This window comes from Solanum stenotomum, chromosome 5, assembly GCF_019186545.1.
Source record: "Solanum stenotomum isolate F172 chromosome 5, ASM1918654v1, whole genome shotgun sequence".
Classification (NCBI taxonomy): Eukaryota; Viridiplantae; Streptophyta; class Magnoliopsida; order Solanales; family Solanaceae; genus Solanum; species Solanum stenotomum.
The window spans coordinates 52,906,977-52,979,065 of NC_064286.1; the positions used below are offsets into that span (position 1 = coordinate 52,906,977).

The window sequence follows — 72,089 nt, forward strand, 5'->3', positions numbered from 1 at the left end:
TTAAGTTATCTTAAGGAGAAAAGGGAAATATTAAAGTATATATTACTTAAGTAAAATATTTTGCAAATTTATTATTATTATTATTTTTATTATTATTTTAATTGAGTAAAAATGAATGCTTACTTAATTTTTTTTTTAAAAAGAAAGATTAATTCGGATTGACTATCCTTAGGGAATTTGAATTGTGATAACCTTAAAATTAATTAAAAGACAAGCATGCAAATAATAATAAATACGCGAATATAAGATGTAAGTAATAAAAGGTGGGCCCAAGTCTAATTTTCCTGTTCGCCTGGGCCAGTACTTGGGCCTATTTTTTGTTTTGGGCCTTTGGCCCACTTGAGTCACCTGCACCTGTCCTAGTCTAATATAAAAGAAATATATTTTATCTTTGGGCCTTAGATCCAATCCTTTCACCTGTCCTAAATTTCTAACGGAAATGATAATAATGACTAAATAGACTTAGGCCCAATAAATAACAAATACATTTTTTTTGAAATAGTGAGTGGGCCTTTGGCCCAATTTTCGACTCTCCGATCTGTTGCATATTCTTTCAACTCCTGCACCTGTTCGTCAATTTTATAGCCGGATGACTCGAGTAAGGGAATTTGAGCCTTTATGGCTCTCTCGGGATGCAAATGAAAATATGATATGAGTTCGTAGCGAATTCGGGCGGATTTCACATGCAACAAAAAATCAGACAAAGTGTAAGTAGCCACTCATTCATTTAATACAGATACCTATCAAACAAAAACGAAATCAGTCCGCCACTATTCACGACCTTATTATTATTATTATCATTTTAAGCACTCGAAAGAAAAGCTTACGAACTTTATTTCGATGTAAAAGATTTAACGACTTTAGGCAAATATTGACTATAGTCAGACATTAGACAGAGACAGAATTCTAAGGATGAACAATTTATCATGCCACCTAAGTTTTCAAAACAGGAGCTAGGTTGCATTTTATTAACGAGTAAAATGTGTTTAAGGGAAATCGGAACTTTGAAAGTTAAGATATAATGAACCAAATGCCAATTTACAATAACTCAAAGCAACACAAGCAAATGAACTTTTCCCTCTAACAACATACAGTAAATGACAACTGATGAAGAATAAATGGAACTTATATATTTATATATTTTTTGAAGTTAAGGAAGGTGACAACAAAGTCCCATGACTTTAAGGGGTCGTTTGGTTTGAAAATGAGTTATGATGGGATAAGTTATGTTGGGATAAGTTATGTTGGGATTAGTTATGATGGGATAAGTTGTGTTGGGATTATTTTTTATTGAGTGTTTGGTTTGTTGTATTCAAAATAATAAATTTTAAGAACAATTTATTTGTTTACGAAAATGCCCTTCATTAATGTAAAAAGTGATATAACAAAAGGGTTGAAAGAGACATTTTTGTCATTTACCTATTTTATCCCGGGATAAGTTATCCCGGGATTACTATACCACCCAAAGAGAGGGATAACTTATCCCGGTACTAATTATTAATCCCGGGATAAGTTATCCCGAACTTGCCAACCAAACAACAAAATAAGCGGTACTATAATTTAATCCCGGGATTATTTGGTATTATCCCTCACACCAAACGACCCCTAAAGAAACTAAGCATATTAAACAAGGACCAAATCTGCACATAATACACATGGAGAATCACAGAAGAGAAGAAAAAAATATACATCATTTCTAGACATGAACAAGAGGGACTTTGGGCACTATAATTGACACGCACTCCTCTAATGAACCAGACATACCCAAACAACGCCTAATAACAATAGACACGCCCAATCATAGTAGCTATAGAGTGCTAATATGATTCCTATCTTTGCTATTTCTAAAATTTACTCTTAATTTTATTGGTTCAATTAATTCTTAGAGCCCATTTGAATTGATTTTAAAAAAAATAGTTTTTAAGTTGAAAAATAAAAAGTTTAACTTAAATGATTTTTAAAAACAAATAATAAAAGTAAGGAAAAACCTACTTTTGGTTTTTAACTTTTTCAAAGTCTTTTTAAACATTGTCAAACACTTCCAAAAACTAAAAATGACTTAAAAGTAGATTTGGCCAACTTTTAAGTCAATCCAAACAGGCTCTTAGAGGGTGTTTGGATTGGCTTAAAAGTTGGTCAAACCTACTTTTAAGTCAGTTTTTGACTTCTGGAAGTGTTTGACAAATATAAAAAATAATTTAAAATAAGTAAAAAATGACTTAAAATAAATTGAGAAGTGTTGGCAACGTCAAGTATAACTTAAAATAAATTTAAAATGACTTAAAATAAGTCCAAAACCAAAAGTAGGCCTCCCCCTACTTTTTATTTTTTGATTTAAAAGTTATTTCAGTTTAACTTTTTATTTTTGACTTAAAAACTACTTTTTTAAGCCAATCCAAATGGGCACTTAGTCTGATAGCACGATATATATATATATATATATATATATATATATATATATATATATATTATTGTTGAATTACTGTAAATGACGGTATGTATTTTAACCGTTACTCAAAATTACTTGTTTGTGTCAACATATTGTGTCTTAATTATCTCAAAATTACTTGTCTTTAACCCTTGTTTGTAACCAACAAGGGTTATGTTGGAATAGAGTCGAACCCCAAAACAATTATTAAACACCGAACAAAAAATCAAAAGAAAAAAACTTTGTATTTTCTGATTGGCTATGTCTTACTTGCATCCAACTTTTTTGCTTTATCTATACTCCAAACGCGTGGAATTTGGAAAGGATACTATCCTAAGCCGTGGTTTGAATTTATTCCAAAGTAGTTTTAACCTTTGGATATTAAAAATTGTCTAAGTGGAAATAATTTTTGTTAGCATTTAATGAGCATCATGCATTTTATAAATTTTTTTGAGGATAATGTAATCCTTACATAACGATCATTTTATCCAACTTCCGATCATTAAAAAACATCTCAAACATGAATAATTATAATAAGAGATTCTCCATATATCATATGATTCTCGTTCTTGAAAATCCAAGCTTCTCCGTTTAGTTTAACCCGGCCAATATATCCGTTAGCTTTAATGTTGAATGGATGATATAGATATACATGTGCCCATGATAATATATTAAGGATTAAATAAATTAGATAGATCTGTCCTTAAACTTAAAAGAACTTCAGTTAAAATAGGTCCAGTGGGGTGGTCCTATTTTTCTTTTTGCAAAGATCTAGAAAGTATAAATTGTCACTAAAAAATAAAAGAAAAAATTATTTAGAATACGCTAGAAAGCTTAGGTTGAAAATGCGTCTAGGTTCATTCCGATAGTTTTTTATGCATTTGGGATGGGACAATATAAAAATTATTTCTGATACAAAGTAAACAAAACAACAAACACTTCTAAAAAGTCATAATTTCTCATTTATTAAGAATTATAAGGGTCAAGGTACGGTATTAACTAAAGAATTTGATACATAATTTATTTAAAAATCGTTTGATAAGTCTTGAGCGTTAAACATTAAACGTGTGTATAGGGAATATAGTCAAATGCTTAAAGCATAAACGTTACACGATTATACCCACATGTGTTGCTCGAGATGTTTTGCTAGTACACTACCCCAAAATGAGTTCTAAAACTGCATTTTAAAACATTTTGCTTCAATTACAAATATTTATTTTACTGAACACAAAATTTACCTAGTTACTTCTTTGTTTTAGTTACGAACACCTATTTAACTGAGCACGGATAGATAGATAGATATAAAAGATTTTAGACACCTCAAACACCAGATATAAGGTGAAACAATCCATCAAACCTACGACGCACAAACTTTTAAAAATTTATATATTTATTTATTTTGTCTAATTATAAGTGGTATCCATGGCCCAACTCTCTCCAATCCCAATCTCCCACTTTATTTTTCCCACTTTCTCCTCATTGACTCAGTGCTCAAAACTATTACTCCCTCCGTCCCTTTTTAGTTGTCCACTTTAGAAATGGCACACAGATTAAGACAACAATGATTAACACAGTGAAGTTACAATTTTACCCTTATGACAATTTTTCACTTCAAAATTACAACCACTTATTTGAATTTAAATGAAATAAATTGGAGGGAAACAACATACACTTTTACAATTTTCAAGAAGTGTAAATAAGGGTATAATAGGAAAAAATTTGTTGTCCTTTCTTGATTTGTCAAAATGGACAACTAAATAGGGACAACCAAAAAAGGAAATATGGACAAGTAAATAGGGACGGAGGGAGTATAAAATTAGTGTATATAAAATACTATTTTTTTTCATATTCGTTGCTGACCAATGAACGTGAGAGTTCTACAAATATTTTAGAACATATGTTTTCTTGTGAGATAGAAAAAGTAATATCTGGATCATCTTTTACACACCTTAACTAATATCATGATGCACTGAGTCGTACTCTTTGATACAAATTTTAAATGATAGTAATATTTTAACTTATTATCTCGTCATCACCCTCCGACGTCCTTTGAACATACATCCTAAATTTAACATAAATATTTTTGAAATAATATTTTTTTATTTATTCATCAAATATCAAAAAATAAATAAGAAAACCTCTTATTCTTCATGAAAATTGCTTTCATGCCACACATACCTCTAATGACACTCCTTTAGAAGGACCTGGTTAGACATACTATATTAATTTAAAATAATTTTTTTATTCGAACATGCAATTATATTTTTCCTTCAAATGAGCAAATCATAATCCATAAACAAATCGCTTAGATGATCACACCTTGTTCTTCTTTGTGTTACCATATATGTCTTTTATCACTGTTTTCATATTAGTTGTCATGTTTTTGATTGAGATATGTTGAAATAGGAGCCAAGACTTAGTGTGCATCACAAGGGTTGTCAGCACCTTAAGACGTGCCGACTGCTGAATAGAAAACAACAATTTTTGTATTCAAGCACATGCAACCCACTTCTGTCACTACAGTAATGTGCTCACTAATCCACTCACCTTGCCAGGGCCTATTGCAGCAACAATTTTACACACCCAAAAAGGGTGTCCCATTTCCTATGAACTCCATTTAAAAGCTCATATTAAAAAAAAAAAAAAACAGAAGAAACTATTGATTCTTTGTTTACATGTGGCTTGCAAATAATAATTGGTCTGAATCCACAAACAGTTATTTGAAAGCTGACAACACTAAACTTTCAATTTCACAACAACGATCACTAACTGGCTAAAGCTTTTTCAACGCTTTGATTTTATTATTATATTATAAAAAAGAACTCTTTTTCCAGTGTTTCTTCACAGTGCATCTTTCTTTCTCCAATTCTTCATCTTCCCTTAGGTTTGAGGTATGCCCTTTTCATTTTCCCTTCATATCAACTGTGTTTTTTTGGGGGGTTTATGCTTGCCTGTAAATTCTGGGGTTCTCTTGATTTTTGTTCAAGTACTTTAAATATGAGCATAATTTTGAGTCAATGATGACACTTTAAACTTTTTTTGTGAAAAAGGATCTTATTGGGGCAAGAGTCTGAAGATTAGTTCAGATAATATGTGATAAAATTTCAATCTTGTTAATGTATATGATTTGAGGTTTGTTTTGTATTAATAGCTTTGTCATTTTTTTTTGGAGGATCATGTGACATTGAGATTTGATATGAGAATTTATGAATTACTAGGTTAAAATGGATCCAAGGTTCAATAGATTTCCAACTACTGTGAATGGATTTAATCTGGAGAACCAATCCTTACTAAGCTTTTCGGATAATTGGAAGAATAATGAACCTATAATTGGGGCTATTTATCCAGATCAGAAAATAGTCAATGTTCCAAGATTTGAAAATAGTTTTGTCCAACATAATGTTCCATCTCTTTCAAATGACCCTTCAACAACAAGCAATATAGCAGTGACTTCTGAGATTGGTACTGAGGATGAATACAATGAAGATTTTGATTTCTCGGATACGGTTTTGAGCTATATAAATCAGATGCTTATGGAAGAAGATATGGAGGACAAGACACATATGCTTCAAGAGTCGTTGGAACTTCAAGCGAAAGAGAGATCATTTTATGAGGCCCTTGGCAAGAAGTATCCGCCTTCACCTCAGCAGAACCTGTCTATTACTGACCAGAACGGTGAGATACCGGATGACTATTACTCAGGAAGTCTGTATAGTTCTACAAGTAATGTTATTGACAGTAGTGGTTACCTAATTGATCCAAGGTTGGTTAGCATTTCAAATGATCATAATTACTCTTATGAACAAGGCCTTTTCATTTGTAATGGTCCTTACTCTTCGATTAGCTCATCGAATAGCATAAATAATCTTGTAGATGGGTTCTTGGACTCTCCTGTAAGTCCTCTTCATATTCCTGATATATATAATGATAGCCACCCGATTTGGAACTTTAGGAAAGGAGTGGAAGAAGCGAGGAAATTCCTCCCTACTAATAATAAGTTGTTGGACAATGTGGTTATCAACGACTTGCTACCTCAGGAGAAAAGAGGAGAAAGTGGTTGTGAGGTGGAGAAAAGGGATGTGGGAGCGACTTCACCTACAGGGCCGAGAGGGACGAAAAATCCTCATAGAGATGATAGGGATTTATTAGAAGAAGAAGAAGAAAGAAGTAGCAAGCAAGCTGCAGTTTATACAGAATCTACAGTTCGTTCGGATGAGTTTGATGTAATTTTGTTGCATAGCATGGGGGATGGAAGGGAAGCATTGACAGCTTATCGTGAGAGCTTGAAGAACGCTAGAACAAAACCCACGGTGCAATCAAAAGGATTTGCTGTAGGGAGGGGAGGCCGCGGGAAGAAACAGTCTAGTAAAAAGGAAGTCATAGATTTAAGGTCTCTTTTAATAAATTGTGCACAGGCTGTTGCTGCTGATGATTGCAGGAGTGCAACTGAACTGCTGAAACAGGTAAGACTTCATTCATCTCCTTTTGGAGATGGCAACCAGAGATTAGCTCATTGTTTTGCAGATGGTCTGGAAGCACGTTTGGCAGGCACTGGTAGCCAGATTTATAAGGCCCTCGTCAATAAACGAACATCAGCAGCTGATTTTTTAAAGGCCTATCATTTGTATCTTGCATCATGCCCATTCAGAAAGATGTCAGGTTTTACCTCAAACAAGACAATCATTAGAAAATCAAAGAATGCTACAAGGGTCCATGTCATTGACTTTGGCATCCTCTATGGCTTTCAATGGCCTACGTTAATTCAACGTATTGCAGCAAGAGAAGGTGGACCACCAAATCTTCGTATTACTGGTATAGAATTTCCTCAACCTGGCTTCAGGCCAGCAGAAAGGATTGAGGAAACAGGACGCCGTTTGAGCGATTATGCCAAGTCCTTTAATGTTCCATTTGAGTACCAAGCAATAGCAAAGAAATGGGAAACCATCAGACTTGAGGATCTAAAGCTTGAAAAGGATGAGTATCTTGTTGTCAATTGCTTGTATAGATTTAAGAACTTGCACGATGAGACCTTGTTATCTGACAGTTCGAGAACTCTCGTTCTCAATCTAATAAGGGAGATCAATCCAGACATTTTCATCCATGGGATTGTCAATGGGGCCTATAGTGCCCCATTCTTTGTCACACGGTTCCGTGAGGTCCTGTTTCATTTTTCAGCACTTTTTGATATGCTGGAAGCTAATGTACCCCGGGAGTTTCCGGAAAGAATGTTAATTGAGAGAGAGATCTTTGGGAGGGAAGCCCTGAATGTCATAGCTTGCGAAGGATGGGAAAGAGTTGAAAGGCCAGAGACATATAAGCAGTGGCAAGTTCGTCATCTAAGGGCAAGGTTTACACAAATACCTTTCGAGCAACAGGAGATCATGAATATAGCAGTTGAAAAGGTGAGAACAAGCTATCACAAAGACTTTGTAATCGATCAAGATAACAAGTGGATGCTGCTGGGGTGGAAAGGGAGAACGATCTACGCCTTATCTTGTTGGACACCTATTTAAGAAACCTGCAAGGCATGCTTTGGAAAATGAAACTTGTCCTTCCACATATTTGGAAAATTCAACAATACAGATGTAAGTCTCATAGCCTATTTTCCATCACATATGTTTTCTTCTTATTGCGCTTCAACACTTAGCATTTAAAAGTGACAAATTTTCCTCCCGTGCAGGTATCTGGCAAGCTCATTCTAGATATTGCTCACACAAGCGATACAAAGGTCATGTTGTTGCTCAATACTCTTGCCAATGATGATGAAGTCAAATGGCTAGCAGATAGTCATTTCCAATAAGTGTGAAGCACATTTTTTTTTTCCTCCATATCAGTGGTATACAAGCTAGGGTTGCACACACTTCAACCAATTCCTTGAATATCTGCTACTACCCAATAACTCTACCCACCAAGACCTAGGTAGCTGTGAAAAAATCGCCTAGAGTTTTTTTTGTTGGTCTCTAGTGAGATTTCTTTCCTGATCTCGATGCTTTTTCTCGTTTCGGGACTACTTGGCACATCCTTGGGTGCTTACGTGCAACATGTTTGTTATTAAACATTGCTTTCTTGTTTGTTTCACTTCTTTGTCCATTATTTGGGTTTCCACTACAAGTTTTTGGATATCCAATTTCTTCTCAAATATTTTTGGTTCGCAATAGGCAATCTGGAATTTAATGATGTTGCAAGTGGGCTGCCTTTTCTACTTTTCTTCCCAAAGACCTCAAAAGCATAAAACTTCTAAAGATCAAGAAAATTAATTTAGGACATGCAGAACAGAGAGTGTGGGTTCCAAATGCGTCTTGTTTCATTCAAATTGAGCAAAAAAAGAATATTATGCGTCTAGGAAATGTGAGGGAGTTCTTTTTGTAAAATACTAGTACGTCTACTTAATTATCAGAAAATGACTGCTTAATGTATGAATGATTTAATATTTGACCAACTTAACATCGATGTGTGTTTTAATACAAAGGGAATGATAGCTTAGGTAGGTAAAGGGAACAATGAATAGTTGCAGTCTGAAACTCGAGAAAAAGTGGTAGTTTAAGAGTGTTTTTGAGCATTAACTCATCTTTTAACTAGAAACTAGACACTGCTAAAATGAAACCTTTATCCTTTCTTTTTTCAGGCAGTGTGTTCTATTCAAGCAGCAATTTGGAAATTAGAACATGGAGAAAACTAGACAGGTTAAAGGAAAAAAAAAAGAAACAAGACGGAGATGATGAATACAGGACTAAGCATTGTATTAAAACTGAATGTCAAGATTCGAGTCTAGTAATAAGCTGCTGTCTCACAATATTCTTGTGTATTTCACTTTAGCATTCTAATGCAATGAACTATTTGAAGATTTTTCTGTCCTTACTTGCTTTTCACCAAAGAGTACTCACAGCAAATCTTAGGACAAAACAAGTCATTCATAGTCTCAACATCAGCTATCATACTTCACTTCTTTATTTACGCCACAGAAAATTCGTTTACTTCTAAACCTTGAAATGTGAACAAAGTTTTAACTTGCAAACCTCAGTTGTTGGCCCTTCTCCTCATTTCCAGTGTTGCTATTTATGTCACACTGCAGTAAAACCAAAATCCATAACAATGTTTAAAATGACAGAGAGAAATTCAAACATTATGAAGCTGAACACAGACAGAAGACCTAATAGAATAATTTAGTAGAATCCGAGAGAAAGTTCAATGAATACAAATATGAACAAACATCTTACCAAATAGATCAGAATAGAGTTAAGATTAAATGCTAGATAAAAGTAAAACCATTTTGAAGTTGAACCTCTTGGAACATAAACTCAAGGCCTAATAGAATAATTTAGCAGAACCTGGTAGAAACCTAATGAATAACAAGATGAGCAAACATCTAAAACGAATAGATAAGAACAGAGTTTTAAAAAAGAGATAAAAGTACAAAAATTATGAAGCTGAACTCTAATGAACACAGGCAGAAGGCCTATTAGAATAATTTAGCAGAATCTGAGAGAAACTACAATGAATATCAAGATGAGAGAACATCTTAAGCAAATAGATCAGAGCATTAATCAAATCTTCTAATTAAAAAATACGTCACCAAATTTCCAAATGATCATAAAAAGGATTATTACATGAACGCTCTTCAGATGTACAACCATACATACACAAAACAGACAGAAAACTGAAGCTGTACCTTTAACTTGCAGATCAACATGCTCCATCATCAGATTTTCATTCTTCTCATCAGTATTTATCTCAATTTTCAGGTCAGTCAAGGTCTGATTATCTTCTTTTAGCGACTCTGAGATTGGAAACAGCAGTATTTCAAGGATTAATCATTCAGTCAAAGGAGTTGCAGCATTGAAGGAAAGATAAAGTCTATAAGGCAGAAATTTCAAAATGGAGATAAATGTTATGAGCACAAATGATGATGTCGAGGAGAACTTGGCAGCTACAGTGGACAAGAACATTATTCAGACCTAAAAGGAGCAAGCCGTGACAATTCCCTCTAAAAGGTTGGCAGATCTCATTGTGAAGCCTGGATGACAAAAACGTGAACAGCAAGTGGTGCAGGGAAACAGTATAATGAGTGAGAGTTTGCTATAAGGAGCAGTGAGTAGGCATAGTAAGAGTAGGTTATTTTTATGTGAAGTTTTTGATCTTCTCATCCTTTTTCTTCTTCTGCATCGCTCTTCTTCTTCCATATCAGTTCAGTTGTTATTTCTTTGTAATTTCAATTAGTGATTGCAATATTACAACACTTCCCTTGGTTATTATTGAGCTTGTTTCAATAGATCGCTACAAATAATAAGTTGGAAGACGATAAACTTTTGTCATTTGAAAAAGCATTTAACTAGGCCTGATGAACAAAAAATAGAGATGCATTTGCCGATGTCGAATCACAAAGAAGCTTCTATAGCAACTTCAATTCTTAACAATCGACAGAATTACAGATAACTAAATTCCTTTTTCACCAAATTACTAAGATCAATCGGAAGAATTTAATAATAACTTCGAGATACGTCTATAGACATGCACAACTAGAATATGATATACCTTGAACTGGCTGCAGTCCATGCTTCACCTCTTCCAACCTCTTCTGCATTCTTTCGCGTCTATCAAGGAGCAATTTCTTTTGACCATCAATGATCGTTAGAGAAGTAGGACAAGTTACTTTAGTACGTCGCACTTCGAGTTCCTCCATATCCTTCTCAATGGATTCAACAGATTTGCCAATACACTCAATCAAGTACATTTTTCTGTTGGCGAAAAGAGTTTTAATGAAGGGACGTTCATCGTAGCTTTCTCCAGTAACGCTACAATCCTCAGACACATCAGATTCATCGTCGGTCGTCTCATCATCACTGTTTTCCTGATCGAAACTCTCTTCTCCGGGAACGATTTTGTCCTCAACCATTACTCCGATTCTACTGAAAACAAAAACAAAACCGTGAAAAAAAAAACAGATAATGTATGCAATGGAAGGTGAATTTGGAATGAAACTACCTTGATCTTGATGTCATTCTCTGAAACCGAAAGTTATCGATTGAGAGAGAATAGTGCCCTCATTGAAGACATGCTTGCGATTTAGCCCTATGTGTATATATATAGTGTGTGATTTTTCAGTTTTGCTTTTTTATTTTTCCTTTATTTAATTCATTTTTTCAAATCAAAGAAAAATTTCAGTTGTAACCGACTGACACGATTATCGAGAAATCTCTCTGGACTCTGCACTTCTTTCGACTTATAATTTGTGATCGTTTTGTTGCATTCGTCATGGTTTAAACTTTAAGTGCTTGTAATGTAATGTGTTAGTACTAATAAAATGAATTAAATTAATTTAATATTTAAATTTTTTAGATGTGTGAAAACTATACGATACATAAGTTGTGATCTTTTTTATTTCATCTATCCAACAAAAATTCTTCACTGTTGTCTTGAAACACCCCTTTAAAAATAATAAATAATAAGGGTAATATTATTATATTATCCTTTGACTTTGTTAAATTTAATTATTTGACAAATGTGTTTGATGATATATAGTACTTATTTAATAACAAGGGTCAAATAGACACAAAAGCAAAATTATGTCTTGATTTTCTAAATTGGACACGTATTGTTGAACAATTATGTTTAGTATAGTGGATAATTATTGTTGGACGGAGAGAATACATTAATATGATGGAAATAGAATTTTACACCCTGTTTGGATCATTGTTACCCATTGTTTCATAATGTATTGTATTGTACTCTATNGTCTTGAAACATCCCTTTAAAAACAATAAATAATAAGGGTAATATAATTATATTATCCTTTGATTTTGTTAAATTTAATGATTTGACAAATGTGTTAGATGATGTATAGTACTTATTTAATAACAAGGGTCAAATAGACACAAAAGCAAAATTATGTCTTGATTTTCTAAATTGGACAAGTATTGTTGAACAATTATGTTTAGTATAGTGGATAATTATTGTTGGACGAAGAGAATATATTAATATGATGGAAATAGAATTTTACACTCTGTTTAGATCATTGTTACCCATTGTTTCATAATGTATTGTATTGTATTGTATTGTACTCTATTGTATGGTAGATACAATGTTTGGCTAGACTGTATTGTTTGTTGTTGTTTAATAACATTTTTATTGTTTGATTTGACTGTATCGTATTGTATTGTAATTTATAAATTTACTAAAATATCATTAATTATTCTAGGGTAGGAGGTTTGACTAGAATTAAATAATATAAGGTAAAGGGTAAAATAGTATTATGAAATATTATGTAAAGATATAATTGGAAAAAGAAATTAAGTAACAATGGAAACACACCATATTGGTTGTTCCATAAAATGGGGTTTTCATTGTTACGTAACAACGGAATATAACAATACAATACAATACATTTTAGGTAACAATCAAAACAAACCGTGTAGGTATAGTAACGATACAATACAATATAATGGATAACAGTGATCCAAACAGAGTGTTAAAGTATTGGCCAAAATTCATATAAATTTAATTTTGGATAAACAAAACGCAATAAATAAAAGTGAAATTTGGGAGGTTACATTTCAATACTAAAACTCATTTATGTTTGAGAAGTGTACGTGATACTTACATCATATAACTATTAAGTTGTTGATATTAGGTACGTCATTTATTTTATTATTTTAAGTGTTTGTTTAGAGGCATTGTAACCATAAGTGAAAATACCAATCATTCATGACGTTTATTCATATTCTTATCCTTCCTCAGTTCACATGGAAGAGAGAAACCACTCCTCAAGCCAAGGACGGGTGCCAAAGAGAAGATGTGCACGCTGGTAGAAAGCAACTGATTGAGATTTTAAGTTTCATTTGAATAAACGGTAGACCAAGTCAATCTCAATTAAAAATGAGAATGTATAGCAATTACGAATCTGAACATATTCTTTCACATTACCTTTTTTGCTTGCTTCCTTTAACAACAATACATACCCATTACCCAATATAGTCCCACAAGTAGAGTCTGGTGTGGATAGAGTCATGTAGAGAGCTTGTTTCCGATAGATCCTCGGCTCAAAGCAAAAGAACAACATTTTTGAAGACATAAGCATTAGCAGGATAGTAAGAAATAGAGGCATACGAGACAAGTAGTAATAGAAAACTAAGAGTGATCAGACGTACAAAAATAGTAAAATAATAAAAATATCGAAAATAATACTAATATTACTGGTAATTTATACCGTTGCTGTTCTTCATTGTCATTTACAAAACATGACCCATAATTATACTGAGACAATCCCCTTGTTGCAATTCCTAGCTCCACCACTGTTAACACCTTATAAATAAGATTTTCACTAATCAGAAAAGGAATTTAGAAACTTGATATAGGAAAACTAGTCATTTAAGCTTGAATTAGAAACTAAAAGCTGCAGCTTTGCATCTAAAATTAAAGTTCCAAACTGATTTTTGAACTTGATAGGCATGCTTTGTACTTCATATATTACGTTTATACTATCATTTTGTTCATATAATATTTTTCTTCGTTGCACCTTTCTTTACTAGAACCCATCCTTTAATTGCACATTTCCGCTTTACGCTTAAAGCCCCAACATACCTTGTGCCTTTCTCTGCTATTTCCTGCGCTTTATTGCCTTTGACAACACTGACTGGGACAATCTTCGGTTCAACAGGTGATGATCTATCATCTTGTGTGGTTTTTCCGTCAGTGCTATCTTTAGTTTCTCCGTTTTCTTCTTCGAATCCTTGCTTGAATCTGTAATAGTTTGTGGGCTCACTACTCTCGAACGGGCGTTCACCCAATATCTGGACCATATCTTCTTGATGAAGGACCTCCTTTTCTAGTAGCAATTCTGCAATCTGAGCTACATGTTCTCTGTGTTCCTCTATAAGTTGTAAAGTACGATCATATGCCTTGGCTACCCATTTTCTAACTTCATTGTCAATAAGTGCTGCAGTCTTGCTACTGTAGGGCTTTGATGTCTCGAGTGCATCTTCTCTTTGCGGAAAAGAAAGAAGACCAACTTTGTCACTGAAGCCGTAGACTGCTACCTGGGCATATGTCATCTTGGTCACTTTCTCCAAATCATCTTGAGCTCCGGTTGAAATTTTTCCTATCAAAATCTACTCAGAATTAAGTACTAGTTAATATCCATATGAACATTAAGAAAATATGAATTAGTGAAAAATAGAAGGATGGAGGTAGAAAGTTTGGAAAAAGAACAGGTAAGGATTTAAAGAGACTGCATTTTCATTAAGGTACGTAGTTACTAAATTTTGTGCAACAATGAAGTATAATAAGTGAAGTTGCTTTTTAGGTTATTCATTCTATAAAAATCCAGAGTCGTCGTATGAAGGCCTACTACTTCATCGAGCAACTTTTCGTTGAGGTCGAAAAGCAGAGAACGGAATATGACCAAACTCATTCGGAATTATTTACTATGTATGCATTTAGGCATGTTATTCTGTAAAAGTTGGAGGCATGACACAGTCTTCTTAAATACACACAGAAAATTACTCATTACTATTATGACAGCAAAAAGGTACCTAAAATGACATGCTGCAAACAACTTTGATGCCTATGAAATATTCTTGAAGAACCACAACACAAGTAATTCATGTTACAAGGGATTCACCTTCTAGAGGCTAACTATTTCTCTAAGTGTGGACAGAGCAGATAATAAGAAAATGGTGATTTCCTAAAGAGCATGTCACAGGAGTCATTCTTGAAGTATGATGCAAGGATCATCCAAGACCATATAAGGAGACAACGACCTATTTTTTCAACCAATGGGGGAAACTCTAACAGTCTTTGGTAGAAATGGTTTGCATATGCATACAGATGATGAGATTTTCCAAAAGATTAACTAATAATGCTGTAGGGAAAACATGTGAAAGCTAGGAGACAGTTGATAAATTTACCTGCTCAGCAGCTCGGCCACCAAGAGTCATACATGTCATATCAAATAGCTGCTCCTTGGTCATTAAATGATTTTCACTGCTAACATATTGAGCAAATCCTAGTGCTGCTGTACCACGAGGAATAATTGTCACTTTAAGTAATGGTTCTGCATATTCCAAGAACCAGCCAGCAACAGCATGGCCAGATTCATGATAGGCAATTGTCCTCCTTTCCATCTTGCTTATGACCTGTAGAAAGCATAAAGGTAGTTTGAATTCGTAAATTATATCATACAAACATAAAGTTTTTTGCCATTTGCAAGTTCATAACAGATCCTACTGGACTGCAATTTATAACAGCATCTCAAGAAAAAAGTGAGGAGATTGGATACCTTGTTCTTCTTCTCTAGACCACCCATCACCCTGTCTATTGCTGCCTCAAAATGTTGCATTTTGATTTTGGTACTCTCGCTCCTAGCAGCAACCAAAGCAGATTCATTACAAACATTTGCAATATCTGCTCCAACAAATCCTGGTGTTAGAGCCGCAAGCCTCTGTGAATAGAATGCTGCTTCTTGATCAATTTTCAAATTGTTCAAATAGATTCTGAAAATCTGTTCACGACCTCTTATGTCTGGTTTGTCAATGGTAATATGGCGATCAAATCGACCAGGCCTTAACAACGCTTTGTCTAATATATCAAGTCTATTTGTGCCAGCAAGCACAACTACACCAGATGTGGTTGCAAATCCATCCATTTCTACAAGCAGTTGATTTAAAGTTCTTTCACGTTCATCAGTTGCTCCAGAAGAGTGTCCCCTCCCTCTTGCACCGCCAATTGCATCAATCTCATCTATGAAAATAATACTAGGTGCACATCGTCTTGCCTCCCGAAATAAGCTCCTAACTCTACCTGGTCCAATACCAACAAACATCTCCAAAAAATCTGAACCAGAGATAGAGAGAAAAGGTACACCAAACTCTCCTGCTGTAGCTTTAGCTAAGAGTGTCTTTCCAGTCCCGGGAGGACCCACTAGAAGAGCACCCTTAGGAATTTTGGCTCCTAACTCCTCGTATTTCTTGGGATTCTGAAGGAAGTGGACAAACTCCATGATTTCCTGCTTAGCCTCGTCACATCCAGCCACATCCTTGAAGAAGACCTGTCCAATAAAAGTGCCAACTGACTTTAATTTCCAACTAATCATGAAATAAAACTGATTCTCAGTGAAAAGAATGTTGGTTATTTTAAAGCTGCACCAATAATGGAACTGAATTCTCACCTTGTTCTTTGCATTTTTGTCCATCTTCATGAAATGCAGTTTACCAATACCAAATATTCCCCTAACACCTCCCCAATCCATATAATAAAGGATAGCTAGAGGCAATACCATTACACCAAACTTCACCATTTCTGGCAACCAATCCAACTCATTAACATATACCACAGGGACATAATTGCGAGGGTCTATTCCAGAGGCTTCTTGTGCTTCCTTAAGCTTCTGCTCAAATAACACAACACTCCCAATGTTGAAATAATATTTGTGGTGGCTCAGGTTTCTACTACCATTTGTACAACTTATAGGACCTTGAACTGTGTCATCACAAGTTTGATTATTATCAGGTGAAGAATTCTTTATATAAACTGTGGCTACTTCTTTGTTAGCAACAACAATTCGATCAACATGACCAGGTTCAAGTAGCTTGTTTTTGAACTCTTGGAAGCTAATCTGCGAATTCACATAAAAAGAGGTATCCATGTCAAAGAGAAAATACAACTATCTGATGAGAATAAGACAAACACTCCCCCCTCCAAGAAAATAGAATCCTGCCAAGTCACCAGTCACGACTAAAAAGATTTAACATATACAGAATTGTGTTGCTTCTTTAATTTCATAGCTACACTGTAAAACCTTGAGTAGTAGTTCTTCATCAATATAATCCACATTAATATATTATTACTGTTATAGATATTAATATAACCAATTAGATTAAGAAGAATATGTTTCAACTTGGCAAGCTAAAACTGAGATGAAATTGTCACGTAATTGAATGAAATAGCATGAGCACCAAAGCTTCTTTATATGGCATTTGATTTAAGTTCTAGTTTTGAAAACAACTAAATGAAGTTGACTTCATCTCAAAGACCAACTCAAAACCGATTCTTCAAAACCAAACTAAAAATTTCATCCATGAAAGTTTCCAAATTAAACACATTGATATCAGAAATATTACGATCAACTTATATTGAACTCACGCTCCTCAAGGCACTAAACTCATCCTACCATAAAAGAAAAAGGAGCTGTAACAATGAGAATTAAAAACTGTACAACAAACTGTTGGTTAAGGACTAACCTCCTCCGAATCAAGATGGTTCAGGAGTAATATTGACGACAGAACAGAACCAATAAACAGAATCAATAGTATATAGTGATGTTGCTTCATGAAGTTCTTTATTGATGAAGGTTGCCACATGAAGGTTCTCTTAAAGGTTTCCTTGTTCACTTGCACTTCGCTCTGCCAAAGATTAAACCAAAGAAACAAAAATTCACCATAACAAGCTAAAAGGGAACAAAACATTAAAAGAATAATCTGGAGAAACAGGAATTAGAGCAGCAAGCGACGAAGGGCTGATCATGTCAAGTAATGTTACTTATCACTTATTCCACACATTAAGGTTTTCACACTAGGAATTTTAATATGTTGTTCTGATTAGTATACAAGCACTTTTACACCATTGTTAAGACATACTATTAAAATCTACTGCTTACTACTTTTTCAGTTCAGAAACTCTTAGAAGAAACACAATAGCAGAAAATTAGAATACTCAACATATCCCTGTTCTTGTAATTTCCTTTGTCTGCTTTCTACACCACACAAGAAAAGCACACTCAAATTCCGCCCAACCTTTCGATTTCCATCACCATTTACAGATAAAGTATCTTTGTCTTGGAATAGCATAAATCATTTAGATCTCTACAACCCAACTCTCTCCCACTTTGTAGATTTCATAATCATTCATGGATAGGTATCCTCATCTTCGTAATATTCCAAAATAGTATAAATGATTTAGATCTCTATTACTATCTCTAGAAAGTTTCTTACTGGTTTTGCACAAAGTTTTATAATCAATTTCCTATATAAAGTACATCTACACATTTCCTTTTGATAAGTAAAGAATATCTTGATTCTAGACGTTATCTCTAATAATACAAAGTTTATGTAAATATGAGCATATATAATGATATCGAATTCAAAAAATTTATATATTCTATTGAACAAACTTCAGAATAAAACTGATATAATTCCTACAATTAACATATCCAAGAAAAGTTTTGTTAGATCACTTCAAATCATTTTACTCCATCATATGTTCTCTAATATCAAATATAACTGATCAGTGACAATCAAACCGGAATTAGGGGCTAATTCCTCAAGTGGTCATCTAACCGGGGGCGGAGCCAGCATATTGTTAGGGGTTCATCCGAACACCCTTCGGCGGAAATTACTACTATTTATACATGGTTAAGATTATTTTTTTATGTATATATTGTAGATGTCAAACCCTCATCGATTAGTTCGTGTGCTTACTTCTTCAGATTTTGAACCCCTTATTAAAAATCCTAACTCCACCACTACATCCAACTGAATGATTTTTCAACAGAAGTTCGAAAACTAATTTTTATCACTTTGAAACTATTAAACTTATGATTGGTCACTCAAAAATATAAATTTAGCTAAAATACCAATGTGGCTTTCCAAGTTACTAACAAATAGAGCAAGACAATTAACCAGTTCATTTTATAAAATAAAAAAAACAACATTTTTTCCCAAACCCTGAAATACATTTGGCTCTAGAAAATGCCAAATCTAAAAGATACTGTTGTCCAATGAGATTATTGATGATCGTGCCTTAAAGGTTCATTATTATCCACATACTCCATCTCTGTTTCAGCAAATTACAGCAAAACCCGCTAATTTTGGTTCAAACTCTATATTTGTATTTAAAAATCAATACACATAGTACATATAACCTAATAAGCTGATAAAAAATTCAGAAACCATAAACTCAAAATTCTAGAGCCGCCTCTGAATTTGAATTTACAACACGCAGACAAGATGATGGTTAAGCTTAAAGATTAAGGTCATAAATTTCATCAAATGCTAAAAAATTTAGTGTATTATAGTATTTTTAAAACCTAGTCTGATATTCACCATTATTATCAGAGAGTTTGATGAACTTACCTGTAATTGTTTGCAGAAATAACAATATGGGATGGCTTGGTGGGGGAAGAAAGACCTATATGTTGTTTAGAGGAATTAAAGGGAAATTTAAACAAATATCTTGGTCAACATAAAATATTATGTTAATATTATTATATGTAATATAACATTAAAAATTATTTTGTGGGTTGTTCTTTTACTTTTTTTCAAAGAGGTGGGTCAGTGTTTTGTCTTTAGTTGTTGTGATGGCATTTTAGCAAGTATGATTTATGTGATAATATTCTTTATTATTAATAATACTTTTAAAAAGTAATATATTGTTATACTTAAAAATAATTATATTTTATATTTCTCATTTACTATTGTTAATGAGAAGTCTGATTAAATTTAGATTCGCGCCGAAAAGTTTACATTGGGAGGGTAAAGTGCTCCCTAACAAAGGTAACTTTGTATCCAAGGGGGCTCAAATCCGAGACCTCGTGATTAAGAATTGTGTTAATGAGAAGCTTGATGCTTATTTGACGAAGCTTCTGCAACACTAAATACATATATTTTTAAAAAGTTAAATTAAATATTCAAAATAATTTTTAAAATTGATTCGTCAAACATGAATTACTTTTTATCGAAAGTACTTTTGAAACAAAAAAATATTTCTCAAAATAAGTTGATTTTAGAAATACTATCCATCAACCTAGTAATCACACTCATATTATGATATCTTTGAGATCACAATATAGTCATAATCACGCAAACATTATGATGTATTTATGACTCAAGTCTTAAAATAAGTTGATTTTAGAAATACTATCTATCAGTCTAGTAATCACACTCATATCTTTGAGATCACAATATAGTCATAATCACACAAACATTATGATGTATTTATGACTCAAGTCTTAAAATAAGTTGATTTTAGAAGTTAAGTCAGACAAATTAATAGTCATACAAATATTATGATATCTTTAAGACGCAAGTTTCAAAGGACGTAACATATTTATGATTATAAGTCTTAAAAGTTTTTATTTTTTTTAAGCTTCATGTCATTTTAAACTATACTTCCTCGGTCTCATATTATTTATTTACGTTATTAAAAATAAATGTCTCAAATTATTTGTCAATTTACAAAATAAGGCCAAAATTAATTAATTTTTTGAAAGTGGAGACATTATAAAATTCCAAAACAAATGTTCTATTATTATTCTTGGTATTGATGGATAAGTTGCAAGAAATATGCCTTACTGAGATACTGTCTTCCAGCTCAATTGTGTAGCAAATGCCATCAGTATTTTCCTCAAATGTTATGTACAGTTGGTGACTTTATTACCAACTTTGAATTGTGACATGGATAATTTTAATTACTATAGTAGGATATTTGTCATTTGTTTTAGATTATCAATTGTGTTATTAATTACTAAATAGTATTATTTGTAATTGTCTAGTAAATGATTTACTTGTACAAGGGTCCTTCACACAAATATCTTTATTTTAAGGCGGTGTTTAATTTTTATCCTTTAAATTTATAGTCTTTAATTTTTTTCTTTCAACACTTAACAAAAGATAATTAAGAACATTCCAGACATTGAAAGAACAAACAACTTTTGAAAATAAGTTTATATTTCTGTATCATAATATCTCACAAGTTTTGTCATAAAAAAACATAAAAAGTTAATCTTTACTGAAGTAACTAAGAATTTTTTGACTTCATAAGTTTATATGGTAGTTTTATAATATCCCACGTTTTATGTTATATGTTAGGAGGGCATAATATATTTTCAAAAAAAGGAGACTTGCTTATATATTCCATTAGTTACCGAAAAAAAATTATGCCCCAAAAAGCATAACTTCAATTTCTGGATAGTACAATAAATTCTGAAAAATACTACATAACTTATATTCCATAACTTAATTCCTACATAATTTATATATCAAATGAGACAAAAGTTATCGAAAATCATGTGGAGTGAATTAGAATTGAATAGATAAGAATACACTGATTCACAAATTTCATTAAACGAATAATCATGGTAAAAACTAAAGACCATCAAATTTGAAAAAACATCAAGTACGATCATGAGATGATAGAATGTACGCAAATCTGGTTACTACCTCATTAAAGTACTGAGGTTGTTTCCAAAAAGATCCGTGGCTCAAATATTAATTACATTGTTGATAGTAACCGCATAATTTTGTTTTACTTCAAGACTATGACAAAGAAAAAGAGAAACTTCTTGCAACTTCAGTTAAAATTCGAATGTCATTAGGAACCTAAATAAGTTCACAACAATCTTTTTTCCTTTTTTTATTTTCCTTTTTGTAATAAATGGTTCTTTGGGGTACAAAAATTAGTAAAAACCATGTTTGTGTTATTAATATCATGACTAATGATTTTTACAACAATCTAAAATTGAACGTTAATACCAGAAACTCGCTACCCTGCATTCTCAGTTAAAAACCACAACTATACTGGGACAATCTCCGGTTCAACAGGCGATGATGATCCATCATCTTGTGCGGTTTTTGCCTCAGCGCCATCTTTGTTCTCTTCTTCGAATCCTTGCTTGAACCTGTCATAGTTTGTGGGCTCAACACTCACGAATGGGCGTTCACCCAATACCTGGATCAGATCTTCTTGGTGGAGGACTTCCTTTTCAAGCAGCATTTCTGCAATCTGAGCCACATGTTCTTTGTGTTCCTCTACGAGTTGTACTGTATGGTCATATGCCTTGGCTACCCATTCTCTAACTTCAGTGTCGATAATTGCTGCTGTCTTGCTACCGTAAGGCTTTGCCTCAAATGAATCTTCTCTTTGTGGAAACGAAAGGAGACCAACCTTGTCACTGAAACCATATACTGCTACCTGGGCATAAGTCATCTTGGTGACTTTCTCTAAATCATTTTGAGCTCCAGTCGAGATCTTCCCAATCAATACCTACTCAAAAAATAATCATATGAAGATAGTAAAAATCTAATCCACTAGTTAAAAGAACAGCAAAGGCAAAGCTGCTTTTGAACATTTATTATAGATACGCTGCCTTTTCAATAAGGTAGTGACTAAATTTTGGCCATAAAACAGAGTATCACGGGCAGAGTTCCTAAGCAAAAGGTATTTGTTCCATACGAATCCAGTCATCAACAAGATCTAGCACTTCATTGAGCTGCTTTTTTAATGGGGTTGAAAGGTAGTATATTGGGTAGGGACCAACCCCACTATGGATTACTTAGGATGCACACACTCGGACCATCAAGACATTTTGCTCTGTAGAAGTTGGTAGACGACTAGAAAACCAACCATTCACATTATGATGGTTCCATTGTGTGACTTAGATGCCTAGAAATAGGCAAGCAGAATCATAACACCCTAGTAATGCAAGTCATGATGGATTCACCATCAAGAAGCCAACCATTTTTCTAGAAGGTGTGGAAGCAAAGCAGATTATTAGAAAGTGGTGTTATCCAGACGTCTCAAAAAGAAGAAGTGCCATGAGCCATTCGAAGTTTAGAAACAAGTTAAATAAGTTCAAATGATCTTCAACTCTGTAACTCAAAACCTTCTGCCCCTTACAAAGCACAAGTTTTAGATTACAGAATACCAGCAAATTTGAAGGGGACATATTTCTGCAGAGCATAAAAGAAATTCTACACATGCGCCAAAGAAGTAGGGATGGCACTCAAGGACAATGAAGCATTAACCAAAAGTTCAAACCGGTTTTGCATTTTCCTAGTTTACAGCGTGCCCTACCTGGTCCCATTAAATCTTTTTTTTTTATTGCTGCTCCATTTGATAGTTCTTCTTTCAGTTTTAACAATGACTAGATTAGCATTTTCCTAGTTTACAGCATGCACTGTCCTGGTCCCATTTAATCTTTTTTTTTGTTTGTAAACTTTTCTTTCCAGGTTACAGTGTTGCTCTATTTGATAGTTTATAACTTTTTGCAATTTTAACAAAGTTCAGAAAACAAAAATCAATGTTACCAGAGAATTCAGGAAAATTCCAACACAAATTTAATTTAATATAAGTATTATAATAGTATGACTGAGAAAAGCAGAACTTATAAGTTACAAATAATGATCCTTGATTACTAAATCATGTCCCCACCAGGAACTAACTAATAGAATAAAGAGAGAACAAAAAAAGGAGTTCAAGAATTCAAGTATTAAGTTATTATCTCTCATTTTAAAACCAACAAAGAAAATAACAATGGTCATGTAAAAACACCATTTTCACGAAAAAGGTAAAAGAAAATATATGATATAACTAGAAAATAACGGAAGCAAGCAGTAGCCATGGTAAAAATAAAAAAGTAGATATTAGTTGGTGAAGTAGATTCGCCTTTTGATCAATCAAAATCCTTTCCCAAACTGTACAAGCTTTTTCTTCCAAAGCATACAAATCTCTTAGGTCTCATCCTCCCGTACCCGTCGCTGCCCGGCCTCCCTCTGTCCCATTATATGTGATGGTGTTTGGCTATGCATGAAGTTAAAGAAAGACGGACCATTGAAACTTGTGGTCTAAAAGACTAAAGCAAGTCATTAGACAATGTTTGGCTATAAATCCTCTTATTATTAAGGGTAGGGCTGTTCATGGTTATGGTTAAAAAACCAAACCGAACAGCAATCCGAATCAAACCGATTAAAAAAACCGATATTTGGTTGGGTTTGATTAGGTTTGGTTTTAAATTTTGAAAACCGATATTATTTGGTTTGGCTTTACTTAAAAAAACCGCAAAAATAACCAAACTGAACCGATAAATTAGATATATAAATTTTATAATTATTTAAATATTATTCATAAATAAAATATAAATATTTTGTTAAATTTTATTTTACTTTAAGTCTTTAATTTTACAATTTTCTCAAGCCCAACTATAACAATCCTAAGTCCAAGTCCATCAAAATCCATTTTAGTCTTTACCTACCCTACTTCACATAAAATAATCATACTTTCCCTTAATTAAAACACTTTGTTCGTGTAATGATAACTCTAGTATTGCTTATTGAACCGACAATAGCTTTTCTCTGGATTGTTCATGTGCTAGGTGTTTGTGTCTATCGACGCAAGTCCTCAAAAAAATTACTATTACTTTCAAATCGAATAAACCAGAAAAATTGAACCAAACCGACAATAACCAAACCGACGGTTATTTTTTTCGTTTCGTTTGGTTTGATTTTAGAAATTTAAAAAACTGACTAGATTGATTTGATTTTGATTTTAATCAATAATCGATCCAAACCGAACCACGAACACCCCTAATTAAGGGTATAATTAGAAGTTTAAAGTTTAATCATTTCTAGATATAAAAAAGGTGTCAATTATTTTTGGCATTGGCCGGAAGGATAGTGTGCCACGTAAAATGGGATAGAGGAGATACTGTTTTTGTTGTTTTCTTTATTTTCTCTCTTCAAGGGTTTCAAGTTTTTAACAACATACCCAATATAGTCCAACAAAGTGGGGTCTGGAGTTTCAAGTTTTTGATTGTTCAAAAATAAAGCTAGAGTCTGTAACGAGCCTACCCTTGCCTTGCGTGCACTATAGCTCAAAATTTTGGTGGAAATGCCCCATCCTGCCATGTTTAAAAGCCCATCTACCTCGTCCCGGTAAACCTCCCCCTCCCCCCCGGTCCCTACAAGAAGTGGCTTCAAGATATCAAATTTGCTTTAGATCTGGGGGCTTAAGAGTGCTTTGCATGAATGGTTTCGTACATGCATCAAATGTGGTTTACTATTGTTTTCAATGAATTAAGTCTTCATGCCAATAGGGAAAACATATGAAAGCAAAGAGAGTTGATAATTTTACCTGCTCAGCAGCTCGGCCACCAAGAGTCATGCATGTCATATCAAACAGTTGTTCTTTAGTCATTAAAAGGTTCTCACTAGGAACATACTGAGCAAATCCAAGGGCTGCTGTACCACGGGGAACAATTGTCACTTTAAGCAATGGCTCTGCATGTTCCAAGAACCAACCAGTAACAGCATGCCCAGCTTCGTGATAGGCAACTGTCCGCCTTTCCAGCTTACTTATGACCTGGCGAAACCACAAATTATATTATTACATATACAACAGATCCAGCGTGATCTCACAAGTGGGGTCTGGAGAGGGTAGTGTACGCAGACCTTACCCCTACCTCGTACTAGTAGAGAGACTGTTTCCTAAAGACCCTAGGCTCAAATGCAGCAAATCAAAATTATTACGAATTAGTTGACGTGAAGGAAACACGTCAACTAATAAGGAAAGCAGTACAAAACATGCAGAAAATTCAGGAAAAAAGAGCAGTAACAACAGCAAAATATTCGTTCCATTAGCAAGTCCTTACTAAAATTTAAAGATTGCCGGCCAGCAATTTTCAAAAGCATCTCAAGAAATGTCGATCCAAAGCATACATCACTCAGGTCGACATTCACCAAAGTTCCCTTTTTATATTAAGTAAAAAGAAAAGACACTGAAGCAAAAGGAAAGAAAAAGAATCATCTAATGTCATCAACAAGTAGGTAAAAAGGTGTCGAAGCAAAGAATATCATGCGTGAAACCCACTGTCTGCTTATGCCACTGGTGATGAACTCACTATGGCTATTGTCATACTCATTTTTCCTTACTGCATACGCAGCTGAACCCCAGTCTTTATTTGTCAAATCCCAACCCCTTTATTAGTAACCCAAGTAAAGGCCAACATTTTCAGAGGGGTGGGCTGGGGTAGGAGACAAACAGAAGGTTAACAATAACCAGGGACCATACCACACAAAGTACCTCTTAGAGTCCTTGGGTCTAGCATCAAATGACAAAAGGCTCAATTAATATAGACAAGATTTCAAACTCAATTGGCTCCAAAACACTATCCATGTTGGAAATTAATCTGATGTGGCTGTAAACTTGGGCAAAAAAATATTTTGTCACCAAAATAGAAGAACAACAAAAAAAACCGAGAAAACAATTTTGAATAAAAATGAAAGGCTGGAAAAATGAAAAGGTCCATTTTAAACAAAAGAAACTCTTCACTCTCGTTTCTTTTCTTCAGATAAGTTTGTCTAACAATTAGAAGATTTTAGGGTTTCCTCTTCAACATTTTTTTTTATAACGGTGGCGTCCAGGCCAGCTTACGAGCGCCTCGACAAATTCCACAGACCGGGTAAGTCTATCCACCAAGGCTTGAATAGATGGGAGAAATCAACTAATGTTGGTTTGCCTCTGTTGGGAACTGAACTGAATCTGAGACCTCATGGTTCTCAACCCACACCCCTTCACTGACCATTGGACCACACCCTTAGGTGCCTCCTTCAACATTTCTTCTTGAGATTTCCAATAATTATTCTCGGGCGAGTTGTGCATCAGTGAGAGGGTTCATATTCTGGGTTTTGAGGGTTGTATTAATGGTTAATTTCCGGTCAGTTGTGGGAAATCTCCCTTAAAAACAACTTGGATATCTGGTGTCTATTTTTGATGTTTATTTCTGGCGGATGTTAAGTTTTTATGCACTTTGGTGACTGTTTTGTTGAAGGAGATTGTGGATGTAGTTGTAAAAGCACTTTGATGGCAAATTACCAGTCCAGTTTAAACCTTCAATTGGTCTGTTTCTAGTCAATTTTTCTGGGTTAGAATTTAGCCCGTTTCTAACCAACTTTTCTTGGGTTTATTAGGCTATTTCCAGCCGATATTCTGAGTTTAGGCTGCAATTGTTCAGTTTCCAAAGACTAGCACAAATTATATACACACAACAAAACTAAGAAATGTTATCTAGAAAAAGAAAGAGACCAAAAAAATGAAGAGGACCACTTTCTCTGCCAGGTGGCAGAGGCACTTCAGGGAGGTCGAGAATATCGAAATGCCAGGTTCAGAGGTGAGTTAGGACTAAAATTAGTTCCAGTAAGCACTGAAAAAAACGGTGACATGTTTAGGGGTATCCCTAGGTATTTTGCCAAATTTTAAAGTATCCTATCTTGTGCCACAGTGGTTTACCCCAAGCCTCCAGGAGACTGTTCACCAACCTCGCAATGCTCTTCTCATTACAGAAAGAAATCAAAAGTGTGATTGAATTACAGTACAAATCCTAATATGAAGTAGTAAAAATATTTTATTCACACTAATCATAAAACAAAAGAGAACTTTACTTATTAAAAATTGAGGCAATTTATCTAAGTTCAGATGGTGGAACATTGTATCAACATCCCAATTGCTCCCCAAGAAAATAAAGCAAACCTCTCCTACGAATACACTCATCTAAGCAAACCTCTCCTACAAATACACTCATCTAAGCAAACCTCTACTAAGCAGTAGATTTATAATGCTCCAGTACCTATGGATATTGGACCAATGCACTTTCAAGGATAAGTTCAATGAATCCTATCATTATCATAATAACAAATGGCTTCCACAACCAAGATGCAGAAAAAGATGAACAGAACATCATAGAAAATGCTGCTGGTGTAACGCTGCAACTATGTTGTTATGGAAACATGGGATAGAAAAGTAGATAGTGGAGGGGGGAAAGTGAGAAGATCCAATACCTTGTTCTTCTTCTCTAAACCACCAATCACCCTGTCTATCGCCGACTCAAAATGTTGCATGGTAATTATTGTACTCTCATTCCTAGCAGCTATTAGAGCAGCTTCATTACAAACATTTGCAATGTCTGCTCCAGCAAATCCTGGTGTTAGAGCAGCAAGTCTCTGTGAATAGAATGCTGCCTCGTGGTCAAGTTTCAATTTGTTGAGATAGATTCTGAAAATTTGTTCACGGCCTTTGATGTCTGGTTTATCAATGGTAATCTGGCGATCAAATCGACCAGGCCTTAACAAGGCTTTGTCTAATATATCAGGTCTATTTGTGCCAGCAAGTACAACTACACCAGATGTGGTTGCAAATCCATCCATTTCTACAAGCAGTTGATTTAAAGTACTTTCACGTTCATCATTTCCTCCAGCAAAGCCTCCCCGCCCTCTTGCTCGACCAATAGCATCAATCTCATCAATGAAAATTATACTAGGTGCAGATTGTCTTGCCTCCTGAAATAAGCTCCTAACTCTAGCTGGTCCAACACCAACAAACATCTCCATAAATTCTGACCCAGAAATCGAGAGAAAAGGTACACCAGATTCTCCTGCTGTAGCTTTAGCTAGAAGTGTCTTTCCGGTCCCAGGAGGACCCACTAGCAGAGCACCCTTAGGAATTTTGGCTCCCAACTGCTCGTATTTCTTGGGGTTCTTAAGAAAGTGGACGAATTCCATAATTTCTTGCTTAGCCTCGTCACATCCAGCCACATCCTTGAAGAAAACCTGTATCAAGAAAGTGCCAATAACTTTCTAAGAAACTAATCAAGAAATATCATGGCATGTATCATTTTAAATTTTCTATTTCAACATACTGGTACTCTTGAAACTGCAGGAATAATATAAAGCGATTCGCACCTTATTCTTCGCATTTTTATCCGTCTTGGTGAAATTCGCTTTGCCAATATTAAATATTCCACGACCACCTTTCCCGCCAGAGCCTCCCACTCCTATGCCACCCTGCACTCTTCGTCCCATAAAATAAAGGACAGCTAGAATCAATATTGTTGGACCAAACCTCATCAGTTCTTGGAACCAATTCATTTCATTAACATATAACACAGGAACATAATTGTGAGGGTCTATTCCCAAGGTTTCTTGTGCTTCCTCAAGCTTCTCTTCAAATGACTCAACACTCCCAATGTTAAAATAGTATTTGTAGTAGCCCACGTTTCTTTTACCATCCGTACCACTCGTAGGACCTTGAATAGTGTCATCATCTGTTTGACTAATACCAGGTGCAGAACTCCTCACATAAACTTTGGCCACAGATTTGTTAGTAACAACAATTCGATCAACAAGACCAGGTTCAAGTAGATTGTTTTTGAATTCTTGGAAGCTAATCTGAAATTATACATAAAGCGTTAATAACCATGATAAGCTAAGAAAGATACAGAAGACAACCAACTAATGAAGATACGATAGAATTGCCACCCCTAGAAAATAAAAACCTGCTTAGTCACCAGACATCACCGAAAATATTTAATATACACAGAAGTCGCACTGCTTCAATAATTTCAAAGCCACACTAAAAGACATTCTTCATCAACCACTTCAATTTTTACTTATTTTTATTGTTGTTAAAAATGTCAAGATAATCATTTTGAGTGAGGCAATATATAACCAATATGCAAGGACTTCAGGTGGGATGAAATAGAGTCGGTACTCAGGTTACGTTTCTCACTTTTGTATGTTGCTTTAACAAGTATATAATCTTCTATCCACTGGAGTCATCACTAAACTTGTTGATGAGTTATTTCAGACTAAGTAAAAAGTTATAATGGAATGCAGCTGAGGTTAATTTGCTTATGTATTTCACTAATCGAATTCAATTAAATCATGCACTAATTCTTATTCTGGATGGATTTGTTTCTCTTCTTAGGTTTATGCTCTACTAAAGCAAATAGCGCTCCATCTGGATTTGCATGTACAGGACAAAAAGGTAGTAATGTCTGAATAAAAAACATTGGAATGAAAAAAACATGAAATTGTCCATGAACCAGTGCACGGTATAAGAACATAAATCTTTCAGTGATCAATCGGACCATGTAAATGACAGGCTCAAGTAATCCTATACCAATATACTACAAGTTATTCTATTTACTCATGCAGGTCGTCTTGGAGGGGGCCGGGAGAGAAGAAGTAACAGTTGCAGACCAGAAGAACAATTTTATATGAGAAGACTGTAACTCCATAGTAGAATTTTTTTCATAAATATCAAGTTATGCTAATTCAAATTTCTTATTGGGTTCATGGTGGATCTGCAATAAAGCAGCATCTCCATTGATCTCTAACAAGCTGAGGGAACCTTTTTCTCATTCATGGTTTTTGTGAAACCTTATGTGGAGTTCGGATTTTGTTTCTTCATGTTTGTTTCTCAAAAAACATTTATCAGGAGAAGCTTTTGAAAAAACAACTTTTAGAAAACAACTGTGTTTGAAATGTTTCTGGGGCAAATAGTTGTTCAGAAAACAATGAAAAACACCTGAAATCTGTTTGGTTCTTAGAAAACTTTCTGGCTTTATACAAAATCAATTTTTTTAACAACCCAAACAATATTATTATTTAAAATGTTATTTGAGATAAAAAAAAATCCAATCAAATGCCATCCAAACCCAAAAAAATGCAAGTGATACCTTCCACAAACACTAATGCTGAATAGTAAAATTCATCACTTTGGTCCCCCTCAAAAATAAGTAGTATTAACTTTTGGACAGCTAAATCATTAAATCTTTCTTTTAATGAGAATTTTTGGGTAGCTATATCAACCAATCTTTTTTAAATGGCATTAGGTTTTTAAAAAGTTACCGGACAACATTCCAAAAATAAAAACTAACACGTGTTTAGAAAGAAACAAAATCAAAGCAAATTATTTTGGTTTTGGAAACATCAGAAAATTGCATTTCGAACACCGATCCCAAAATCCATTCTTCTAAACCAACTCACAATTTCTGTCTGGAAATTCCAATACCAACTCTCTAAAATTAATTCCTACCTTGATCACCCACTATCCTAGAATCCTCTGTTACTACTAGAGTTAATTGTTCTCTCATTTCCCCTTCTTGTGAAAAGGCAACCCATGATTACAAAGAGTTGGTCCTAACATAGCTATCAACACAATAGCAATCAAGTTCACATTGAACTCACACTTCATAAGGCACTAAACTCATCCTCCCAGGAAGGGACTGAAACAGTGAAAACTCAAAATGTAGATGTAAATGTCGATTAAGACTAACCTCCTTCTGCTCACGAGGAGAAAAAAGTGTCGATGACAGAATAAACCCAATAAATAGCAAGGGTGTGAGAATATTTTGATATTGCTTCATGAAGTTCTCCTGAGGGTTTCCTTGCTCACCTGTACTTTCCTCTGCCCAAAAAGAAACCAAAAAATAGTTTTTCACCAAAGCCAGGCCAAAAGGGAACACAACATGAAACAAGAAAAGAACGTGGAGGTCTGCTATCAATAGTTACTTATCACTTGTTTCATACTCTATTATACAGAATGCAATGATATTACAGTTTTTAAACTTATATTAAGTGTATACTCTTGACCAACTAGAACCTCAGTACCAGAAACTTCCTTACACAAAGATTGCCTTCACATAAAGAGCCTGTTTGGACTGGCTTGTGGCTTCTTCTTTTTTCTTATCATTTTAGCCTAATTATAAGCTCTTAAAAACACTTAAAATAAGACAATCCAAACAGGCTCAAAGTCAACTGAATATCTTCGTGTCCACTGGAAGTGTTTAATTAGAGATCTTCAGTTCAACTATGCAAAATTAAGAGAACATACTGTCCCTTGATTTAAAATTTGAGTGTGCAAACTAATATTTAACCTAAACAAATATTTATTTTATTAATTTAACGAAAAATGGTCAAACAAGTGTACCTAACCTATTGGATATGTTTTATCACTACCCTTCGTTAACCTATTGGACCATAAGTATCCACCGTTATCTTGTGGTTCAAATATACTCCTGAACAATTAAAAAGGTACAAATAAGCCCTTTGAAGTAAAGGTGGAAACCAATCATGGTATAATTGGACTTTCTTAATTGCTTATGGATATATTTGAACCATTTCAGTTGTTCAGAGCATGCTTCAAATTATTTCATTTGCTGCAAAAAAAAAAGAAATTGATGAAGTAATAAGAAATTTCATTGCAGCAAAATCTGTATATTGTATGTCATTTGTATACTTTATCCACTTTGCATAAGACGCAACCGCTGAAAAGTATAAAGTATAAGCTAATAAAATAATATTAGCATATCATGTATAATCTAGTTTTTCCCGATTCCAGTGTGCTTACCAACTTGTTATAACTTGGACTATGCTTAGCTCTTTTCTCTAAACTAATTTTCCAACTATAGTATTCTTATTCATTGCTTCCCTTGTTAATTTATTCTTCATTAGCTTCAAATTGTAGGAGTTAAGTCAAAACAATCCTAAAAGCAACAGTTAATGCATTCCATTTATTGTACAGGGTTCAATGGTCGAACTGTGTACCCTGCAAGTTGAAGGTACTGTGGTGATCTCGTAGTTCCTAAGAGGTTGTGTTAGTACCCTTTTAGTCTACCAACAGTTTTATGCATGGAAATTAAATCAGTAGCTATTAATTATGTTTTTCTATTTTCTCTGTAATAGGTCCGCTGTAACCGTGTTTTCCCTTTAGCTGTTTTCTGTGTAGTAGTTATTAGCAGTAAGGAAGTTATTTCCTTGTTATTAGGTGGGTGGTTAATCACCAATGTTGTATTTAAGTTATTTGAATTCAATGGAAAAATAAGCAGAAAATTAGCCAAGTTTTTTAGTACTTCAAATTCAAGAGATCGCAGGTTCTCTCTTAACGAACCAACACCATAGGTAGAAAAAAGAAAACTTCAGATTTTATCTTTGCAGCATCCCATAACTAGATCCATAACCGGGGACCATAACAGGTTGAGATGATGGTGTGTCGCATTATGCTTGAAGGGTTGAAAGATTTATAACATATATGCACGCAATTGTGACAAAAGTTTCAGTTGATTAAATCCATTTAGTCTATCATTGTATCCTAGATCTTGGTGCTTTAATCTTACTAGAGCAATTTTCTTTTAGAGAGACATGATATGCTAATATTGTTTTTATAGCTTATACTCCTTGATATTTTAAAAGAGTTATGTCTTATGCCAAGTAGATAAAGTATACAAATTTAGCAGCAAATGAATGGCTTCTGCCATTAGTGCTAGGAGTATATTTGGACCTTTCTAAAAGCCGCTGCCAACCTTTTAAAAGACATTTGATTTATCAGGTCATTGACTAAAATTTTATGATTGCAATAGATCTTTTGACACAAATAAAGGGAAGAGAAATTATGAGTGGTCCAAACTTAAGTTCTGGAAAAGATTTGTGTTAGGATACTGAGAAAAACTATTCGCAGATAAGGAGGAAAGAATGAAAAACAACGAAAAAAAAAGAAAAGGAAACTCACACGATATCATATTTAATCAGATTATCAATGATGTAGATTAGATCATTTATTTTCCGGAAGTAAATTTTGGAGCTAACCCTGATTAATTTCTAGATGATATTTAACTGCAAGCTTTTAAAAGATTGTTTATTTGACATACAACCAACTAGGCTATAAAATATCTACTCGCGACATGTCTAACTCTATGACTAGAGGTATCCACTTACTGCTCACTGTTCCTTTCACGGTTTAGTAATTTATGCCACGTCAAGAAGTGGTATATACAAAAGTATCATTAAATTTCTCTTCTCAACAGCAATAACAAATACAATCCTATCTCTCCGTAAATAGAGGATTATCTGTGAAACCCTCTTAGATTACATAAATCTGTGTTTTTAAAAGCGCTAAGCACGGAAGAGAGTACCATAACAATCAAGAGCAAAAAGATCCATGTGGTTTAAAGCTAGTGAAGTTCAGTGCATGCCTCTTTGAAATGAAGCACAAAATTAGCAGAAAACTAAAAATTCCAAATACATATGATTTAGTTTTGAAGAGAGAACTATAACATTCAAAATGACGTTGAAAAAATAACTTCGGCATCCAATATACAATAGTGTTCATATCAATCCAATTCCTTAAAGTTGAGATTAAAATAACCAACAGGATGCTATTATTTGAAGTCCTCGCTTCTCAAAGCGCATGACTTCACCCATGAAGTGATAACTTTTTGATTCACATCACTTCAACCAATGGCATTTACTAACACTGACATAAATATATCAGACATTTTGCACTGTCAAATTAAGCCCAGTAGACAGTTTTAAAGTGAGAATTGCTGTTGAAGACATCCAATTCCCAGTACAATCTTAGACTCATAGCGAAGTGTGTAATCTTAACCTCCAAGAAACTTTACCATAAACTTCCATACACAAAGCTTAACTTAACACTAAGAAGGTTTCAATCCATGAACTGCGTAGGCAGTGTACAGTCTGTAAAGACAATGAACCACACAAGGCATACTGCGGAATATCTATGTCTACTTCTACACATTCAACTTAAGCAAGTAAGCCATATTCCCCTTGTTATTCCCATCTCTATGCGGAGTAGTATAAATGATTTGATCGCTATAATCCAACTCTATGATGTGCATTTCCATCATAGTTCATGGATAAGTATCCTCATCTTCCTAACATTTCAAATAGTAGAAATGATCTAGATCTCTAACTAAGTCATTAAAAGTTTTTCAGAAAGTTCTAACACTATGCTTCTAGTAATCTGAAAGTTATGGTTGATCATATGAACATACTTTATAAAAAGTAAACTCAGCTCAAACTGTCCCCTATATCTACAGATTCTAGTAAAGCCAATAACTTTTATCATAAATAATTTTACGTCATCCTATGTTACAGAACACCAAATGTAACCGATTAACACACTGCATACCTTTGCCCGATTCCGCCTTTTGATTGTTCCCTTTCGGGACTTCTTTCTTGTTCTTTGGGTAATAGTTCTCATAATCTACAAAATCAAAACACAACAATCAGAATCCATCACCATAATTCAAATCAACCAAAAACAAACACCGCGTAAATAATTATTCTCACTACTTTTCTTTGACCCTTGGCTGCAAAAAAACCTCCTGAGTCTCGGGTTTGTACAAAGTTTATCAATTTCAGACAAATACGCCCTTTGCAAAGCCGCCTTATTGACACCATGCTTTCCAGCTCCAATGGATGTTAAATAACTTCTCACAAAACCTAATCCGCCATTAAAGCGTGTAATGCACGCATTACTTGATGCTACTTCATCCAAAATCGCATACCTCACACCATGACCACCAAAAATCAATGCCTGTGCTCAATGAAAAAGAAAACCTATCATATCAACCCAAAAAAAAAACCAAAAAAATAAAAATCAAAAAAATAAACATTTGTATGAATAATACTCCGCTTACTTTATTGATCGTCGAGCGAGAGCGATTAATACGTGAAAGAATCATCTTATTGAGGATCCAAACATGAATTTCTGCAGAATTATCAAATCCCTAAAATTGATATGGAAAAGTTTTTTTTTTTCAAGCAATCAATTGAATTAATTTCAGATAGCTAAGTTTGAAAAGGATAAAAAGAAAATCAAAGAAGATCACAATAGCTAAAAAGAGGAAGTGGAACAACAAATTAGAGAAAACCGACTCGGACTCTATTACTTGGTCGATTATGGACCGGTCATTTATGGGCTTTGAGTTGCTTAGGGCCCCGTTTAAACATATTTATTAATTTGAAATTTATTTATTTATTTATTTTAGCTATAATTGATTTGAAATCATGTTTATTTGAGTTACAAATTTTGTTTGAAAATATAATTGAGATCTATTAAGCTGTATAATTTGTAAAAATTATTCAAACTTCTTCCATTCTTAAATAGTTTTGCCATACAAACTATCTATTCTTTTATAGTCATTTCATATTAGTACACATAAGTTATTCACATTGAATATGATTTTTTCTAATTTAAAATTATAGGTCATTTTATTTTATTTTGGATAAATATAAATTTATGATTTATGTTTTATATTTAAAAATAAAATAAAATCACAACTTGAAACTTGAAATTCTATTTTATTTTATTTTTTAGAATTTGAAATTCAAAATCATAATTTAATATTGAAATTAAACTTTTACTCCCCTATTATAAAATGAAATATTAATTTTAAATTAAAACTTCAAATTTGANAAAATTATAGGTCATTTTATTTTATTTTGGATAAATATAAATTTATGATTTATGTTTTATATTTAAAAATAAAATAAAATCACAACTTGAAACTTGAAATTCTATTTTATTTTATTTTTTAGAATTTGAAATTCAAAATCATAATTTAAAATTGAAATTAAACTTTACTCCCCTATTATAAAATGAAATATTAATTTTAAATTAGAACTTCAAATTTGAGCCTCACATCTATGACCAAATGCCTACTTTTATTTTATTATATGTTATAAACAAGACTTTACTTTTCATTTGTATGCTAACAAGATTGTGGTCAACCCTTACCTTCTTCTCCAAGCAAATGAAGAATCTTCCTTCAAATTATATATATATATATATATATATATATATATATATAAATATATCAAAAAATAATAAATAAATAAAAAAGGGCACATGCTAATAAAGGGAAAAGAAAATGAAAAATTGAAGATTTCTTCCTTTTTTTCATTTTTACTAGTTAAATGTATGTGCTTTAAACGTATATATTACATTAATAAATAATAAAAAGAAAATTATTGTATGTAGTACGTGTAATTTTTTAAGAGTAATAAACATAAGTAGTAATTTGATAAAGGTAATAACTAATAAGTAATAATTAATCTACTATCACGAATTAACATTTCATGATCTTCTAGATGGTTGTATTAGCAAGTTAAGTAAATTGACAGAGAAAATACATAAATCGATTTTGTGATCATCTAACATATTGTCTCAATGTTATATGCAGCTAAAGTTTTATTGCAATGGCATGACTACTTTTAGAATAAAATGTGAATGAAAGACAATTCATATGCATTTTAAGTAAGAAAACATTTTTTAAAAGATGAAAAAGAGGAGGTATAGTTTCACCTGAACATGTTATGATACAAAATGTGTTTTAAGAGGGTATTTAATTTGGCTTGGACTTTGTAAAATAAGTGAATATAAAATACATTCAACATGAATTAAAATATAAAACATGTTGTCTTTTAATTTAGGGACTAAAAACTATTCACAGGAATTTATCTTTCCATTAGTTTTAATCTTAGAATGTTAAAATAGATTATTCATAAGTTTAATAACTTCAATTATTATCGTACAGAGAGCGGTCAATTAGCATAGTTCCTTAAATATTCAAAGGTGTGGCTTGAATTTACCTTTAAATTTAAAAGTTTGAAACATTGTTTAATTTCTTCACGTATTTATTATATTGAGAACTTTTGGTTAATCCATATATGTTTTGCTTACTATATTATGCCATACATTGAACAAAATAAAGGTAGCAAACAATTATGTGTATACTCGGAGATCTTTGGGTGGGGTGATAGTATTTCATACAAATTTTATAATGAGTTTTAAAAATATATACGTGTTATGTATTTTTTCATTCTCCCCTATCAATAGTTTCATCGCGTTTCAATAGTAATTTTTTCATAGTCCACGAGAATATCAGTACTAACTATCATAGTTTATGTAGAGATATACAATGATTACAATCTCCTCATTTTTTATATATATTTATTATTAATTAACGTAACAAACAAGTGACCATAATTTTATGATATGAAGTATGTGAAGGGGCTTTAAAAACGTATGTTATTTTAGCTACAAAAAAAGGCTTTAGAAGAGTTGTTACCTAGTGTGTGCTAGCTACTACCTAGATCACTTATTTTATTTTATGATATGAAGTAATTTTATTTTCTTTGGTTGTTGTTGTGTATTTAGGTCTCCATTTGAACTTAAAGGTTCTTACTAAGGAGACTTTACATAACTTAATTTGTAGTAACACTCTTATTTGTCAAAACAATCTTGCATTATAGTCATTTCTGTATGTAATAATGCATAATATTAATTAAATAAATCTTACTTCTAAAAAAAGATGAAAGGTTCTTACCTTCGTTCTAAAATCTATTATAGAAAATACACTTAGCAACAACACGTACGTAAACTTCATATATACTACACTCATATTGCCTAATTAATATTTACTCGAGTTCTCAAATCATCTAGTTTAAGTTTAAGCACAAAACAAGCATACTATCATCCACTAGAAGGAAAAAATCATATATTGTGATATGCCAAAATAGAATAAAAGAATATCCAAATACATATACAGTATACACTCAACTCAAATGAATACATTTTGATCATTCATCCCAAAAATCTACTTGAACAAGGAATTACTGGGGTTCGAGTCCCCTTGGATACGAAAGTCACCTTTGTTAGGAAGCGCTTTACCCCTTAATGTGAAACTTTCTGAGGCGAATCCCAATTTAATCTGACTGTGAATCCTACTAAATACCGGGTGAAATTTTTTTTTTTTAAAAAAAATAACCACATGGGCCTAAGGTTTGTCGAATCCAAATTTAGTTAAGAGAATGATTTTCCAACTTGGCCCATCTTTGTCAATCCTAATTCCTATATGCATCATTCTTGTTTAATTTTTTTTGGGAAAAGGCATAAATTCTCCACTAAACTTGTCACGAAATGTCAGTTACACACTTATATTATTGTAACGATCTATTACACACCTAAATTACTTAAAAGTGAATTTATTTCAATCTTGACACACATATGATCGGTCACATGATGAGAAAGTGTTTCACACTCGCGCCATTTCTTCACCATGTCCATGCCACATCAATAATTACGTCAGATTTTTTTTAAAAAAAATCTATGTCACCCAATTTCTTCTTTCATAATACACCATCAAAAATCCACCATTAAATCACTACCATAGTTGCTATTATCATCAAATTCACTTCTCCACCACCATAGATTTCACCACCCATAATCAAATTCACCACTGGAATCTTCCCATAACCATTGCCATCATAAAAAATCGATAACAAACATCATAAATTTAACTAAATAACCTATCGGAACCATATCACTATCATTGAAATTCATCACAATCATAACCATAAATTCAACGTCCACATCAAAATCACGAGTTTCATTATCATTATCGAAATTAAAAGTCATACCACCACTAATTTTTCACCCATCAACAAGCCCACCACAAAAAATTATCACAATATACAAATTTCATTCAAGCTCAGAGAGGAGAATTGTGAAAACTTGCAATATTTATTTGCAAAGATTTTAGTCAGGCAATTGAAAAACTAGTGCTCGATTTACTATTACTGATTTTGAAAAAAAAAATCTAGAGAGAATTTTTTTGAGAGAGAAGAAAGATCTATGAACATACATTAAAAAATTGAATTTTGTGCAAAAACCCAGAAACTTTTTACACAAAAAAAGCAAGATCTGAAAATTTTCTTATTTCAAATGCTCACAATCAACAAAAAAACACAAAAATAAATTGAATAATTCGTTCTTGACTTGACGAATTTGATGTGAGAATAGTAAGGATTGACCAATTTTAGATGTCTTGCCGGAATTTTTTCCGAACAGTGAACCTAATTAATTGAATAACTTCGCGATCTTTGCGATGAATTTCTATCCCGCAATGTTGTTTTCTATTTTTCTCTTAAAAAATTATTTTTCATATTAGTCCTAGCTTAAAGAGTGTTTGTGATAAGAAAAAAATGTAGCAAGAAGAAAGGTAGGGTAACACGAAGAGAAGGGTGGGGGTGGGAAGAAATTTACTTTTTTTTTTTTACTCAAATTAAACACGTTTTTTTTTATTTAATTTTATAACCATGTCAGCTTTGAGGGTGGTATTGAATTCACTTTTGAGTAGTATAAGTGTGTAATAGGTCGCCTCAATAATTTAAGCGTGTAACTGACTTTTCGATAAACTTCAAGGATGAATTTATGTCTTTTCTCTTCTTCTTTTTTTATTTTCTACCCGATGTCTGATATTGTATTAGACAGAGTACAATTTTTTTGTGAAAATAGAAACTTTTGTTGTAATTTGCAAACTCAATAATTACTATACACTTGACTTTTAATGTTCAAAATCGAAGGGATACTGTTGACTTGCAAATTTTTATAATCTTCAAAGTTGACTATGCTTCAGAGTTGAATGAATCTTCATGTAGTATTCATTCTACGTTTCGGTAGGAAAACAATAGACATTGGTTGTTTGATTAAAATAGGATAAAAGATAAAAGTTTCTAAATTATCTATTTTGTGTTTGATTATAGATTAATTAGTTTTCAAATGGTGGGATTAACTATCTTATATAGAAGGTGAGATAGTTATGAAATATATATCCCAATTCATAAAAATACTTTTATTTATCCTATTGTGCTAACCGACTGATTCATTGACCATATTTTATAACAATCATCGAATCAATAGCAATAAGCGCGGTTTGAAGGGACTCATATACAGAACAACACAAAATAATATTCAGGGCGGGAGGTTAAATTAATCGAATTTTAGGAGCTGAAATTTCATCTGTACCATCAACCGAGACCCAAATAAGCCTCACTCACAAATATCTGAGCAATTCTTCCCGTTATTTTTACACAATTTCCTTCTTAATATGTACTATCTTTCAAAAAGTGATTAAAAATTGTGTTTTATATTATCTAATTTTACAAAAAAAATCTATCTAAAACTAGAAAATCATAGGAATATATCTATATATGTAGTAGAATTGAATCGCAAGTCGATATGTTAGCTCATATAGAGATGACAATAGAGCGGGGAGCACGAGTTGAGCCTTAATCCACCTAGTTTTCAACGTACTTTTATGTGTTCCAATTCGTCCTGCTCCGCCCCACCCTGCCCTAGCATAAATTTAATTTCGTCACTTTTAAAATATGATGAAGGACAGGTTTTAGTTATAATTGAATTATTTTTCATATTTTTATTTGAATAGCACAAATAAATACTATTAATTTATTTACAAATCTTGTATACAGTATCTCAACTTTGCTAACCTTTAATTAATAAGTATAGAACAAATCCTATATTTAACTTTACTTTACATAAGCAAAAAACTAACAAAAACTTAAGATAAAAAATACTTTCAAATATAACAGTAAGAATATATTAAGCTTTCAATTCTGTTTTGCAGAAACCTTTTCAATATGTTTTTTTGAATAACTTTTATCGTGAGATTTTAGTTTTTTTTAGCTTTGGTTTTAGTTGACCCATAACCCGCCATGCATTAGTGTTTTAAAAAATATATATCAACTCACCCCGCGCCGGCGCCTTCGCCCCGCCTCCGCATGTCCTTAGACCCGCCCCACTCGGTATAGTGTTGGCAAACATAATTTCCAAAAGTTTCACAATTGGATGTCAATAATACCTTCTTACATGGTTCATTAGAGGAGGAAGTTTTCATGAAGGTCAGTTCCCTTTTGCTACATCTTCTACCTCATCCTCTCAACTCTTTACTGCTTCTCCCTCTTGTTTTGATGTTCCAGATCAACCCCTTTCTCCTCACTTTCAATAATCACATCTTTTCTTCTGTTCCTCCACCACCTTCTTCTCCTAACATTGTTCATCCTCCTTCACCAAACTCTGTCATTCCCCCTATCCCTTATCCTAGAAGATCAGATAAGCTTTCTCACAAACCAGATTATCTTAAGGATTTCATATGCAGTAGTGTTTATCTCACTAATCTTACTGACTCGTGCTTTGCTTCCCCTCCTCCTACTCTAGTTTTTTCTTTTAATACCCTGTATGTTCCTAATCAACAAATTTTCAGATCCCTCACCAATTTTACTGAACCCACTAGTTACTCTCAAGTTGATGCCCACCCTGACTGGGTATCTGCTATGCATAGCAGAAATTGCAGCTCTAGAACTCAACGACACTTGGGAAGTTGTTTCACTACCTCTAGGAAAGAAGGCTTTACCTTGCAAATGGGTATACAAGATCAAACTTCTTTCCGATGGTTCAATTGAAAGATTTAAAGCTCGATTGGTGGTGATGGAGGATATTCAAAGTGAGGGAATTGACTACAATGAGACTTTTTCTCTTGTTGTCAAAATGACAACCATCAGGTGTCTCTTAGCAGTGGCAGTAAAGAAAAATTGGAAAGTTTCACAATTGGATGTCAATAATGCCTTCTTACATGGTTCATTAGAGGAGGAAGTTTTCATGAAATTCCCACCCGGGCTTATTCCTCCATCACCTACCCATGTTTGTCTTCTTAAAAAGTCTTTGTATGGCTTGAAACAAGCTTCTCGACAGTGGTATTCTCGACTTGCTGGTGCTCTAAGCTACAAGGGGTACACTTCGTCTTTGAATGACTACTCTCTGTTTTTTCAAAAGATCCGTAGGACTTATCTCTATTGTTGCGGTTTATGTGGATGATATTCTTTTAACTGGTGATGATCTTCATGAAATTGCTGAAATCAAGTCTTTTCTCAATGCTGAATTCAGGGTAAAGGATTTAGGGGATATCAATTATTTTCTTGGTCTGGAAATTATTAGAGAGAATCAAGGTTTTATCATCAGTCAACGCAAATTTGCTCTTGACCTTCTCAAAGAATTTGATACTTCCAATGTTTCCTCTGTTACTTTTCCTTTGGATCCCTCTATCAAACTACATGCGGATGCTGACATACTTCTTTCTGATCCTACCACTTATAGGCATTTAGTAGGGAAATTGAATTATCTGACACATACTTGTCCAGACCTTGCTTTTCCAGTGTTGAAACTCAGTCAATTTATGCAGCGGCCATGCCACTCCCATTACTCTGTTGCTCTTCGTGTATTGAAATATCTGGCTTTGGATCCAGGGCAAGGGATTCTCTTATCGTTTGCTCCTTCCCTATCTATAAATGCTTTTTGCGATGCCAACTGGGCATCTTGTAAGGATTCTCGCCGGTCGATTAGTGGATTCTTCATTACCCTTGGTGGTTCCCCCATCTCATGGAAATCAAAGAATCAAGCTTCTATGTCCCTTTCTTCAGCAGATGCAGAATACAGGTCCATGAGAAAAGTCACTGCCGAGATAACTTGGCTCATCCGTTTACTCATTACATGTTCCTATTAACTCCGATAGTCAAGCTGCGATTCATAGCGCCCACAACCCTGTTTTCCATGAGAGGACAAATCATGTGGAATTTGACTGTCACTTGTTCGACAACAATATGCCTCTGGGTTGATCTCTCTTCAGTTTGTTCCTTCAAAGCTCCAGCTCGCGGATATTTTCACAAAGCCTCTTTCTGGCGCTTCCCATCATGGCATTTTATCCAAGTTGGGGGTTTCTTCTCTCCCCTCCAACTTTAGGGGGGATGTTGGCAAACATAATTTCCACTCATCTATTAGCTGCAGAAAGAAAGGAATGAAGAAGAGCACGTCATGAGCAGCACACTATATCAACATAGGAGGGAATAAAATTAGTTAGGTTGTTAGAATATTTCTACAGGATTTAGACAAGTGTACAGCTGTGATTCTTCTATATTTTCCTTTTTCTTATTTTCTTGCACAGAATACTTGTATATAAAGATTGAAGATGATGATCAATAAAGCATCAGAAAATTTCCACAAACGTCTCCTACATTTCTTACATATAGCCTAAAACTCACTCTGCATCCGCTTCGACCCGTTTCGCCAGCCCCATAGCCATCCCTAAGCTCATCTTCATCCTACCATCTATTATATATTATTTAACAATATAAAGTCAAAGACAAAGAGAGACAAATACGAATCCAAGAAAAATGTCAATTATTGTCTCCAAATTAAAAGCAAGCAGCATCCTATGAAAACAATTCCCCGCCCCTGACACTAAATTTTGCAGTTATGTTCTTAAATTCCACAACCATATTTTTCAGTCCTTTGAATTTAGAGCCAAAGAGAAAGAATGATCTTAGACCAACTCTTTTGGATGATGTACGTTTGGTATTAGATTCTGATAATTTAATAATCGATAATTTAAAATAAACATCAAATATTATTTTTTATAGTTAACGATTTATTGGTGTGAGGTGGATTATTTAATTTTCTTATCGGATAAAACATTAATCCGTTAAGAGTTATTTTTACACTTTTATCTTAGATATATTAACCTCATTTAATATTTTGCCATAATATATAATTTTATATTTTTAGTCTTAAAGCCGAAAAGCCAAAAACTAAAAAAGCCTATTTACTTTTTTGTTCACGTATTACTATTATATTACTATTAATTTATTAAAAAAATTCAATATAGAAGAATTTTATAATTTAACTATATTTAAAATAGTGAAAAGAAGCCTTTTTTTAAGGTGGATGAAAAAAAAGAAGTAAAGATTAGCCGATACACTCAAATAACTGCTCGATAATTACTAATATGTTATCAAATCAATCAATATCTTATTAATTGCCTAGCAGATTAGTAAATTTAAAACCCATATCTAATAGGTCCAACCGTTAAAAGTGAAATTATCTTCCCGCTATATGTCTTGACCGATACAAGTAGNGTTATGTTCTTAAATTCCACAACCATATTTTTCAGTCCTTTGAATTTAGAGCCAAAGAGAAAGAATGACCTTAGACCAACTCTTTTGGATGATGTACGTTTGGTATTCGATTCTGATAATTTAATAATCGATAATTTAAAATAAACATCAAATATTATTTTTTATAGTTAACGATTTATTGGTGTGAGGTGGATTATTTAATTTTCTTATCGGATAAAACATTAATCCGTTAAGAGTTATTTTTACACTTTTATCTTAGATATATTAACCTCATTTAATATTTTGCCATAATATATAATTTTATATTTTTAGTCTTAAAGCCGAAAAGCCAAAAACTAAAAAAGACTATTTACTTTTTTGTTCACGTATTACTATTATATTACTATTAATTTATAAAAAAAATTCAATATAGTGAAAAGAAGCCTTTTTTTTAAGGTGGATGAAAAAAAAAAAGGTAAAGGTTAGCCGATACACTCAAATAACTGCTCGATAATTACTACTCCCTCCATTCACAATTATTTGTCAGGGTAAGGTCATGCACATCCCTAAAGGAAAATTTAATACAAGGTGTAATTTGACTAATATAACCCTAATATATCAAGAATATCAAAAGTTCACATAACTTTTCAATTGAACTACACAATCATTAAGGGCAGAATTGGGAAAAAGTGACTAATTATTTCTTGATTGTTTAAATTGACAATTAATCTTGGACATCTATTTTTAGTATACCTGCCAAACAATTGTGGACGGAGAGAGTAATATGTTATCAAACCAATCAATATCTTATTAATTATCTAGCTGATTAGTAAATTTAAAACCCATATCTAATAGGACAAACCGTTAAAAGTGAAATTATCTTCCCGCTATATGTCTTGACCGATACAAGTAGTAATGGGGGGCCGCCTATTTTGAAACTGTATTGAAGAGACGGTCTAACGTGTACCACGTCTAACACAAAGTCGGTGCCAACTCTCCCACGTTTGCTGCTTTTTTTCACTTGCCATTTCATCACATCATTCTTCTACAATATACCCACACCCCACGTTCTTTGTTTTCCCTAAACATATATATATACAATAACAAACAATCTTGAAAAAGCATAAATACTATAGTTGAATAGTAGTACTCCTAATATAATTAAGTGTGCATGCATAAATTGATTGTTTCTATATATGGAAAAAATTAGCACTACTATTGATGATCATCAAGAAATTAACAATATGGAGGAAGAATGTACGACGCCAAGGAATCAAGAATGTCGAATACAAGCGCCGGTAGAGTGTCCTCCAGCGCCAAAGAAAAAAACGGAATGCCGAAAGAGGGAGCTGCCCAAAAATGGTTATTTTCGACCATCTGATCTTGATTCTATTTTTGATAACGTTACTGCTCCAACTAGGTAGTGTCCCCACTTTGAGATTCTAACGATGACGGAAGCCTAGCCTCTATCTTGAAGGATTGCGTGATGATTATATATATTCTCCTAAGTAGTTTAGTTTTACATTCTTGTTCTCTTTATCATGTAGATGTTGTTTTAGATTATTAATTAGGAATTTAGGGTGAATATCTGTTTATCATGTAGATGTATTTGCTATATTTATCAACTTCTCTTTTTGTGCATAAAAACCAAAATTCTTTTTTCTTCCTTTTGAAATGGTCCCCTTGTGATACTTCGTGGAGGAGCCAGAATTTTCAATAAAAGGTTCAAAATCTGAAGAAATAGACACACGAAGTAGTCGAAGGGGTTTGACATCTACTATATATACCTAAAATATTATTTTAACCATGTCAAAATAGTATAATTTTCTGCCGAAGGGTTACCGCCGAGAATAAAAGTGGCTCCGCCGCTACTGATTCCGCTGATAATTTGTGTTTGCTTTAATTTGCTTTTGAAATGGTCCCCTTGCGTAACATCAACGCTTGTTAGAGCTCTCCTCAATCTGTTTATGATAAATCAATTAGTTTCAAATAAACCTATTGATTTAGATCGAGAGAACATTGTGCTTTCATTTTTTAATTTTATTTTTGGAGGGGGTAAATAGGTTTTTAAATTCTTTAAATTAAATACATATTTATAGTTTGATTCAGTTATTTGGTTTTTAAGAAATTAAATGGAGTACTTTTCTTTTTTCTTTTTTTTCCTGCAATTAAAAAGAGAATCATCTTTTACCAACTTTTAATCTTTTATTACCTTTTATTTTAATGATCATAATATTTTAGATTATCAAAAAATGTCTTAATTAATATCTATTAAGTCATAATTAAATAAATAAAATTTACCAAAAAAAGAGTCTAGATAAAAATTGCATACCTGTTTCTTTAAAAGACTCGTTGGTCTGAGGTTGGCCAAATGCAACAAAAGTCGTTTGATGCATTTGGGGGGAGGTGGATAACTTATTTCGAGATAATTAGTTTTGAGATACTTATTCCTGATCAAATGATCTCTATATTACATTTCTATCTATCCTTTTTTGGATTAGTCCAAAGACTTTCAAATTTGACTTGTGTTGAGACAATACACCTCTTAAAAACAATCAATTAAAAATATATTTTATCTAATTAATCTTACTATGATATTTTGAATTATCTTAATTTATTAAAATATACAAATCGAACGGAGGGAATAGTTAGCACAAAAATCAGATGTGGACTTAAAGTATTTTTCCCCTTATCTATGGGGAAAGGTGCACATTTATAACTGTCATCAAGTAGTTCCCTCAAAAGCAGGTCATCTACTTTTTCAATTTGTGTGTTATTTTCCCATCTATTTTTAAGAAATACTTACCTTTTTGTTTTATTTGGCAATTTTTTAAGAACATATTTGGATTAATTTTTAATTTTTGGCTTATTTTATATTTCAACTTAAAATCAAGTGCTTATAAATATTTTAAAATTTATTTAGATCCTGTTTGAATTAACTTTTTAAAAATATTTTTATGTCAAAATAATTTTTAAGCAATTCAGCGATATTTAGGTAAAATAAAAAGTGCTTATAAGCACTTATTTTTAAGTTAAAATAAGCCATAAAAATTTGACTGATATAATTTTTGACTTAAAGAATACCTCTCAAACAAATTTTGAATCTGGGTCAAATTTTGATATTTAATATATTGTGATTTTGTCATATTTTTAATTTAGAATGAGATAAAATTCGCTACTATTTAGAAGGGCTTTGATTAAGATGTTCTTAATTATAATTCTATTTCTTTTTTTGAATTGACATATTCATCAATAAATTTGTATATTTGAATTAAAAATAGTGTCAAGTCAAAATCAGACGAACAAACTGAAGAAGTACATCTTTTGTAACATCAGATTTCAAACCACACATCTCAAGAAAATTTCTTACTCCACCATTTGAACTGAAGCCAACCAAGTTCTTTTAAGACAAATTACTTCTACTCACTTTGCATTTCAAAAATTACTTCTACTCATCTTTTGTGGCATCAAACTATTTTCATTCAAAAAAATTAGCTACTTACTACTCCTTTAGTTGTCCACTTCATATCGTCGCGTTCTGTTTCATCAACTAACAGGTTCCACATACAGTAACAAATCTCACGAAATTCAAATGAACCTCGAGTTTATATGCTAAAGAAGAAAAGTACGATTTTTCGAGCTGTGGAAGCACTATACTGCAGGAAAATTTAGTCACATTTCTGAGGAAGCTAAGAAAATTGATTCTAAAAAGATACTGCTACTTAAGATGAATTATGCAAGCAAAAGCCTCTGTACAATAATACCATTCAAGGTTCTCATATTTGTTTCTGTTGTTACAAGGGCAGTGCATACAACATAGCAAATAATAAATATATAAACAAGCCATTGAAACCAATTATTAACTACATAAGCCAACCTTTCGAACTGATCGATGGTTTCTTGTTACAGCATAAGCATGGAAAAGTACTGCTCAAACTCTTTATCAATGGTTAGTTTCGTGGAACTTGGTTGTGAATCTGCATCAAAAAGAGAAATATATGTATCATTCCAAGGAAGCCAAATGACCATGTTCTCTGTATAAACATAATACCACAAAGTGAGGTATGAGGAAGGTAGAGTGTACGGAGACCTTATCCCTACCTCAGGTATAGAGGTTGTTCCCATACACCGACTCAAGGGAAAAATAGGAGATAGTAACAAAACCAGCAGATAGTAACAAGACAATTAACTACAACAAAATAATATGATAGTCAAAGTACAAGAAATAACAAATAGTAACAGAAATCGAAGGACAAGAAACCACAGGAGCAATACTATAACTACTAGAATGGACAGATAACAAGACAACACATTGCAACCTATTAACCTTCTACCTTAATCCATGTACTCCACAATTTGGACATTCATTTAAAAATATCTATCTGCCTCACAACCCTCATGAGAAAGAAGAGGAAAAGAGAAAGTGGAAGCTAAGTTACCTTGGTTAACAGTCCATCTTCCAGATGAAAGAACATAATTGCTCGGATTCACATTGGCGTTTAGCAAGTTTTCAAGTTCTTTTTCTGTTGTGAGCTCAATGCCCTCAGTGCTGCATTCTGCGCATGTGCAATCCTCGTGATTCCCCAATCCCAAAAAGTGCTCCTCATAATCCATTGACGGGTGGCATCCAGAACCGTGATGTAGAGTATCCCATCCTCTGCCGGTAGGGGATTGCTCCGGCCTATCAGGCATTAATTTTGTCAATGATCTGCTCTCCAAAGAATAAAGGGCATTTTTGGACCAGTTGCCCCCCAATTTAACAGATGAAGTTGAAGCGTGATCAGCTGAACATGCTTTCAGACATCCAGGATCAAGTTTAGCCTCATGAGACGTGACAGAGTCAGCATCTTCACAAAAGCTATTGCTGCCATTCTCAGATTCTAGTTCTGAATCATCATCTTGGCCACTTGCAGCATTTTCTACTATCATCATACATGCCAAAGATTCTTTAGCTGCAGTGCCAGTATGTGAAGAATTACATTCAGCAGAGCTCTGATATGAGCACATATGCTTAGGTAACGGCATTCCCAATTGTTCAGCTTGAAACTTTCTTTTCTTGTTAAAGTAAACAAGGCTGGTAGGTAGTAGCTTGCTCATATCAACACTGGTACAATAAGCAAACCAGTATTAGAAAAATGAAAGCATAGTTGAACGACGATCCATTTCAAAGGGCCAGAGAAAGAAAAATTGTAAGCACTAATAAAGAAAAACATGCAGACTTTTACTGACATGACTTTTGAAAAGCAGATTTCATGGAAAGAAATTAAAATTTGACAGTTACATGTAAGCGTACAGAAACTTAGATCGCATTACTTCATCTTTTACAATAATGCAGCATATGCTAACCACTTGTTTTAGGAATAGGTAAAAAATCTACAATAGAAACTACCTCTCAAATCATAACAGTTATCTTCAAGCATTTGATGAAGAAAAGGGGAATTTTACTGACAAACTAAGTGAAACCTACACAGGCTGAAGCTAAGTTTTGGGAGAGCTACTATACACATTCCCAATTTCCCATTGCGACGTCCTTGACTGCACTTTCTTGTTCTTCTCTGTATTACTGAGTACACTCCGTTCGTACTCAATGTGTTCAAAAACTAAAGATCCAAACCTGTGTTGAGGCTACTGTTGGTGGACTCCGTTTCTAAAATTAAGAGTGGTCACACTTGATAAACATGTCCCTTTATTTCTTCATTGGAAATGAGCTATCTTAGTAATACAGGTCACACTTAACAGAGGTCTCGGGTTCGAGCTCTAGGAATGGAACCATTCCCCTTAAAAAGCCTTGCTCTCAAATCATTCATACGCAACACAAATCTAGATTAATATAGCCCAATGGGTTGCGATAACTAAGGCGAAAATCAGAAAAGTAAGGCATACTATAGTCTTCTCAGCTAAATGCAGATCAAACCAACAAATTAAAACATACAAACACACATATAAATATCAAATATTCAACACATAAAATTGATAATCCATCCTTTCCCAGCTTACCATGTGACTCAAATCTTAATACCTTTTTTATAGTAATTAACGCAAAGATATGACACCTGAGCCTACGTCCTTTTAACTCAACCCCAAAACTAGGAGAGGATTGTCCCGGTACATATAAGCAAATCACTAGTCCATTTCCCAACCGACGGTTGACTCTTACCCACTAAGGGCAAAAAAAGGAGATCCATCAAGAAATATCAACTAGTTGACCAAGTTGAAATAAAACAACTTTACTAAAACCCAAGTAGCATTAAACTAACAAGTAGATATCACAAAAAGGTAATTGAAGAAACAAGAGATCCAAATTGAAAAAGAAAAAAAAAAAAACCTGTTGATATGAGCACAGATATGCATATTTTGGTCATCCTCCATATTTTTTTGCAGGTAAAATGAAATGGAAGAAATTTAGGTGTACGGATGATTATGAACCATTGGGAGAAATGGAGAAAGTATAGATGGGGTGAGGGTGACAGACACTACCCATGAGGCGATGACTATACTATTATAAAGTTGGAAAATAATTATTATTTCATTATACCTGTATAAAATTAAGTGCATGAACTTATTTATTATTATTGAAATATATCTAAATTAATTGAGCATGGTCTTTTAATTATTTTTTTATAGTAAATTATAGATATTTGGTTAATTGGTTGATCCCAATAACAACAACAATAATAGTTTGATATGATTTCTAAGGTATAACAATTTCAAGATAAAATATAAAATAATTTTATTCTGTATTTAATGGATATTAGGTAATTTTTAGATTGTTTATCTCATTATTTATACTATAATGATGGAACAAATTATTCCATATATATGCTGAAATAATTTATTTCGAGATAAGTTATTTCGAAATAACTTGTTTCCGCCCAAATGTAATTTTAAAAAAAATATCATGGTTATTGTTGGTTATTATCCCAGGCACACCAGTACAATAATCTCTCTCGTACCAAAATTATGAAATTCCACTACTCGAGTTTGAGACACGTGTATCTCATCACTACTTTCTTTGACTTAATTAAAACAACAATTTTAAATTTCTTCTTATTATAAGAGGTTCTATTCTACTTTCATTAGTTTCACTTTATTTGTGATATTTGACTTAATTAAAATAAAATAAAGTAAGGATGGTTGTACAAATCTCCCTTTGAGTTTTACTTTATCAGAGTTAATATTATAAAAAATCATTTAATTATGAAAATTAATTTAATTAAGTCATTAAAATTTAATTATATTAATAAAATTTCAACTTAAGATTTTTATTTGTCAAAATTACTTAACTAAATTTATTATTAGAAAAAATTTAATATAGCAAAATAAATTAATATATATATATGAGTTTCATAAATAAACAAAAATGAAGAAATATGTCTAGCATATTTTTAGTCATAAGAAATTAAGCAATTAAATTTTTTTCCTCTCCAATTAATGGAATTGAAAGGGGGGGAAAGCGCGCGCGTGTACGCACGGCTTAATTAGGAGTGTGGGCAAATTTGGTTACTAGCTGACTAGGAAAAGGAGCATGGAGTCCACGAGGGATTACAGTAGATGTCCCCCTTTATCCTTTGTATCTTTTTTTTTGTTTTTGTTTTTCCACTTGATAGTTGATGTTTTGTATTTGTGTCTAGGTTCGACTAATTTAAAATTTTATTTTAGAGAGCCTTTAATTAAAAATGAATGATATTTGATAATCTTAACTCAATTAATTAGAATTTGTATCGATAAGTTACACTTTAAACCTAAAGAACTCTTTAACAGCTCTCTAATTAATGATAAATATATAGTAATAATTCCAACGCATCTTCACCATTAAGTATCCAAAATTTTGCACTTTAATAAGGCTGGTCTTTAATGTCTTCCATATATTTCATTTTTATTCTTTAGAAATCAATCTTATGCCCAGTGAAGCATAAATTCTTCGGAAGAAACTGAAGTTATATTCGAATATAACTGGTTGGGTATTATGATAAAAAAAAAAAAAGAAAAAAATGTTTGTTATGATGTCAAAAATTAAAGACAGCACAAAAATAGGGACTAAAGTCCAAATGAACCTTAAGTATCCCCTGAGCTTGTTCAATTTTCGTTTTCTGTGAGTAGCCAGTTAAGTTTCTTGGTTTCAGGCTTTCAGCCTCGTAAGCATATACATGTGATACAGCCCAGCAATGTTTTGCGCTCACCAACCATAGTTAAGCAACAAACATATAGAAGGAATAATTTTATTTTTTTTAAGATAGAGAGAAGGAATATTTAACCACGTAGTATATGATTATCACTCTACTCTTAATTACAAGTCTTGAATTTGAATAATAAAAATATGAAAAAAGTTCCATTAGGAAACTATTTTTCTCCTTAGTTGGCTGACCTTACATGAATTTAAATTAATCAAGCCAGTGAATCAAAGACAAGATGGTTAAGAAAAAAAAAAATCTTAAACACGATTTAACCCTTGACAAGATTTAAAAACTTTGAAATAACTTTTACCTAAGTTGCTATGATTTGTTTCAAGAAAAAGGAATCACCAATGGCCTGTCATTTGTCGACATTATCAATTATGCTGGAAGAAGGAAGGCAGAAGTTGGCACATAATTGCAGCTGTTTGAGCTACATGCAAGTTCTTTTCTATTTTACATGGTGTATGCTAGCTTTATAATCCCAACTATAACTCTCGTTACCTTTTTGATAGTGTCTCAGCATATGGAGGACTGGAGATCTCTGAAATGACAGAAAACAAAAAAATCACCTCCATGTTGTTAATCTTGGCTGATGGCGAGCAGACGACACTGTTAATCTTGCTACTCCAAAGGCAGAACCAGGCTTCCTCTGCTTCTTTGGCAACTAAAACATTGACATCTTGGATGTTTCAGTAACATGTTCACGATCTTGATGTCGAGGAGCCCTCAAATGGTGTCCGATAGCGAAGGCCAGAACCTATATGTCTTGTTGTGGGGCACGCCCAGCAACATACATTTGGGCCTAGAACCTGCATTCCCAGGCAAACCAGTTAAAATGATTAAACTAAAGAAGTTGGGAAATCAAGGAAGAAAAAAGAATTATGGACAAGGAAAAGGAAGTTAACGATAGCATATAGAGAAAGAAGAATGATCACTTACTGATATCAAATTCTCATATGCACCAAGATCATATGGATGTGAATGTACATGACCTCCCTTTTCAGCCAGCCACATAGCTCTGACACCTTCTTGGTACAATTAGGCACTAATCAGTTATAATTTGAAAAGAATAGGATAAAGTAGCATGTATTCAAGTAGACAGACCTCAATGGTTGTCTTGTTTTGCAAAATCAGGTGCACATGCCAACCCAGAAAAACCCCTAGTGCCAAACTTAGTGGCACCAGTAGAAGCCCTGAAAGAATCTGCTAAAAGGAACAACATCTGAGCAAATGGATGAATGAAATAGTACTAAGAACAAAACTAGCTCATGAGAAATTACATATACTGTTCTGTAAGAACCTTCAATTTGCTGGTTGTCCTTTGGAGAATCAGTAGTTATGCTACCAACAAGCAGAACCTGAAGAAACAAAAGTAGGAAGTGTTGAAGGGTCGCGAGCAAGGCAAAGATACTTAAATCTTGTAGGTTATGTTGATCAATCAAATTTCATCATAAGCACCAATTTAGAAATATAAGTAATAAAGGAAGAAAGGATACAGGCATAGCATACCAAGATCATATACAGCCTCTAAAACGCATCAAAATGTCAACTTCTTACCAGGGAATATATGCAAGCAATAACGGCATATAAAACGAAGATGAAGAAGATCTTGTAGTTTGCATGGCCCACACAATTATTCATCCACACACAATGATGATCCTTGTATTCAAGAGGCAAACGATTTAGTATATTATCCAGGATATCAAGAAATAACATAAAAGTAAACATAGAGGCATACGACATACCATTCGCAGTACACATCTATTACATACACGACAATGATGGGCACGTGGAGGCTTATAAAGGGAACACTTCTGGCAGTATCTCATATCCCCACCCTGCAGAGTAATTCAACAGACACAAAATCACATCCAAGCACTCCACAATTAAATTTAACAGAATTTTTCACTTTTAAAGTTAGTTTTATGGGCTAAGGACGAAATTGATATCTTTTTACATACATCAAGTACTATTTCAATAAGATGGTATATATGAAGGACAAAGATAATTCAACCCCTATGCATTAAGGACCATTTTGGTCGTTTTCTCAAAGTATTTGATAATTTGGTTAGAGAATGAGAAACAGCCTTCTTCAATTCAAATAGATATAAAATGTTCATACCTATTATACTAATTTTGACACACTTCTAGATTATACTTCTACGGGTTCTTTCAAGTTTGTTATCATTTTTTGGATTATTTTTTTAAAAAAAAGGTTCACTCAACTTGACTGCCAGTTGAATCAGTTACCAGTAAAAACATTACCAAGTAAATGACATTCCTGGTTCAATGATCTTTAGAGTGTTGGGAGACCAGTCTCTCAAACTAAAGTTTGCACTAAGAGAGAAACTACTACATGACAAAGACAAAGACCAGATCAAAGAATATATGACTTTCAATGGGGAGGAAATAGCAAGACATTCCGGTTTCATGTTTATAAAGGTGGAGCGACAACATCAGCAAGCAGGGCAAATAGTTATGAAGGTTCATCAAGAAGTTTGATAAGGAGTATAGACTGCGCAGATCTGTTGTAGCAATGAGTAATGGAGTAGAAGGCGGTCAATGCAAGTCAAGACTTGTGGCAAATTCTAAGGGGTTGAGTTTGTGGAAACCAACTGGGGGATTTGAAAATTGATGATGGTACTTGGTAGAAGAATCAAATTCCGGTCACTATAGCAAAAGAGGTGTACATTGAAGGAAATCTTTCTAAGCAATTTAGATGTGCTTGCTGCAGAGTTAGAAATTAAGCTGAATGGACCATCCCTTTTTCTTGGGATGAAGATTGAGCAGGGAACCTTCTGAACAAGGGCATACCTAGAATGTAAGATAAATTGTATTACATAGGAATTGACACCATTGTTAAAAGGGTATGATTTTTGTGGCCAGATTATAGGCTCTATTTATGAGTAGGGGAGAAAAGGGAGAAAAGGGGGTTATTTCTCTGCTAAGTCTCTCTACTCATTATAGTTGTGACAGCTAAGTTTTTAAAGCACCTTAACATTACATTGTGCTTCCACTGGCAGTGCATGCCACATTAGAGTTACCTATTCAAAACAATCTCCATACAAGGGCAGGGGGACAGTGTTGGGTAATAGGTGAGTTCTGCATGAAACTAAAAAACATCTTCCTTTTTTTGCAGCATCAAGTAACAAAGGAGGTTTAGAACAGCTTTTTTCTTTTGGGATGGATTGGATTTTCACGATATTGACTATGAAATGCTTATCTAAAGAGGCAAAGACTTTAAAGAAGAAAGTTTTGGGATAGATCACAGTTAAAGGGGTTCCAACCCCGAATTCCAGAAGTACAAAAGAATAATCCTCCGCGTTTTCATTCAGCTCACAGAGGGACGAAAACACTGTATACAGTTAACAAATATTGAAGTATCAACGTTCTGCCAGTCCACCTAAGACCTTTGCCCATAATCAAGCATTACAAGAGCAAGTATTTGAAAGGAAGATTTTCCAATAATTGACTTCATCCAGTATGACAAAAGCATCCAAAAAAACATTTTTAACAGTAAATTCATTATCCACAGGGTTTTGCTTGACTTGCTCACTTGTCATGCTTGGTGACATATTTGTTATTATAAACTCCACATGATCATACCATTATAATAACCTAGAAAGAATTTCTTCCTGTATCTGCTACAGATGTTAATGCCATATTTCATAACTGGTGAGCTCCATTAATATAAAACCAGTATCTCCATTTCTGCAAAAGCACAAGCCACAGCTTGATTCTAGTTCAATGTGTTATTAACCAGTTCACACACTCTAGCCTCTACCTCCTTAAAAAAGAAAAAGCAGCTCATTGCACTAAGCTCCCGCTATATGCGCGGAGTCCGGGGAAGGGCTAGTCTCTACCAGCATAATACAAGTAGAATATACGACATTAAAGTAAATTATAAAGGTAAGAAACGAACAAAACCTTTCGCTTGATCTCTTGAACCGTATTCTCCGGGTCTTCGACATCGGGCACGAAGGAGCTAGGAACCCGACCGGGATCAGTGTAGATTGCAAGTGCGTAACTCAAAATGCAGAAGAGAGCAACGACGGAAAACAGGACGGCGTTAAGCATACCGGGAGACGACCAAAGTCCCAACCACTGATCAATGAATACAAATACAGTGGAGAAGTAAATGTAAGCAATTGCCGCAGCGACGACGGTGACGTGGAAGGAGAATCTGCAGCCACGTGTTGCTTTCATCTCCGCTTTTCACTTGCCGGAGTGGTGGCTGAGAGAAGAGGATACAGACGGCGTCGCCGGCGAGGTTGGACGGGGGAATGGAAAATGGAATTTACGGGTTGGATCTAAGGCAAAATTGGAGCGGTGTTTGGTTGTATGGGACCCGACTTACAACTTAGATAACTATATTTTAACTTCCGAGCCAAATATAATTGTGCCAAAAAAATATATATGAAATTAATATAATCTAATTTAGTTTTGAAAATTAGTTAAATCACTCACGAAAAGTGCAATATGAAGATTAAAAAGGAATGAAGGAAATTCTAAGATAGGAAGTATTGGAAACACATTTAACTCGACGTGAATTATTAGTTTCATCCCTAAACATTGATAACCTTAAAAACACCTCTTTATTTGACAAACTGAACTTAAGCACATCTCCGATCTTACAACATGAGTGAAAATAACTCCTAAATTATCATCAAGTTTAAGATATTTCCAACACTTCTCTTGAATTTTTATTAAGAGTCTTATACTTCTACAAGAGTTTGAGATCACTTGTTATGTCATGTGGCAGCTCAGGTCTGTATCTAAGTTTAGTTAATCAAGTAAAAAAATATTTTTAATATTGTCAATAGTTCGAGGAGGAAACTAGTAATTTACACAAATTTTAGGGGTGTTTACAATACTTCTCTCAAATCCTAATGATCTACTTTACTACTCAATCTGTCCCAATTTATGTGACACATTTCATTTTTCGAGAGTCAAATAATTTAAGTTTGACCGAAAATTTATGCATGAAATCTTCAATTTTTTGAAATGAAATTTATATATTTGTAAATTACGTAAAAAGTACCATATGTCAAAATAATTGACAACCCAAAATATTTAAAAGATATATAAAAATTTTACAATAAAAAAATAGATTAATTTAAATCTTAAAATTTAAAATATGTCACATCAATTAAAACGGAGGAAGTAATATATATCATTTTCCTTTCGTCGTCATTATTTTCTCTGCTAAGAAATTAGGTTACGGCAAATGATTCTCATCTTCAATTTGATTATGCATAAAATATTGTGTATATCTTTGTTATACAATATATTATATAAAAATAATTTATACCAAATATATAAATTTATATGTGATACATATTTTTTATGAAAAAAAGGACACAAAACAAATACCTCATAAAAGTAAAATAACTATAAATATATACCCTTTTACATTTATATCCTACTAAAGAATTACACTATATGCCCCCAATTAATTTTGCTTAACTGATACTAAATCAGTATCATATATTGTATTGGTGTCATTGCGGCTGATAATTTTGCTTAATTGATGTTAAATCAGTATATATATATATATATATATATATATATAGGGATACCAGATACATGGAAGAATGGCGAGAGAGGTGAGCGAGTTTTGCTATGTAGCCTGGATACATGCAAATTCACTTGGATACAATGTATCTAGAACAAATTACACCTAAAGTTAGACCCCAATTATCCAAGATACATGTATCTTGATGTATTTGGAGACACCAAAATCTGGTAAAATACGTAATATTACAAACTAGAGTGTATATAAATAATTAACTACTAAACTTATGGGATTTACGTAAGTTCCCCTTTTTAATTTAGAATTAAATAAAATTCACTTATATTTTAAACCGAATCCGCTCTTAATTATTTAATGAATGTCCGGTAATTAATACTCTTAAAATTAGAAGGGTTTTGATTACAAATATTCTAAATTATGATTCTTTTTCTTATTTTGAATTGACATAATTATCAGTAAATTTGTATATTTAATTAAAAATATGTCAAAGCAAATTTGAAGAATTTTTTCTTCTTCTTAATTTTATGAAACATAAATTATATTAGACCAAGTAGTTTTCGTGGCTAGAATATCAATTTCCAACACACTTGAATTTAAGCTCATGTCACATTGCCATGTTTGATTCTGACAGGCTTGGATTTAAACTCATTTGTTGTTATCGTAAAACATGATTAGTCGAGGGTCATATTATGATCCAATCAATTCAATATTTGCTTCAATCAACTTGATTATGTAAAGATGAGCTAAATAATACAATATTTCGAGTAAAAAATGTTATTTTTTTAATTTTATTTTTCCTTTGATTACCAATGTGAAAATCGCTATTAAAAAGAAAACGTACATACTAACGTTCAAACAATTCTTATTCATAAACCGTAAATGTTGTCATGAGAAAAAAGAGCCTTCAATGAAAGAGTAATTACTTTACCCACTTTTATAACCATCGACCTTAATTCATCTAAAAAATTTGTAACATTGATTTATCAATTTATTTTATTTTATATTGAAATTTGTAGGAAAGAAAGATTTTTTTTTTTAAATGCTAAAAATATTTTAAATTTTGGATTAAACTACTCAAATATTCATATTATTAGATAAAAAAATTTACACAACAAGATCTAAGATGATGTATTACACATATATGGCTAACTTATTAACTTGAAATGACCCTAATAACATTATTAGTATCAAATTCTTGTTGTAAACTCAACAATAGTATACCTTATAAAAATATTACATAATAAGTATTGATAAAGTGCATAGTGCACCAAAAGTAATAACTAGTTTTGAATAAGCTTTTGACTAAATAGTTCGGACACAAAATTAAATATCTTTTAAAAATTAGTCTTGATGATACTAGATTGATTATTATACCATTAATATATACGCTATGACACAAAAAGAATATATATCAATGGTATAATAATCCAATCTAGTATCATCGAGTTTATTTATGACACAATAAAAAAATGTAACTTCGAACAATTCAATTAATAATGAATAACATGGATTAAGATTGAATTATCATATTTTTTTATCCATAAAAAACATTTGATAATCCTATCAATAATCGAAAAAGAATGGTCTGTATATCATAAATTATGGATGGATCCTAGTTGTTAAATATGCCATTACCTTCATATCATATTTAATAATTATTTTTCCTAATTAATGTAACATTACCCATTATACCAAATAAAAAAAATATTATTTTCTAATACTTTTCATTTGATATTTAATAAATATCTTTTCTACATCAAAATTTTAAAAAAAATTGTTATTCAATTTATTTTTTTCATTTGGTTAGATATATCACTAGCCTCCTATAATGTTTAATAAATGAGAAAATTTTACATATAGCAAATAAAAAATTGCTAATTGTATGCTATAACAAACTTTGTAAAATTGCAATCCGTAGCAAAATTATAGTTTGCTATGGACTTTTCTTTCTATATATTTGCTTGTCAATTTTATTTTTTTTTATACATTTTGATAGTTTAAAAAAGAAAAGGGCGTTAATTTAGGTTAGAAAAAAAAGGAAAAAAATCACTGAAGTCACGCACGTTCTGTTCCATTCGAATTCCCTTCCTTCTTCGTCGTCTTCAACAGTAAGAACTCCATTGTAACTCAATTCAGAAAATTGATCAAGCAATTGACGGTACTACACAAACAATCGAGATCATTGGACTGTAGAGATAACAATAGGAGGTAATTTCATGACGAAAACATACTCTGATTTTGCTTTTTTAGGTCGAAGATGGTGTTCAACATGTATTCAAAATCAGATTTCCTTTTTAACTATCATCAATTTAAGTTGAATGTATATTAAGAGGTGTATATTTTGCTCGAAATAGAGTTTAACAATTATGATTTGTATAGTTAATTTATAATCTACAAAAATTTGTGATCTGGAAATTTTCTGGATGAACTTGTTGATTATTTTGAATTTGTGATCGGAGATTCGCTCATTTCACAGTAATATTTGTGTTCGGATTTGTGTATTTGCTTAGAGTTTATACGTATAGGTTTTCAGATATGATTCAGTATGTATAATACATATATGAAACTATTATGTGTATGTTTTATACAGTTATCTTCATCATAACATTGCACTTGTATGAAATTATATAATTGTGTATAAAGTTATAATTTGTATATATAATTGTTTAGATACAAATGTATATGCAAAATGTGTATATAAACGTTTCTATGAGTATGTAATTGGAATATGTATATATGTGAATAACTGAAGTTGCTAGAATTTGTATAAATATACGTTATGTTTGTTGTTGAAATTCTTAATAGTATAAATGTATATGTATATATAACTTTTTTTTTATACAAAAATATTTTGAAAAATGGCTTCATTAGCTATTTTGGTTATGCATTCCGGTAGATGGGACAATGACAATTGTTACGTTGACTATACAATTGAGGGGGTGATTTTTAAAGAAAGTTCATCGTATAAGGAGTTGTATAATGTTATTGCAATGCAACTCGGTGTTGATACAAATTTGATTAAGCTGAAACTTGAGTATAGGGTTAAAGAAAGCAAAATGCCATTGTTGATACACAATGACATGGATGTTAGAGTGTATATCATGCTTAAAAAGTCTGCAGATGACTTCAACAAGTATCCAATTTGTATAAGCAAAATGGATAATAATAGCAATATCACTGAACTGTGTGAAAGTTCAAATCAGGAGAATGATATGGTTACATCAATTTGTAATGATGGTATTGTTGATTTTGAGACTATGCATCTGTCAATTGGTGAATTGGTAGAGCCGCTTTGTGTCTTGGGGTCAGGGAGCTGCGATGGAGTCATTTCAGATCCTTGTAATAAGTACGTGGAGATTGACCAAGTGTATAAGAACAAAGCCACTTTGAAATCTGTGATGAAAAATTATGCAATTGAAAATAGATTTCAATATAGAACTGTGAGGTCAAATGCAATCAGGTAACTAATTTATACAACAAATACATTAGTGTATATGGTGTTTTAGTTATTTGTATATTGATATGTTGTGTTGTATTTGCTGATGTAGTTATACGCTGGAATGTATTTCTGATGAATGTGAGTGGTTGATGAAAACATTAAATATCAGCAAGTCTGGAATGTTTAGGATCTGAGCATTTAATACAGATCATACTTGTCCTTTGAAGGATAAAGTGTATTCACAAAAACATGCAACAAGCAAGTTGATTGGTGGGATCGTTAAGCCTAAGTTTGTTGATCACAAGAGAAAATATACACCTTCTGATATTCGGAGTGATGTAAAGATATATTTGGGAGTTGATGTAAATTACTCATTGGCTTGGAGGGCTAAAGAAAAGGCTCTGATTTCATTGAGGGGCACCACAGTTGCATTTTATAGCAAACTTCCAGCATACTTGTATATGATGGATATTACATATCCAGGCTCGCATATACGTCTAAAGAAAATAGACAAAAATGAATTCTTGTATCTTTTTGTTGCATTGAATAATTGTATACAAGGCTTTGATCATTGCAGGCCTGTCATAGTTGTTGATGGAAGTCACCTAAGAGGACCGTATAATGGAACATTTGTGGCTGCAAGCACAATGGATGGAGCAGGTATGTTTCATTGTGTTTTTGAATGTATATTTTTGATTTTATGTTAATTTGTATGTAAATAAACATGTAGGACATATTTTCCCACTGGCCTATGGTATCATTGATTAAGAAAATGACGCATCTTGGTCTTGGTTTTTTGTACAACTAAGAGAGGCTTATGGGGAAAGGAGTAATATGTGTGTAGTCTCCGATAGAAATGAGAGCATCATAAAGGCAGTCACAAAAGTGTATAAAAACGTGCCACATTATGCTTGTATGTGGCACTTGTGGTGTAATGTAGAGAAGAAATTTAGGAAGGTATCAAAGGAGCTAAGTCCTGTGTTTTATAATATGGCAAAGACTTGCAGTAAAGTTGAGTTTGATAGGTTGATGGATACTGTAGAAAAGGTTGATGTAGGTGTCAAAGAGTATTTGGAGCTAGCTGGATATGATAAGTGGTCAAGGTGTCATGCAGAAACTCATCGGGGATGGGCTATGACGTCTAACATTGCAGAGAGTATAAATGCTGCATTAGTGTCTGCACGTGAATTACCAATTTTTAATTTTCTAGAAGAGGTTAGACTGATGTTTGGGAGATGGAATCATGACAACAAACACGAGGCAGCCTGCACATTTACTCCGTTGATTGGAAAATTTCAGAAGATACTGATCGAAAATGAAGCAATGAGCACACGAATGAGGGTATGTTTTATGTATATGTAGTGTTAATTAATCAGTTATGCACACAGATAGAATATATATACAATTGCATAGACTTATACATATAAATAAATCTATTTGTATGAAACAGGTTGTGCCGTCAACTGAATATATATACAATGTGACTGATGATGGTAGGAGTTTTGTGGTATGTTTGAAGAATAAAACATGCAGTTGTGGAAGGTTTCAATACGAAGAAATACCATGTGAACATGCTTGGACTGTACTAAAGCGGAAAAGTCTAGTGGCTGATGGATATTGCTCAGATTTGTATAAACCAAAGACGGTTTTGAAGATTTATGAGATACCAATTTATCCATTGCCTGATGTAGCAGAATGGGTGATACCTGAATACATAATGTATGATGAAGTCCGGCCTCCAAAATTCAAAAGACCTCCAGGAAGGCCAAAAAATAAACCCCGTTCAAAAACAAAACGTGAATTGCTTGGTCTCAAAGGGAAGCATACGTGTAGCACATGTGGAGTTGCAGGTCACAATAGGCGTTCATGCAGAAACAGACCTCAAGAAGTTTAATAAGCTCTTTCGATTATATTTGAGTGTAAAATTCGATTTTATAGATACTTGAATGTTATTCTGAACTGGAATGTTGATGATGGAATAAAATTGTTATGTCCTATTAATTGTGATCTTTTTTATCTTCATTTTGTATTCATGCTCTTGTATATAATATGAATTATCGTTGGCGTATATATTGTACATCATATACATAAATTCTATATGTATAAGTTAAATTGAACGTTTTATTATATTTGTATAAGCTGGATATTGAACATTGTATTCTATTTGTATTAGTTATATTGATTTTCCCTTTTTGAAACAGAAAATGTATATTCATAATGAATTAAGGGAATTAAAGATTGTATAAACTTTCGACATTTATACAGTTAATCTGTAAATAGATGTTGTTAGTTAAGTGGTTTGTATACTTATACTTTATGAACATCCTATAAGCCTAACAATGTAGATGTATATATTCAACTTAAATGTACTCTTAGGTTTATACTGTTAGTGTATAAACAAACATTGTATAAGTTGATTTGTATAATTAAACTTTATGAACAAATTGTATAATCCTAACAAATGTATATTTATACACTCAATATAAAACATGATTATACAGTCCAATGACCCACAAACCACAACTTCAGTTTATCATTGTGATATGTATAAATGTAAGTTTTATCTTTCCCTTTTTTTTTACTTGACACAACAATAAGTGTATACATATACACAACATAAAAGATACACATAGATTTATACAGTTAATGTATAAATATACATTATATAATTTAGTTTGTATAATTATTAAAGTGTTAAACTGCATATATAATGAAATTAACAAAAACAAGTAAGTAAAAGACTTAATCGATCAAATGAGTATATTACAATCAAAAAACTGAAAGTTCAAAACAGTAAAGGTTGTTATGCATGTCATTTGCATATTCAAAAAAAAAAACCAGAAATTTAGTACTGTTCTAATTAATTGTGATCTTTTCACTACTATCACAATCCCTATGAATCCTGGTTGGCCTTTCTGGTGCCTCACTGTCATTAGTGGCATCGGCTTGGATCTTTTGCACCCCATAGTTCCAAAATAAAGAAGCATATTGAATACATGTGAACTCTGAATCGAAGGAATTTGGAACCACATTTCCATTACTGATATGGTCTGCATAAGCAGCAACATATAGTCCACAATCGCTGAAAATAAAACACATCCAATTTTATGGTCAGTATAAAATTAACAATAACTATTTGAATAAAAATAACCATAATAAAACTTACAGGCTTCCTGCATCTTGTTGTGGTATATCATTGACATAAATCATTTCAAAAGAGTCACATTCAGAGTGGGACTTGTACTTTGGGTGTGAAGATATGTCAATGCCTTTCTTCCCATAAAAATCAGACTTAGATAAATACATGGGAACAAGTTGTGCATATTTCTTGATCTCATTCTCAACTGACGAATCGTGTAGGGCACCACCCCTAAGAGAATCATAGATCTGTATAGATCTATCATTAATAGACACAACGATCAAAATCCAATGAAAGATCTCCTTGATGTTAACAGGAATGAGGATGTTATCAACTGTATGCCAAGGTCTAGCAACATGCATTCTGTATCCGTTAATATACTCAATAATCGACTCCTCTGTACTTTCCTTGTTAATATTACTTTCAAAATTATAATAAGCATCCCAGACATTGGTAATCAGATTACTGAAATTGCAATCGACAGTGATAAAACTGAATGCATTGGTGTCGGAGTACTTGGCTCTTTTGCGTATATAATACAAAATGACATCTACGTGCTGTAAAAATAAGAAGATATAAATTATACATTTATACAACCACAATTTTATAAGCAACCAGTATAAGACATGAATCAACACAACAATAAGACAATGTAAAAATAATGATTATACAGTACAATGACCCACAAACAACAAACTCAGATTTATCAAAACAGTAAAGGTTGTTATGTATGAATCAGCACAAAAAATCTATAGAGAAACAGTAAATGTATATAACACAAATAACATTATATAAAAAGTTCATTTATACAGAACATGTCAACTGTATAATGAAATAAATAATGTAAAGCTTACCGAGTCATCAAGCAATTGATTTTTGTATGCAAGCCTATAGAACCAGTTCTTGTTTTGGACTGTGACAATTCCAAAATGAAACCACATTTGTAAGACAGACTTGTTCTTTTTGTATCGCTCTTTTTTGCCATTCCTAACAAAATAACAATAAAAAGACAAATTTATACAAATATACACATATAAAATTAAATCTCTATATTTAACAATTACTAAATGATTTACTTTGTGTTGTGTCTAACAAGCAGCCCTTCATTTAACCATTTCCAGAAATGAATATACAGAGTTGTACGCTCCAAATCAGACATTGCAACAAATGGATGTTTCAAATCAAAGGAGAAATGGAACCTTGATGAACTACCTGAAATGTATAAAGACATAAATAATCTGTATAAGACTTAACATTTATTGATATATATATATTACTATGTAAACAGTTAATTTTGTTGTACCAGACTCTGAACCGAATGATGTCACATAAGGCGATGTGTTGAATGGGCCTGGACGCCTTTCCCTATGAATTGGTAATGGTGTATGCGCGTCCACAGCTAACAAAGGATGTAACACCATGCTTCTTTCTGGATTAATGTTTGGCTGGTCATCATGTACCATTTGAAGAGGTGCTGGAGGCATTAAAACTTCTTCAACAACTAACTCATTGACATTGGATGATCCTGCTTTGTTTGTATCTGAAAATTCTTCTTTTTCCATCTTTTCAGTTTGATCGTGTATAACATTCAACAAATCCTGCTGTTATATAACAATAAACAAAATATATGACAAGAACATACAATTGATCCGATTATATACAATTATAAAGTAATATGACAAGAACATACAAAAGATGAATTGTTGAAGTCTGTTTGATCATCCATGAATTGAGATCCCTCTTTGACCACTTCAATTGGAACATCTTCACAATTCTCCTTCTATGTATAAAAGTATAAACATATATTTATATATTATAAAATTACAAAAAAAGCTATTGAAGAATTCAAACCTCAGAATTGTTTTGAACCTCAAAAATATTGGAAGTGTTCTGAACCTTAAAATTGATTGGAACTCCAGAATTGTTGTGACCCTGCAACAAATATAACTTTGTATATTAGTAATAATTATTTCAACATTATTATACAGTTTGTTACAAATTGAATATTGCTATTAAATTATACAATAGATAATTATACATTTGGACAGTTACTTAGTTATATATGTATAATAATAATATCTTTACACATACATGTACATGTATATGTATATGTATGTTATTTGTTTGGAAACATTTTAACTCTATATGTATGTTAGTTTATTTGTATATAACAATTGATAACGTTGTTTATAACACAAAAGAAATAAATTACCTGTGGCTCGGAATTACTGAATTGTTGAACTAAAGGGCTAAATGCTGATTGCCCAGCTGGAGAGTGTAATTTTGACTGGTGAATACTAACTTCTGGAGTAAATGATGGGACTGATACTCGAACAACCTTCTGCAGATTTTTTAAGAAAATATACATTATATACAAAAGGCCATAAAAGTTTAAATAATGAACAAGATAAAATAGGTATAATACCTCTTGATCATTTAGATCATTAAAAACAGATTGACAGTTCAATTCAGATGGTAAATGTTGAGAAGGTTCTTCGGATTGACACCGACTGGCACTTTATCTGTAACTTCTACACCATCACCCTGAAAGAAAAATATTAAATGTATATTTATCATAATTATGTATAATATATATGTATTGATCTATATTAACAAACCTTATCTTCCTCATTCTTTGATTTGATAGAATCCAACACAACTTTGAAGTTGTTTTCAATGAAGTTCCTTAAATCAGTAAACTATTTCTCCATCTGAAATTGGACATATATAGGTAACTTTAACGCTAAATATACAAATTAAAAATAATTTTAATAAATAAAAACAATTAAAAAATAAATACCGAGAGTTTGAATTGATCAAACTCATCACGCGATATACTGAAATCATGTGACTTGCTGGTAGATGGTATTTCAAAAGGAACACTTGATTTAATCTCAACATTTTGCTTAATGCATGTATAGGATGGAACATTAGCATGTTTTTTGGCCTGCCTCTTTGGAAGTGGTGACTTAGGTCTTTTTGCAACATTGGCACGTCGGGGAGACTTTATTAAACAAGGCTGCTTTGAAATGACCCTAGGGGTTGTCTTCTTCTGAATAGGAATGACTGTCTGCCTTGATTTCTTCTGTGGAGGCGACAAACAAGTATCAAAATTTTCTTTTCCCTTGTTATTTATTGGACATGGAGGATCCTGAAAATCATTGTCCGAAGCATTTGTAGCTGTTGTTTCTGTTGGAGATGAATCTGATTGAACATACTCAGGAGGTAATTCAAGAATCTTGAGTTCCATTGGAGTTGAAGTTATATTCTTAAAAACAAGCTGCAAAATATAGACATGTTCATATTGACATATTCATTATACAAAATGTTTACTTAATCAACTGTGAAAACATATATACAGTTTATATATATATACATTAGACAAACTTATATGTATAATTATACAGTTTATAAGCTTATATATACAAATGAGCTTATGTTTATAAAGTTCACATACTTATAGGTATATTTATACATTGTCAAAAACTTGTATAAATAATAATACATGGAGCAAATTTATACATATAGTTTTCTATAGCACAAACTGATACATATATTTATACATTTGTATATTTATACAGTTATATATGTATACTATATTTATACAGATAATATATTATACATAAAATTGTACAGTGCGTACCGGATTGTTGTCGTCTCTGAACATGCCCTTAGCAAAATAGCTTAGACGAGGGAAATCTTTTTTTGTCTTCCAGTTAAGTATCCTAGGGATGTGATGAGATACCTTAACAGCAATTTCCTCATCAAAATTCGAACAACATTCATAAAACCACACTTGCAAAGCAAGTGGGAAACCATACAACCTGAAATACTTCCCATCGTGTTTGATCTTAGTGTGCAAATGCAGAATCAGCAGGTCAAAAGCCTTTTTACCCCATGGGTAGTCAATGTATCTGCCCGATTCAACCAAATCAAAGTCTTTCCTATCAATAACAGTACTGGTTGGTTCTTCCGAAAGGATGAATGAATGTATATAAAACAATATAGCAAACTTCACCGCATCATCATCATTATCCCCCCAAACCTTATTATCAAACTTTTCAACCAACTGACTCTTGGTGATGGCTTTTTCGACTCCAAAATACTGAAGAATAATTCTGTTTGGTTCTTCGGTATTAAAGACAAAATCCTTCTCATTGTCTGAACATTTTAACCCAGTTATTATAGCAAAGTCACGAATGGTGAATCGCAAAGTGGTGCCATTCACATGTATCAGGATTGCATCTTTTGAGCTACCCTCAATTTCTCTCAAAAACATGCACCTAATCAGTTGTGCTTGAACATGACACCTACGAATGCTAGATAATTGGGCAAAACATGTTGTTCCACAAAATTCTTTATACTGTGAAATAGTAAGCTTTGTAGCTAACACTTTCATTACTTCAATATTTGTGTAACACTGCATGTGAGGTATGCGTGTTGGTTCTCTTTTTCCTAAAAACTTAACAGCCTGAAAAAATGCATATATAATTTTACTAAAAATACACACGTATACATAATTAAGACACAAGTACAGATATCAAAATGTATGAAATAGCTTTTAAATGAAAATAACATATACAAGTTTTATAAAGAAAAAATACATTATACAAACTAATTTCAACTGTATAAATGTTTATATTGTATATATAGATAAATTGTTGTACCGCTACGAACACAATAACTATTGATATTATACTTATACAAATAAATTCAAATGCATAATTGTTTACATTGTATATATAGTGAAATACAAACCATTTATGTATGTGTATAAGTTTGTGAAATTGTATATGTCTAAAGGAAGATTATACAAATAGGATCCTTATACAATGAAAAAAACTTATACATAAAACAATGCACAAAACTGTATAAATGTTTATAATGTATATATATTATACATTATACAACAAATTTCAAATGCATAGTTGTTTACCTTGTATGTATAGTTAAATAGTTCTATTTTATACACTTAACTTTGGATATTAACATAGTGACTATATAAAACTGTATAAACAAACAGTTATAAGACATGAATCAACACAGAAAATATAAGAAAAATATATAATCGTAACATATACAAAAATAATGATTATACAAATACCTCATCATGCTCCAATAAGCCAGAAACAACAACTTCCTTTCTTTTTGCATTCTCTTCTGTATAATTAGTTGTTTTTTCTTTCCTTTTTTTACTTGACCCAGCAGCAAACTGATCTTTCTTACCTCCCTCCACAATTTTGATGTTGGATTGTTTCGATTTCGCACTCATTCCCTCCAATCTGATTGGGTTATTTTTCAATTTGGATTTGATCTCTTGCATTGTGTTGGATTTGAACATTGAACCTGAAACTTTCCCAAAATCCTGAGTTAAACCCAAAGAAAAAGATGGGCGTTCAACACTATTTTCGACATGCAAGGGTATACCTCTTGTGAATCTTTTAGATGGAGATTGGGCATCCATTGTTTGAAGGAAAACTTTGTATGGATTATGAACTGATGTGAAAAATAGCTTGAAAAAATTGAAAAAAAATAGACAAAAATTAAAAGTAATCGATTGAGATAAGTTTTGGCGGTACCTGAAATTTTTGAAGGGATTTTGAAACCGCGATGCTGGTGGAGATTTGAAATTTCAAACTAATTTTGGGGAGAAAATTTGGGAGAAATTGAAGGAAAAAAGAGATATAAACGAGAAGAAGATATTGTATAAAAGGAAGAGATTAACGTCAATTTTTTTTTTTTACTTATACAATTCGGTGGAGCCATTAAATAGCAAACTGACCGAAACTTTGCTCCTTAAAGGAAATAAATGAAACGATAGCTACTGTATTTATTTTACATTAAAAGTTTGCCATTATGTACAATTTCCAACACACTTGAATTTAAGCTCATGTCACATTGCCATGTTTGATTCTGACAGGCTTGGATTTAAACTCATTTGTTGTTATCGTAAAACATGATTAGTCGAGGGTCATATTATGATCCAATCAATTCAATATTTGCTTCAATCAACTTGATTATGTAAAAATGAGCTAAATAATACAATATTTCGAGTAAAAAATGTTATTTTTTTAATTTTATTTTTCCTTTGATTACCAATGTGAAAATCGCTATTAAAAAGAAAACGTACATACTAACGTTCAAACAATTCTTATTCATAAACCGTAAATGTTGTCATGAGAAAAAAGAGCCTTCAATGAAAGAGTAATTACTTTACCCACTTTTATAACCATCGACCTTAATTCATCTAAAAAATTTGTAACATTGATTTATCAATTTATTTTATTTTATATTGAAATTTGTAGGAAAGAAAGATTTTTTTTTTTAAATGCTAAAAATATTTTAAATTTTGGATTAAACTACTCAAATATTCATATTATTAGATAAAAAAATTTACACAACAAGATCTAAGATGATGTATTACACATATATGGCTAACTTATTAACTTGAAATGACCCTAATAACATTATTAGTATCAAATTCTTGTTGTAAACTCAACAATAGTATACCTTATAAAAATATTACATATTAAGTATTGATAAAGTACATAGTGCACCGAAAGTAATAACTAGTTTTGAATAAGCTTTTGACTAAATAGTTTGGACACAAAATTAAATATCTTTTAAAAATTAGTCTTGATGATACTAGATTGATTATTATACCATTAATATATACGCTATGACACAAAAAGGATATATATCAATGGTATAATAATCCAATCTAGTATCATCGATTCTATTTATGACACAATAAAGAAATGTAACTTCGAACAATTCAATTAATAATGAATAACGTGGATTAAGATTGAATTATCATATTTTTTTATCCATCAAAAACATTTGATAATCCTATCAATAATCGAAAAAGAATGGTCTGTATATCATAAATTATGGATGGATCCTAGTTGTTAAATATGCCATTACCTTCATATCATATTTAATAATTATTTTTCCTAATTAATGTAACATTACCCATTATACCAAATAAAAAAAATATTATTTTCTAATACTTTTCATTTGATATTTAATAAATATCTTTTCTTATTTATATACATCAAAATTTTAAAAAAATTGTTATTCAATTTATTTTTTTCATTTGGTTAGATATATCACTAGCCTCCTATAATGTTTAATAAATACCATTATCCTGATCATACGATATTGAATAAATTGTTTTCCTTTTTTTATATGGTGCAATTATTTAGGGGAAGAAAACGCAAGTAGATA

The 72,089-nt window shown here is 32.5% G+C and overlaps 6 protein-coding genes and 1 pseudogene across 12 annotated transcripts; 3 read left to right on the forward strand and 4 right to left on the reverse strand.

The window, feature by feature from the left end:
• Positions 1-5,167: 5,167 nt before the first annotated feature.
• LOC125865534 (scarecrow-like protein 9) lies at positions 5,168-8,506 on the forward strand. Its single transcript, XM_049545737.1, has 3 exons — positions 5,168-5,319; positions 5,647-8,013; positions 8,109-8,506. The coding sequence occupies exon 2, from the start codon at positions 5,653-5,655 to the stop codon at positions 7,939-7,941; it is 2,289 nt and encodes a 762-aa protein (XP_049401694.1). The 5' UTR covers positions 5,168-5,319; positions 5,647-5,652; the 3' UTR covers positions 7,942-8,013; positions 8,109-8,506.
• A 638-nt stretch (positions 8,507-9,144) lies between these two features.
• On the reverse strand, positions 9,145-11,542 carry LOC125865544 (uncharacterized). Of its 2 annotated transcripts, none has more exons than XM_049545751.1 (4): positions 11,411-11,542; positions 10,961-11,334; positions 10,098-10,205; positions 9,145-9,494 (listed from the first exon to the last, which is right to left on the reverse strand). In XM_049545751.1, the coding sequence occupies exons 1-4, from the start codon at positions 11,425-11,427 to the stop codon at positions 9,490-9,492; spliced, it is 504 nt and encodes a 167-aa protein (XP_049401708.1). In that variant the 5' UTR covers positions 11,428-11,542; the 3' UTR covers positions 9,145-9,489. The 2 variants fall into 2 exon arrangements, with proteins under 2 accessions (XP_049401708.1, XP_049401709.1); XM_049545752.1 differs by having other exon boundaries at positions 10,961-11,331; positions 11,411-11,465.
• Positions 11,543-13,594: 2,052 nt separating this feature from the next.
• On the reverse strand, positions 13,595-35,712 carry LOC125865531 (ATP-dependent zinc metalloprotease FTSH 10, mitochondrial-like). 4 transcript variants are annotated; one of them, XM_049545729.1, is made up of 9 exons: positions 35,469-35,685; positions 35,119-35,365; positions 34,958-35,032; positions 31,305-31,435; positions 28,927-29,412; positions 28,027-28,794; positions 25,325-25,552; positions 14,006-14,532; positions 13,595-13,726 (listed from the first exon to the last, which is right to left on the reverse strand). In XM_049545729.1, exons 1-9 carry the CDS (start codon positions 35,511-35,513, stop codon positions 13,720-13,722), a joined length of 2,514 nt encoding a protein of 837 aa, XP_049401686.1. In that variant the 5' UTR covers positions 35,514-35,685; the 3' UTR covers positions 13,595-13,719. The 4 variants fall into 4 exon arrangements, with proteins under 4 accessions (XP_049401686.1, XP_049401685.1, XP_049401688.1 ...); XM_049545728.1 differs by lacking the exons at positions 25,325-25,552; positions 28,027-28,794; positions 28,927-29,412 and adding exons at positions 15,331-15,558; positions 15,702-16,469; positions 16,590-17,036 and having other exon boundaries at positions 13,595-14,532; positions 35,469-35,712; XM_049545730.1 differs by lacking the exons at positions 13,595-13,726; positions 14,006-14,532 and adding an exon at positions 21,801-22,459 and having other exon boundaries at positions 35,469-35,674.
• Positions 35,713-48,350: 12,638 nt separating this feature from the next.
• On the reverse strand, positions 48,351-51,068 carry LOC125865540 (protein FAR-RED-ELONGATED HYPOCOTYL 1-LIKE). The gene is made up of 3 exons (XM_049545742.1): positions 50,903-51,068; positions 49,017-49,681; positions 48,351-48,554 (listed from the first exon to the last, which is right to left on the reverse strand). Exons 1-3 carry the CDS (start codon positions 50,944-50,946, stop codon positions 48,481-48,483), a joined length of 783 nt encoding a protein of 260 aa, XP_049401699.1. The 5' UTR covers positions 50,947-51,068; the 3' UTR covers positions 48,351-48,480.
• Positions 51,069-53,247: 2,179 nt separating this feature from the next.
• LOC125865814 (probable protein S-acyltransferase 16) lies at positions 53,248-57,091 on the reverse strand. Of its 3 annotated transcripts, none has more exons than XM_049546066.1 (7): positions 56,679-57,091; positions 54,524-54,589; positions 54,309-54,410; positions 54,032-54,109; positions 53,856-53,954; positions 53,691-53,786; positions 53,248-53,560 (listed from the first exon to the last, which is right to left on the reverse strand). In XM_049546066.1, exons 1-7 carry the CDS (start codon positions 56,955-56,957, stop codon positions 53,453-53,455), a joined length of 828 nt encoding a protein of 275 aa, XP_049402023.1. In that variant the 5' UTR covers positions 56,958-57,091; the 3' UTR covers positions 53,248-53,452. The 3 variants fall into 3 exon arrangements, with proteins under 3 accessions (XP_049402023.1, XP_049402024.1, XP_049402022.1); XM_049546067.1 differs by having other exon boundaries at positions 53,252-53,560; positions 53,691-53,776; positions 54,497-54,589; XM_049546065.1 differs by having other exon boundaries at positions 53,257-53,560; positions 54,497-54,589.
• Positions 57,092-61,872: 4,781 nt separating this feature from the next.
• LOC125864149 (uncharacterized) lies at positions 61,873-62,780 on the forward strand (annotated as a pseudogene).
• Positions 62,781-62,857: 77 nt separating this feature from the next.
• On the forward strand, positions 62,858-63,617 carry LOC125865815 (uncharacterized). The gene is made up of 2 exons (XM_049546068.1): positions 62,858-63,064; positions 63,174-63,617. The coding sequence occupies exons 1-2, from the start codon at positions 62,858-62,860 to the stop codon at positions 63,615-63,617; spliced, it is 651 nt and encodes a 216-aa protein (XP_049402025.1).
• The last annotated feature ends 8,472 nt before the right edge of the window (positions 63,618-72,089 follow it).

Coding starts and splice junctions, on each gene's coding strand:
- LOC125865534 (XM_049545737.1), top strand. CDS start 5,653: ATGGATCCAAGGTTCAATAGATTTCCAACTACTGTGAATGGATTTAAT.
- LOC125865544 (XM_049545751.1), bottom strand. Junction 10,206..10,960: donor TGGACTGCAGCCAGTTCAAG/GTATATCATATT, acceptor TTCCAATCTCAG/AGTCGCTAAAAGAAGATAAT.
- LOC125865531 (XM_049545728.1), bottom strand. CDS start 35,513: ATGATTCTTTCACGTATTAATCGCTCTCGCTCGACGATCAATAAA. Junction 16,470..16,589: donor ACAAAAATGCAAAGAACAAG/GTGAGAATTCAG, acceptor TTTATTGGACAG/GTCTTCTTCAAGGATGTGGC. Junction 14,533..15,330: donor GTGGCCGAGCTGCTGAGCAG/GTAAATTTATCA, acceptor AATTCTGAGTAG/ATTTTGATAGGAAAAATTTC.
- LOC125865540 (XM_049545742.1), bottom strand. CDS start 50,946: ATGGAGGATGACCAAAATATGCATATCTGTGCTCATATCAACAG. Junction 49,682..50,902: donor ATCTGTGCTCATATCAACAG/GTTTTTTTTTTT, acceptor TTATTGTACCAG/TGTTGATATGAGCAAGCTAC. Junction 48,555..49,016: donor AAGATGGACTGTTAACCAAG/GTAACTTAGCTT, acceptor TTTTTGATGCAG/ATTCACAACCAAGTTCCACG.
- LOC125865814 (XM_049546065.1), bottom strand. CDS start 56,957: ATGAAAGCAACACGTGGCTGCAGATTCTCCTTCCACGTCACCGTCGTC. Junction 54,110..54,308: donor TTGCTTGCATATATTCCCTG/GTAAGAAGTTGA, acceptor TTGTTTCTTCAG/GTTCTGCTTGTTGGTAGCAT. Junction 53,561..53,690: donor CATATGAGAATTTGATATCA/GTAAGTGATCAT, acceptor CTGGGAATGCAG/GTTCTAGGCCCAAATGTATG.
- LOC125865815 (XM_049546068.1), top strand. CDS start 62,858: ATGACGTCTAACATTGCAGAGAGTATAAATGCTGCATTAGTGTCTGCA. Junction 63,065..63,173: donor CAATGAGCACACGAATGAGG/GTATGTTTTATG, acceptor TGTATGAAACAG/GTTGTGCCGTCAACTGAATA.